Source organism: Salarias fasciatus, chromosome 11 (assembly GCF_902148845.1).
Source record: "Salarias fasciatus chromosome 11, fSalaFa1.1, whole genome shotgun sequence".
NCBI lineage: Eukaryota > Metazoa > Chordata > Actinopteri > Blenniiformes > Blenniidae > Salarias > Salarias fasciatus.
The window spans coordinates 33,472,425-33,542,983 of NC_043755.1; the positions used below are offsets into that span (position 1 = coordinate 33,472,425).

Consider the following 70,559-nt stretch of genomic DNA (forward strand, 5'->3'; position numbering starts at 1 on the left):
CACTGGAGGACACACACTCTGATGGCATGGAGGACAGTCGGGAGCTGCTGAGCGAGAATGAATGCTGTCTGACTGTGTTTTCCAGGGTTTCTAACAGCGATGAGACAGGAATCAAGTTGTCACCAGAGGCACAGACCCATCCCATTCTTTCATTCCTGCAGGAGGTATGGAAGAAAGTAGCTTTACTGTTAAATTTTAGCCCCCATCTCCACACTGAGGAATCCATATGGCTTAACCCCAAACTCTGTATTGATAGGTCTAACGCAGCAGGTAAGAAAACTGTATGCTCCTCTCACACTCTAGCACGGGCAGACAACCCGGAAGCACAGCAGTAAACAAAAAAAAACTGTCTCTGCATAAAAAACTTTAAAGAGCAACTACACATTTCTGTCAATATCTTAACACACAAGATGAATTCTTAAATCAACATATTAACATGAAAATCAAATTACAGATTTATTAAACTGCTCCTTATTAAACTGCCACTACATACCCAGCCCCTAATTGCTTTCTGGGGTAGAAACAATTACAACTTATCCCAACATCTTTCATCTGGGTATCACTCAGGTACATACAACAGTCCATCTCAAATTGCTTCTTGAAGTAAACAGAGCTTCGTTATTGGTCTATCAAGCTCGTTAGTCTTTGTTTTGACTCGAACCTTGCGGACCATTCCATGCTCATCCTCCATGGTCTTGATGATCCTTCCCATCAGCCAGGATCCCCTCGGCGCTGAGTCGTCAACGATCAAAACTACGTCTCCTGGGACGAAGTTTCGTGATGGATGGTTCCATTTTTGTCTTGTCTGAAGCTGGGGCAGATACTCTTTGGTCCAGCGCTTCCAAAAGAGATCGCTCATGTACTGGACTTGCCTCCATCTTCTTCGTGCATAGATGTCATCCTCATGGAAGAGTCCCGGTGGTAAGATGGGTTGAGTCTTCAGCAGCAACAAGTGCTGCGGTGTGAGAGCTTCCAGATCATCAACATCATTTGAAGGTGTAGTAAGAGGCCTACTGTTCAGGATAGCTTCACATTCACAGAAGAACGTTTGAAGACCTTCCTCGTCCAAGCGTTGTTCTCTCAGCGTGGCGGCCATGATTTTTCTGATGGAGCGGATGATTCTCTCCCACACCCCTCCGTGGTGTGATCCTGCTGGCGGATTGAACATCCATCTGATGTCACGCTGGAGCAAGCTTTTCTCAATCTGTGAAGTGTTCCACTCCTTCATAGCCTTTTTAAGCTCACGGTCAGCTCCCACAAAGTTGGTTCCATTATCAGATCGCATTTCCTTCACTTGACCTCTCCTTGCAATGAAGCGACGTAAAGCGTGAATAAAGGAGTCTGTGTCCAGCGACGTCGCCATTTCAATGTGAACTGCTCGGCTTGCAAGGCACGTAAATATGACACCGTACCTTTTCACAGATGATCTTCCACGCTTCACTTCGAACGGTCCGAACAGATCAACACCACTTCTTGTGAATGGTGGTTCGTCCGGGATGACCCTGTTTCTTGGTAGGTCTGCCATCATCTGTGTGCCTGATGCCCCATGTTGTCTTCTACAAGCAGTGCAGTGGGACAGTACTCTTCTGATTGCTGCAGGAGCATCTATAATCCAGTATCTCTGACGTATGTAAGACAAGACGTGATTGCGTCCATTGTGTCCCAGACGTTCGTGTGCGTCTTGAATAATCAGATCAACCACATGATGGTCTTTCGGCAGAAGCATCGGATGCTTAGCTTCTGTTGGCATACATGCTCGACTGAGCCTCCCTCCAACGCGAAGGAATCCTTCTTGAAGTTGTGGGTTCAGTCTGTAAATTCGGCTGCTTCTCTTAATGGACTCTTTTCTCCGAAGAGCAGATATTTCCTCTTGAAACTTCCTCTGCTGACAGTGATGGATAATAATCAGCTCAGCTTGTCTCAAGTCATCCACCGTCAGGTAAGCCTGTTTGAGACTCCTCTTGAAGCTTGCCATTTCTTTGTTCACTTGTTCTTGATCCTTGTATACTTCACACATTTCCTTTCTCTTCTTTGACAGGCTCAGCAGGATTCCCTTTACTCGAGTGAGCCATGCCACTGCCTTCTTGAGCTGCATCCATGAAGAAAAGTACTCTGTTAGTCGTTGCATTCCATCGGCACTTTCTTTCACTGTTGTAGCAGTAACGAGTATGCTCTTCTTGACTTCAGGATCGATTACTGTGAGTTCCTCTTGATGATCCAGCTTGTCTGGCCATTCTGCTTCTGGCTTGCTGAGGAAGGCGGGCCCTGAGATCCATACTTTGTTATGAACGAAGACATTTGCCCTTTGCCCCCTGGAAGCGAAATCAGCTGGATTCAACTGTGTGTTTATGTACCGCCACTGCTTCACTTTTGATGATTGTAAGATAGTGGCGACCCTGTTGGCCACAAATGTCTTGAATCTGATGTTCTCGTTTGCGATGTACTTGAGCACAGCGGTGCTATCTGTCCAGAACTCTGACTCTCTCAGTGGCAGCTGTAGCTCTTTCTTCAGCATGACATCTACCTTGACAGCTAAGGCAGCTGCTGTCAGCTCCAACCGTGGGATAGTTGTGGACTTCAGTGGGGCCACCCTTGCTTTTCCCAAGACGAATGAGCAGTGTATTTGGTCGCTGCTGTTCTTTTGGACTAGGTATGTGACAGTACCATAGCCTGTTTCGCTGGCATCGCTGAAATGATGTAGTTGAGCCTCCACTGTTTCTCCAAACTCTGGTGGCTTGAAACACCGATTCAGTCCGAAGTCTGTGAGATGCTGAAGCTCTTCCATCCACCTTGACCACTGTTGTGCAAGATGGTCTGGCACTGCATCGTCCCATCCAGTTCTCAGTCTGCATAGTTCTTGCAGGATGTTTCTGGCAAGTAATATGACGGGGGATAACATCCCGAGTGGGTCATAAATTGAGCTCATCATTGACAGGATTCCCCTTCGGGTAAGAGGCTTCTGCTGGATGTTAACACGGAAGTAGAACTCATCTGACTGAATACACCATTGAACCCCCAAGGCCCTTTCAATGGGGAGCGCATCATGATCAAGATCAAGGTCTCTTACTTCTGTTGCCCGGTCCTCTTGAGGAATACTCGCCAACACGTTCCGGCTGTTTGTCATCCACTTCGTTAGTTTGAACCCTCCTGACTGACAGATGGCTTTCAAGTCTTGATGTAGCTTGACTGCTTCTTGTTCCGAGGCAACTGATTTTAAACAGTCGTCAACATAGAAGTTATGTAAGACTGTATCCACTGTGGCTGTGTCAAACCTGTTGTTGTTATCTTCAGCACATCTCCTCAATGCGTAACTGGCGCAGCTTGGGGAGGAGGTGGCACCAAACAAGTGGACCTGCATCCTGTACTCTTGCAGCCTTTGAGAGACGTCGCCATCAGGCCACCACAGGAATCTGAGAAGATCAGCATCTTCTGGAGGGACTCGGACTTGGTGGAACATTGATTCCACATCTGCCATGACTGCTACCTGCTCAAGACGGAACCTTGTTAAGACACCGATCAAACTGCTCGTTAAGTCGGGCCCTTGTAAGAGTTGTCCGTTGAGTGTGGCTCCTTGGTACGAGACTCCACAGTCGAAAACCACTCTTATTTTCTGTTTCTTAGGGTGGTAGACACCATGATGCGGGATAAACCACACTTTCCCATCGCTTCGGTTTAATTCTTCATCTGGTACCTTAACGGCGTGGCCCTTGTAGATCATTTCATTCATGAAGTTAACATAGTCTTCTTTGAATGTTCGGTTTCTTTGCAACTTCTTCTTCAAGCTGAGCGCTCGTTGCTCTGCCACAGCTTTGTTGTTGGGCATTTTCACGTCTTTGTTCTTCAACGGTAGACCAATTGAGTAGTGACCATCAACCAGCTTGGCTGATTCAGAGACTCTGTCCATGAACAGCTGATCTTCCTTTGACATCTCCAAGCATTCTCCTTGAGCATTCTCAGGGAAGTCACACCTGAATTGCTGAGTCCATAATTCTTCCAGTCGAGCCACAGAGATGCGATTCGTCTTGATCAGTGGGAATCCATGTTTTGTCTGGCGTCTGATGTTGTCACGCAGGGGTCCGTTTATGGTCCATCCCAGCGCTGTGCGTACTGCATATGGCCCATTTTTGACGCTGCGGATCACTTCCTCTGGTTCTAAAGCCTTTGCTACATTGGTTCCAATCAGAAGACCGATGTCTGCATTAATCGAAGGGATACGTACACCTCGCAGGTGTGGCCACCTATCCACATCTTCTTGAGTTGGAATGTTCTCTTTACTCACAGGGATAGCCTTTTGAGCAAAAACCTCAGTAAGTTCAATAAAGTTGTTGCCTTCAAGGTTGCTCACTTCGAGTTCTGGTACGGCCTTGCAGGATACTGGCTTTTGTTCTCCCATAGTGGTGAGTAGAATGTTCACGTTTTTTCCTTGCAGGTGAAGGTCGTTGGCCAGCTTGTTAGTGCAGAAAGAAGCATTACTCCCTGGATCCAGGAACGCATAACAAGTCAGCACCTTGTTGCTTTTCTTTGCCTTTACTCTCACGGGAACAATGGCAAGGATGCTATCTGTACCCCCAGCCCCAGTCTGGGAGCTTGTGTCTCCTGCATCTACAAATCCACTGACCACAGTTTGCTCTTCTCTCTGGGACTCGTTCTCAGAACCCCCTTCTGAAGTCTCTTCCTTTGGTGAGCTTTTGGGTTTCTGTTTTATGTGTAGGAGCATAGGATGTGTTGCTGAACATATCTGACAGCTCTTCTTTTCTCCACAGTCCTTACTCATGTGTCCCGCTGTAAGGCAACTGAAGCAAAGTCCTTTGCTCTTGAGGAACTCCAACTTTTCTTTATGCAACATTTTTTGCAACTTCTTGCACTGTTCCATAACATGGTCTCCCTGACAGAAAATACAGGGTTTGATGAAGGCCTTGTGTGTTCCCCTCTCTTGTGTTTTCCCACTTCCACTGCTGACACCTTTCTCCGATTTCTGTGATCTTACTTCAGTGGCTAGTATTGTGACGTTTTTCTTTCCACTTAACTTGTCAGTCTTGGTGTCTGAATGACGTTTCGTGTGCCCTGGGATTTCACCGAAGACGGGGTGTGATGCCATTTCCGCCTGCGCGTTGATGAAAGTGACTACATCTTTGAACTTTGTCCGGCGATCCTCCCTCTTCTGGATATCTATGGCAACACTCCTGAACCTCTCTCTCAGTCTGTATGGGAGTTTTGCAATGATCGTGCGCATGTTGGCAGCATTTTCCATCTCATCCAAGTAATCGAGTTCTGACATCGCGTTACAGCAGCTTGTGAGAAAGAGGGCATATGAATCAAGTGCCTTGGCGTCATCTGTTTTTATGACAGGCCAGTTTAAAGCTTTGCCAAGGTAGGCCATGGAAATCTTGAATTTATCACCAAAACGTTCTCTCAGAAGCTTCTTTGCTTTCCAATAGCCCTGTTCTGCATCCATATGAAAGCAACTGCGCACAATGTCATTAGGCTGTCCATTCGTGTGTTGTTCTAAATAATAGAGACGATCCTTGCAATCTTCAGTCTTGCTCTCTACACCGTGCTCAAAAGCTCTTATGAAGAGGCGATACTCTGTAGGATCTCCCTTAAAAACAGGAATGTTCTGAGGTGGCAAGGTAGAGAGCTTCTGTTGCTTTATTAGACTTTCGGTGATGTCATTTTGGCGTTGCATGACTGTAACCAAATTATCTGTAGAAAGAGATTCGTCCACAGAGTACGCTGGGGCTTGTATCACGGGATCACCTGCATCCTTTTGCTGCTGACTACCGCTGCTGACTGCATCACCCTTGTGACTCACTTTCTTCAATGGAATAGATGTTAAAACATCCACCTTACTTCCTTTGGTTCTGCCTGCCGCTTCAGAACCTTCATATTTTCTTAGTACAGCCAACTGAGCATCAGCTGCATCAAGCCCGGCTTGTAACTCCAACTCTTCCTTTTCAGCCTTTATTTGCAACTCATGTTCCTCCAAAGCCTGTTTTCTTTTCAATGTAGCCGTCTTGGCCAGCAGCTCAGCTTTTTTCAGCTCAATCTTTAGGCGCTCAGAACGAGCTGATGATGTTGTTGATGCAGAGCTGACAGACTTAGATTTTTTCGATTTCTTTGATGTGACAGACACACTATCTTCAGGTTTTATCTCATCACAGATCTTCTTGGATTCCTCTTGGCGTAGGTTAACTGCCTGTAACCATGCATTTACATCTTTCAAAGAGTTTGTGTGCTCATGAATTCTTGGCTCAAACCAATCCCTTTGATCTGTGTTCATGTTCTCTTCACATCCTGCCTGGCAAAACAAATCTTTAACATGCACATTTATCTCACTGAATTCGTTTATCAGTCCTTCATATTTAGTTAACAGCTCACTTTTTATGTTTTCTGCGTTTGCATCATCATCCATTAAAGCCTGCAGCTCATTCCTCTTCTCAGTGAGCTGGCCCAACAAGGCTCTTCTTGAAGATATTTTCATTTGCAGATTATGCTCTAATCCTTTCTGTGTTGGTTTAACAACTCTTTTACTATCCTCCACATTCAGTTCTATTGTCTCCTCCTTTCCCGTCCCAGACATCATTGCAGCGATCACACCTTCCACAAATTAGACGGCTCCCATATGCGCTCATTACAGTCACGCAGCGGACTTAACGAGCCTCGTTAACTCCGTGCTTCGCCTTCCACACAACCTCTCCGATGCTCCTTTTTTTTCCATTTTTTCTTTTCCAACGTCGAGCGAGTTTTCTTACTAATGTAGAGGTTTATGTCTGTGAGAGAATGATATCACTTACGCTGGGTGTCTTCAGCAAAAAGATACTTCCACAGGCAGTGTTCAATTAATCCAGCCTCGATCCAATAAATCCACTCCGGACAAGATGAAGTAAAAAATATAAACTTTCCATTTATTTTTGGTTCCAAAATTAGTTCCACAAACAGGAAAAGTGGCTGGCTAATACACTAATTGTATCTTTTGCAGAAACGCAGCAGGTAAGAAAACTGTATGCTCCTCTCACACTCTAGCACGGGCAGACAACCCGGAAGCACAGCAGTAAACAAATGTAACAGAGTGGTGTGTGACGTCAATTTGGATGCCAGTAATCTCCTCAGCTTCCCCAGTCACACAGAGGGACACAGGTTCAGCGGTTAACAAAAGGAGTACAGAGGTTCCCAGTTGAAATAATTTATTCTTATTAGCTGAAATCGGTTAAATTATCTTTACAAAAAAAACTTAATTTACAAATGAGCGCTTCATTCCAGTCCAAGTCCCGTGCGCGGTTGGGCTGGCCCACACCAACACGCCACTGTACTGAGGACATGACGCAGGATCAACATTTAACCTGACAGCAGCTCAGGATGAAACAAAAGACAAAAAGAAAGAAACACAAAGAACAAAGACAGCCGTGGTGTGTCTGCGCTGGAAACGGGGCTCGAACAGGGCAGAACCTGATAGGAAGAGGATTTGTTACAGCCTGCACACCTGTTGATTAACAGAAAGTTTAACAATAACATACCGCTTCCGACTTCCGTTAGCGGGGCAAATGCTCAGACCAGCACCGGACCATCGGGACCTACGCGCCCGATCTACAGCTGCTGCGGCATGCGCTTGACGCACTCCCCCTGGAGTCATCGCGACACTGCAAGGCGTAACTTTCGTCAAAACCCAATACGATATATTTCATGAGGGGAATTAGCCTTTACCTGTGCGCACGAACCACCGCTACCAGCCAGCACCAACCCGGAAGTGCAAGAACCAGAGGGCCAGATTTTTGAATACCCCTCCATACCTCCAACTATAAGTTGTTTTACTTTTATTAGAAAGGTTTTTGGTAGGGGTCATGAAGCTTCCAAATACTATCTGATGGTTTTAGAAGCCACAGATGAGGGGCTGCCTGCCTCTGCCTTGAGGTCAGCCTGGGAAACTGATCTAACTGTGTCCTTTACAGATCAGGAATGGGCTATGATCCTACAGAACACCAAGAAGGTATCTAGAGAACTGAGAACAAGACTCGTTCAATTCAAACTATTACATAGAATCTACTGGTCCCCTCACAGATTATACAGAGCAAACCTTATACAGGCCCCAGATTGCTGGAGATGTCAGACTGAGGTGGGCACATTGACCCATATGATCTGGAACTGTCCAAGAATCCAGGATTTATGGACTGACATCTATGAATTTATCAATTCACTTATACAGCAGGACATTCCTTTCCTACCAAGATTATTTATTCCAGGTGATCCATCCCTCCTCAAACATCTTCCATCCAATACAGCTGAATGGGTGCAGACCGCTCTAATGCTGGGGGTGAACTTATTATTTCTCAGTGGAAGGCCCCTCCACACCATCCGTTACTCTTTGGAACAACCCACTGGGGAGAATGGCTGCACTAGAACGCCTTTCATACAAACTGCTGAATAAAGTGGAGAGCTTTCACCTGAAGTGGGGATCGTGCCTTTCCAAGATGCAGGGACCAACCTAAAGATCAGAATTGGACGAGCTAAGGAGAGTATTTGGTCACTGGGTGAGAAATAGTTTACATGTTACAGACAATTGCCAGCCAGATGTCCCCTTCCCCTCTTTTTCTATTTAATTTAATTTTATTTACATATATTTTTTTTATTTTATTATTTTATCTTATTTTATTTTATTTTCATTTGTATTGTCAGTTTTTGTTCTGCCACTGCTCTACTATTGTACTGAAGTGAAATTGTTGCAATTTGTATCTGCAATGGAGTGGTGTATTGGAAAACTTAATAAAATGTTAATCTAAAAAAAAAAAAAAAAAAAAAGCTTAAACAGTGCATAGAAAATTACCGGCCCAAGTTGTGGATTGTTTTATCTCTGTGGAGACCCAAAATAAATGTTGCACCGCTGGAGCACCTGCTTCGTCTCTCTTCCTCCTTCTACACCACCGGGAACCCTGGGCGCCGGTTACCAGCAACGAGGCACGGTAAATAAACCAGCTCTCCCAACTACGGTTCGGGGACAGACTGGGAATAACAGAGGTAACAGTCGACTTGAAAAAAAACTAAAGTTGTTAATGCCCTACGGTAAATACGCCGAACTCAAAGCCCACCTCCTCAAGACCTTCGAGCTGTCCAGACAAGAGAGGGCGCGCTGGCTACTAGCCATACAAGGCCTCGGTGACCGAAAACCATCGCAGCTCATGGAGGAGATGCTAAACCTCCTAGCGGAGGAGCAGCTTAATTTCCTCTTCATGGAGCTTTTCCTGCACTGAATGCCGCCCACCATACAGACTGCCCTGGCCAACACCACCATCACTGACCCCCGCCTGCTGGCCGCGGAAGCAGACCGTTTCTTCCTCGCGGCACATCAGCCCCTCCACGAAACGCCAGCTGCGGTGTGCAGTCTTGCCGACCCCGCGAGAAAAGCACGCTCTCTGAGGGACAGCGTGCCATCGGGGACGCATGAGAAAGAGGGACTGTGCTTTTACCACGTGCGATTCGGGGACAGAGCGAAGAACTGCCGTCCCCCTGCCGCTTCACGCCGCCGGGAAACGAAAGGGGCTGAAGCTCGTTTGTAGCCGCAAGCGTCAGGAATCCTGAAAGGCTGCTTTTCATCAAAGACACCGCCTCAGGATACAGATTCCTTTGTGACACTGGCGCACAGAGGAGCGTGGTTCCTGCTTCCAGATCTGAAAGAGTGGCTGGCAGGAAAGGCCCGCTATTAGCCTCAGCTAGCGGCAGCCCTATCTACTTCTACTTCACACGCCAAGTGGAACTGTGTTTTGCGGGACAGCGTTTCACCTGGATGTTTGTGACAGCGGACGTCACCTTTCCCCTGCTGGGAGCGGATTTTCTTTGCGCTCATGGACTGCTCGTGGATGTTAAGAACTGCCGGCTGCTGGATGCCTTGACATTTTCTTCCTTTCCGTGTTCACGTGGAGACGCCTTGTATGACGGACTGGCTGCTTCGTTGTCGGGGGATGACAAATACCTTTGCTTCTGCACAATTTCCTGGAATTGACTTCCCTCACCTTCTCTGCTCCGGTGGTGAAGCATGGCGTGGAGCATCACATCGTCACCGAGGGGCCCCCCACCTACGCCAAAGCTCGCCGCCTCAACCCAGATAAACTCGCAGCAGCCAAGACCGAGTTTGCGCACATGGAGAGGCTGGGAATTATCCGCTGTTCTGACAGTCCGTGGGCGGCGCCCCTTCACATTGTTTTCAAGCCCAACGGGGGGTGGCGGCCATGCGGTGACTACCGCCGCCTCAATGACAGAACGCAGCCCGATCGTTATCCGGTGCCACACATTCAGGATTTCTCTGCGCATCTTGCTGGTAAGCGAGTTTTCGGTAACGCTTCCTTTTACAGTACGGTAATTACCATGTATTAACGTGGTATTTGCAATGTAAGTACCATGTAATAAGGAGAAGTTACTGTAAAATTACCATGTAATTACAGGGTAACTATGTTGCTAATTACCTAGTACTTTTAGAGTAATTACCAAGCCAATGTCAGGCAAATACCAAGTAACTACCTGGTAGTAAGTATTAATTACTGGGTAATTATAATGTATATAGCAACTATGTCGGTAATTGCCAAGTACTTACTAAGTAATTGCTAAGTAATTACCATGTAATCATTGGGAAATGTAGACTTTTTACTAGGTATTACTTGGTACTGCTCGGTGTGTTCGCTATGTATTTCCCTATTAGTCAAGTGTTTTTTACTACTTACCTGGTAACTTCCCAGTAACTGCAACATTTACCTGGTAATTACGGTTGAACTGTAGACTACTGCAAAAGGAAGTGAGGCCTGTTTCCACACTATTACCTGGTAACTACTTATTCGTTACCCAGGAACTGCAAAAATACCTACCTGGAAATTACATAGTTATTAAAGTGGATTTGTACTGTAAAAGGAAGTGAGGTCTGTTTCCATGTTATTACATGGTAATTACTCATTTATTACCCAGTAAATAGAAAAATATTTACCTGGAAATTACATAGTTATTAAAGTGGATTTGTACTGTAAAAGGAAGTGAGATCTGTTTCCATGTTATTACATGGTAATTACTCATTTATTACCCAGTAAATAGAAAAATATTTACCTGGAAATTACATAGTTATTAAAGTGGATTTGTACTGTAAAAGGAAGTGAGGTCTGTTTCCATGTTATTACCTGGTAATTACTCAGTATTTAGCCTGTTACTCGGAAACTTTCACATTACCCCACACACTTGCACCAAAAATGCAGCAAACCCCATCAGTGTCTGTGATACAGTCTCTGAACAGCACACTGTATCTGTCAGGAGATCAGAGTTTCCATCAAAACCACCATCACCAGCCATCACATTACATTAAGATGAACGCATTATTATTACACTTCCTCACTCCAAACACCTCACTGTGACAGACATGCAAAAACAAGAGAGCTGCCAAAGATAAACATTTTAATCAAATGGAGTTCAACTTCTTATAAAACAATTTACAAAACAGTGCACATTTTTAGCAGTCAGGCACCTTTTTTTTTTTAAGAAACAGAACAGATTTCTTTTGCAAAAAACAAAATACAAAAAACATTGATAAACAATCACTATAAATCAACATTAATAAGCCAACTGCTCCAGTCGTGTGAATTCACATCATCATGTGTTTTCTGCAGACCCGTCTGGTCTACAGGAACCCTTGATCTCCATCATCTCGAATACCAAGGGCCGTCGTCGCCAGGTGTTGTCACGTCGTCCACGTCCAGACTTGTACCTCCCTCGGCGTGATGGAAACGAGGACAGCACAACTGTTCCTTCTTAATGCTCAGGGTTTATTCACTGTAACACCCAAACCCCAAACGTGAGAGCTGAAAACATACAAATATACATATTAATAAACAGAAACTTACACAATAAACAAATATACACATTGCACAAAACACAAATATCTTTAAACCTTCAAATATACACATGAAACCGACATTACAACCGAAATATCCACCCAAGCCTGGACATGAGACCACAGCCACCCAGCACCAGCTGCAGAGCCACCACACTACCACCACTATAATGATCAATAAAACACCAAGAAAAAGGAAATATACACACCTCACTGACTGCATCACATTGTAAGCCATTTGTTTTTGCTCTTTTTACATACTTTTTGGAGCGTTTTCTCTCTCTCCACGTTTGTGTGCACCACTTAATGTGGTCCTACCCGGAACGTCTACAGAGGGTTAGTTCCGCCACTCGGTGATATTTATATTTAATTAAATTTCGGTTCTACCTCGACTGAGAGAAAGCTTATTTATGGCAGAACGTCTGCAGACACTTGGTGATATGGTGATATTTATATTTAATTAAATTTCGGTTCCTACTCTAATGAGAGAAAGCGTGTTTACAGCGGAACGTTCCGGGTAGGACCACGTTAAGTGATGCACAGAGAAACGCGGAGAGAGAAAATAAGAACAAAAAACTCCGTGAAAAGAGCAAAAACAAACGGCTTACCTCCTTTACAATGTGAAGCAGCCAGTGAGGTGTGTATATTTTCGTTTTTCTTGGTGTTTTATTGATCATTATAGTGGTGGTAGTGTGGAGCTCTGCAGCTGGTGCTGGGTGGCTGTGGTTCGGCTTGGGTGGATATTTCGGTTGTAATGTCGGTTTCATGTGTATATTTGAAGGTTTAAAGATATTTGTGTTTTGTGCAATGTGTATATTTGTTTATTGTGTAAGTTTCTGTTTATTTATATGTATATTTGTATGTTTTCAGCTCTCACGTTTGGGGTTTGGGTGTTACAGTGAATAAACCCTGAGCATTAAGAAGGAACTGTTGTGCTGTCCTCGTTTCCATCATGCCGAGGGAGGTACAAGTCTGGACGTGGACAACGTGACAACACCTGGCGACGACGGCCCTTGGTTTTCGAGATGATGGAGATCAAGGGTTCCTGTAGACCAGACGGGTCTGCAGAAAACACATGATGATGTGAATTCACACGACTGGAGCAGTTGGCTTATTAATGTTGATTTATAGTGATTGTTTATCAATGTTTTTTGTATTTTGTTTTTTGCAAAAGAAATCTGTTCTGTTTCTTAAAAAAAAAAGGTGCCTGACTGCTAAAAATGTGCACTGTTTTGTAAATTGTTTTATAAGAAGTTGAACTCCATTTGATTAAAATGTTTATCTTTGGCAGCTCTCTTGTTTTTGCATGTCTGTCACAGTGAGGTGTTTGGAGTGAGGAAGTGTAATAATAATGCGTTCATCTTTATGTAATGTGATGGCTGGTGATGGTGGTTTTGATGGAAACTCTGATCTCCTGACAGATACAGTGTGCTGTTCAGAGACTGTATCACAGACACTGATGGGGTTTGCTGCATTTTTGGTGCAAGTGTGTGGGGTAATGTGAAAGTTTCCGAGTAACAGGCTAAATACTGAGTAATTACCAGGTAATAACATGGAAACAGACCTCACTTCCTTTTACAGTACAAATCCACTTTAATAACTATGTAATTTCCAGGTAAATATTTTTCTATTTACTGGGTAATAAATGAGTAATTACCATGTAATAACATGGAAACAGACCTCACTTCCTTTTACAGTACAAATCCACTTTAATAACTATGTAATTTCGAGGTAGGTATTTTTGCAGTGCCTGGGTAACGAATAAGTAGTTACCAGGTAATAGTGTGGAAACAGGCCTCACTTCCTTTTGCAGTAGTCTACAGTTTAACCGTAATTACCAGGTAAATGTTGTAGTTACTGGGAAGTTACCAGGTAAGTAGTAAAAAACACTTGACTAATAGGGAAATACATAGCAAACACACCCAGCAGTACCAAGTAATACCTAGTAAAAAGTCTACATTTCCCAATGATTACATGGTAATTACTTAGCAATTACTTAGTAAGTACTTGGCAATTACCGACATAGTTGCTATATACATTATAATTACCCAGTAATTAATACTTACTACCAGGTAGTTACTTGGTATTTGCCTGGCATTGGCTTGGTAATTACTCTAAAAGTACTAGGTAATTAGCAACATAGTTACCCTGTAATTACATGGTAATTTTACAGTAACTTCTCCTTATTACATGGCACTTACCTTGCAATTACCACGTTAATACATGGTAATTACCGTACTGTAAAAGGAAGCGTTACCTAGTTTTCTCCAAAGTTTATCTCGTGCGCGGTTATCATCAGGTGCCGGTCCATTCCTCAGATGTTCCCAAAACCGCGGTCATTACCCCATTCGGGCTGTTCAAAGTACCTTTGCATGCCGTCTGGGTTAAAAAATGCAGCTCAGTCGTTTCAACGTCTGATGGACTCGGTGCTTCGCGACATGCCGTCCATTTTTGTGTACCTCAATGACATTCTCATTGCCAGCGCCTCAGATACAGAGCATATTTCCCATTTGCGAGCCCTTTTTCAGAGCCTTAGTGAGCACGGGTTGATCGTTAATCCAGCGAAGTGTGTTTTCAGCCGACCTGAAATTGAGTTTCTCGGCCACCGTATCACTGCAGACGGAGCATCTCCCCTCGCATTTAAAGTTGAGGCTGCCACGGCTTTTCCGCGACCTCACTCGGCTCGCGTGCTCAGAGAGTTCATAAGCATGGTCACGTTTTACCACCGTTTCATCCCGCGTGCGGCCCACATCATGCGTCCGCTCTATGAGGCTCTTAAAGGAACTACCCTGAACCAGGCTGTCGACTGGTCCACGGAGCGTTAGTCAGCTTTCAAGGCCGCTAAGTCCGCGTTGGCTCAGGCCGCGCTCCTGGCACACCCGTCTCCCGCTGTGCCCGTCGCCGTTACCACGGGTGCGTCTGATTACACCATTGGGGCCGTCATGGAGCAGTTGGTTAATGGCACCTGGCAACAGTTAGCCTTTTTCAGCCATCGGGTCTCCGTTTGGCAGATGTGTGTTTCGGGTCCGCCAATTTTTCTACTTTGCGATGTGTCCACCGGCCAACCACGCCCACTCGTACCGGCCTCCTGGAGATGTGCGGTTTTCGAAGCCATACACAACCTCTCACATCCGGGCAGGAAAGCCTCTGTCCGCCTCGTGTCCGCAAAGTTCGTGTGGCGTGGCCTCAAACACGACGTGAGGGCCTGGGCTGACAGCTGCGTGAACTGTTAACGCGCTAAAATAAACTGTCACACAAAGGCTCCGCTGGAGATTTTTCCGGTTCCAGAACAGCGTTTCGATCACTTTCATGTCGATTTAGTGGGTCCACTCCCACCATCCCATGGTTTCTCGTACGTGCTGACCATGGTGGACAGGACCACTCGGTGGCCCGAGGCTGTGCCCCTTGTTTCCACAACGACCGCTGACGTCACTCGGGCCTTTATAAGTTCCTGGGTGTCCCGTTTCGGCACCCACACCGACCTGTCCTCCGACCGTGGCGCGCAATTCACGTCAGACCTGTGGAACGCCGTCGCGGAGAGTCTGGGCGTTAAGCTTCATCACACCACCGCCTACCACCCCCAAGCCAACGGCCTGTGTGAGAGGTTCCACCGGTCCATGAAGGCTTCCCTGCGGGCCGCCCTAACTGACGGCAACTGGGTGGACAAGCTTCCCTGGGTCTTGTTGGGACTCAGGACGGCGCCCAAGGAGGATCTCCAGTCTTCAGCAGCTGAGCTAGTCTGTGGACAGACATTGAGGGTTTCTGGGGACTTTCTCCCTCGACCGACGGCCCCTTGGTCGCCTCACGTGCAGCACGCCTCCTTCCATGCAGGTACCAGGGCCTTTGCTCCTGTTTCCACCAGCCACCACGACGTGGGTTCTGCCAGGTACGTGTTCATCTGCCACGACGCCCATCGGGGTCCCCTTCAACCCCCCTACGACTGTCCCTTTCCTGTCCTTGAGCACAGGGACAAGCAACTGGTCATCGACATGGGTGGCCGGGCTGAAGTAGTTTCTTTGGACAGGTTGAAGCCCGCTCACCTGGACTTGGACTGTCCGCCAATGTTGGCCCAGACGCCGCGTTGAGGCCGCCCCCCGACTGTGCGTCCCCAGGTTTCCCGGGTATTCCCCCCCTTGTCACCTGTCCCCGCAATGGACGCTGCTGCCGGTTCCCCACCGCCTGCCCCCCGCGCCCCCGCACCGCGTTGCCCAGAGCCGCCGGAGACGCATGATTGTTCCCCCACGCCGCACGGACTTTGTATATGAGTGAATTCTGGGGGGACTTGTGTGGTGATCATGGGGACAGAATCCACCACTCGGACTTAGGGGCAGGGTTTTGGGTTCATATATAAAGCGCTGCTGTGCGCGCTCTGTGTGGTTGTTTCCTGCTCATGGAAAATAAAGAAGTTCTGTGCGTTCACTCTGCCTCCGACTCCCTGTCTCCAGCACCACAAGTGCTCTTATTTTCCTTCTGTTTGTCATTCAGAATAAGAATAAAGCCAGATGTGGTCAAAGTGGACAAACTATATGAAGCCTGTATTATCTGTTGAATGAACAATTTCGATTATATGAATAGCTCTCATACGAGGGGGTACCCAAAAGAAACCGGAATTAGGTCATAAAATACTAATAATAGTGAGTTTCGACTTCTGGCCGTCAGATGTCTGCAGGTAAGCCTCGTGCATATCTGTGAAAAAGCTGAGCTCCGAGAGTTACACTGACGCCTATCAGGCGCTATTTATAGTAACAGAGTGCAGCGGCGGTCTGCGATTTTTTTCCAAAATGGCGACATTGACTGGGAAGCCAGAGCAGCGCGCAAACATTAAATTCTGCTTTTTGCTGGGAAAAAACAGCGACAGAAAGACTCAGCTTGTTGCAGCAAGCCTACAAGGATGATGCTCTGGGAAGACTCAGGTCCATGAGTGGTCCGGGGGTTTGAGAAGGACCAGATGTCGGCGCGACAGGTCCGCTCAGCCGTGAAAACAATGCTGAGCTGCTTCTTCATTGTCCAGGGTCTCGTCCACAGCGAGTCTGTCCCTCCAGGTCAGACTGTAAATCAGGACTACTACAGGAAGTCCTCAGACGCTCCGTGAGGATGTGAGGAGGAAGCAGAGCGGAGTGGCGGAGTGGAGCCGGTTGATCCATCACCACAGAGCGCCAGCGGACACGGCGCTGCGCCTCACGCAGTTTCTGGAGAAGAATGAGATGAATCTCCTCTCCCATCCGCCTGATTCGCCAGATGGAGCCTCCAGTGACTTTTTCTTGTTCCCCAAGTTGAAGAAGGAGCTGAAGGGACAGCGGTTTGCAGATGTGGAGGAGGTGACAGAAAAATCGCAGCCGGCAAAAAATGGCACAATTACGCACGGGTGTGACGACACATTCGTGAAGTGGGAGACACGGCTGGAGCGCTGCATTAATGCGGATGGAGATTATTTTGAAGGTGACGGTGGTGTTTTATTTTGAAATGTCAGAAATAAAAAGTTACAGTCAAATTACGGGAACTTTTGGGTACGCCCTCGTTCATTTTGATTTTTGTTCTTGGCTGTATAAAGATACATACTTTGTGTTCCTTTCCTATTTGAGACAAAGTGGAGTAATCCCTCTCTTCCCACCCTCTGTTATAGTTTTACTTTTACTAGTTTTGATTTGTTGTGTTGTTTTTTTTTTCTTACCAAATTCTGGATTAATGAGGAGCTTATATGTACCTATAGTGGAAGTTTGTACACGGTTTTGTGCCCAAAAGACAAGTGATATGATCTTTGCTCTTCCAATGAAACAATAAAATTAAAAAAAAAAAAAGAAGAAGAAGAAGAAGAAGAATAAAGCTCAATTATTTGATACTTTTTGGAAAATCCAAGTTGATAGTTCATATCGGGACTAAATGCAACTTTGTTTTTCATTTATTACAAAGGTGTTTCTTTGTTGCCAACAAAAGGTGAAAATGTGAATCTTTTCGTGTATTGGGGGTTTGTTTACATGACAATTGTGCTTGGAGCCACGTAAAATTTTTGAAAACACCTTCCAAGGTGGAACTTTTTCACAAAACTTGGGCTCTGTCGCCATGGAAACACTCCTTTATCTGGTTGTTGTTTGGAGAAGTGTTGTTTCTCATTAATGACAGAAAATTCAGATCTGGTGAGATTTCCATGCACGCTTGATGAAGACACGTGCCACACTACACCAAGATAGTAATCTTCTTAAGATTTATTCATGAAAACCAAACCCAGTGGGGTTTTGGATCCGGGAGAACCACAGACAAGCAGGAATGTTTGAAGAACATTTGTTGAGTGTTGGTCGAGTAGCAGTGACGTTCTTGAAGCCGTTCAGATATCTGTCTCCAGAACATAATCCTCCCAGTAGTCCTTAAAAAAAGACACATTGGCGTTGTTCTCACAGAACTGGCGTAACCCGGACCAGACCTCCGAGTCCACGTAGGTGCAGATGATCAGGTAACCTCTGAGACTCGGCAGAAAGGCTTCCAGCTGAGCCAGGAACACCGCGCACACCGAGGCCAGGCTGCGGCCGAAGATGTTGATGTTGATGCGCAGGGCGTCGTGTCGGTACGGGACGGCGTACGGGGGCGTGCCCAGACCTAGAGCTTTAGGTTCAGACTCCCGGTCTACGATCCAGGTGAGCCGGCGCCGGCGCAGCACCTCCAGGTTGGCCTCCAGCGGCTTCAGGGGCTCAGAGTTGCTGATGATGGTTTTGCCGGGCAGCAGGTTGGAGACCACGTGCCGGGTCAGGATCAGGGTCTCGGCCTGCTCCTGGCTCAGGGTCAGCGGGCCGCCTGAGGACGACTCGCTCCCCCGGGCCAGTTTGGAGCGAAGCTCGGCGATGAAGGGGCCGAGGTGGGCCGCCTCGCAGCACAGAGACAAGATGGCCTGCAGGGGGCGACACGGGGGCATCAGGAGGTCACAGTTTGATCAGTCACTGACTGATTCACCTAAAATGATGACAGAGGTCTGTGATGTTCATCATAGCTACACCTCCACTGTGAAGGTGCAAAGCAAACACTCTTGTTTTGCTGAAATGAAGACGATTCAGTTTGTGTTCATTCAAAGTTCACTCTCACTCTGTGCATCTGGAAAGTTAAATCTCAAGATGGGCAAAAAAATTATACATCAAGTTACTTGGAGGCCTTTAAATGTTACTTTTATTCCCAAGATGACAAGGACATTTAAGAGTATCATGAGAATAATACATAAAAAGTATAAAGTTATCAAGTTATAAAGTAAAAATAGAAATATACCATCATGAAATTATTTGAATGATCAAATTTTCAAACTATACATGTAATTCACGTTATTTTATTACCTTAGTAATGCTTATATATTTTGAATATATACATAGCAAATATCGCCACTTCTAATTCTGTACCTGAGTTTTTGTGGCCTATATCTTGATTTAGCATAAATACTTGTTTTTGTGAATAGACCTCTTTGGTTACAATTATTCGTAGGTATGCAGTGTAATGACCAAATTTCTGAAGTTTATAGCAAAGCAAACTGTTTGAAAATCAATAGAAAATTGATCAAGCTCGAGTTTTACACAGTGATCTGTAAGAGCGAGCTGCCTGTGGCAAGATGGCCGCCAAGCGAAGGCGTTTGTCTCCACTGGCCAGTAGTTGGGTGAGTCGTCTATCCTTTATATATATATCAATGGTCACAACTCTACAAACTGCTTCAGGGAGCAACATGTGAGAGTTCGAACAACACAAACTGAAGTAAATGAGAGAGTGAGAGCCAGGAGGCGGCGCCAGAGTCTGTTTGGAAACAGGAAGTCAGAGTGCTCCTTGTTTCAGCTCCTACAGAGCGACACACCTCCTTTGCGATCACTCTGTACTTGGTCAGAGTCTCTGGAGTCGGTGCTTCTCCTCGGGTCAGTCTGACAGCACGGACTTCTGGGTAATGTTGGCGGACGTGATTGGCCACGTGCCTCTGGATGGCGCCGGCAATGCCCCGCCCCCTCAGGTCAGGAACCACCCTGAGGCCCTGGACCACGGCGGTCTGGCCACCGTCCACCAGCAACACGGACTCCAGCGCCACCTACAGGACACACAGGACACCAGATCTCATTCAGCCTTCAGGAATCTGTCTCACCGGGATCGTCCATCACGACACCTGTGAGGTGAGATGACTAACCACTGACATCCTCACCAGTCCTGACTGCCGCTGAATGTCTGATGATTCATTAAAGCGCGATGTCTTCAAATAGCAACTTCAAGTTTCTTCTCGGCTCATTATCAGCAATTAGAGTGAAACTTTTTACACTAAAGGAATAAACATGATATAAATAAAAATTTGAAGTTGATGGAAAAAAGAAAAAATAAAGTTAAAAGTGAGGAATGTGGTGAGCGCGTAACCTTGACCCCCCTCCAACAGCCTCGACTGATCTGACCCTAACCCTAACCCTAACCCTTCTCTGGACGTGCCAGATGCTTCTCAGTCCTAAGATCCGGGCACCTTGAGCTGTTCCCAGGCACATTTGGACTTGAACTTTGTACGATGGTCAACGCAGGATCTGTGTATTTCATGGTTATTTGATGATGGATTACATGCAACGCACAGTTTGGTTTCTCAATCATTAACTGAGACCCTATATGGCGAACTTGGACCAGCTTGAATACTCCTCATGCAAAGGAGATGTGTTGCCTGGAACCTCCTCCGCAGAGCCTCTGCATCACCCGACTCGTCCCTCCAACAATTTCTAATAGCGTGCCAAAGCGACACCGAGCACCAGAGGAGGCGCCCAGACAACGGGGGCAGCCATTGGTCCTCGACTACGTCATGGAGAACGTCAGGAAACAGAGGATGGTGTTACTGTTCACGTTACTGGAGAAACTGTTGCGTTAAACAGTAAAGAACACACCATCCACGGGCCATGCAAAAAATATTGTTTTTGGTTCAGTCCACAAAATTTTGAACACCTCTGATAATCTGGACAACACGCCGCAGGAAGCTAGCTTGCTGTTAGCTGCTACAGTCTACTAGCTCCACCTGAAGCTGAAATGTAGTCATTGGTGATCTTCGTGACAAATTGATGTTACTACAGAGGAGCCGTCGACTCCCCCTCGCATTAAGGTGGTGAGCCGGTTCATGGCACACACAACCTCGAGGCAGAACCTCCGAGGTGAAGAGATGGCGGAGGTCCGACGCCCCGCTCGATGTGGACTGCAGGCACTGAAGCCAACTGGAGCCTTGATAAAGAGAACTTCTGTGTTGCTTCCTCCACCATCATGTGAGACACACTCTCACCACTCTGCCGCTGATCCGGCCGATGAAGACGAGGCGTCCGGGCTCCTGCATCCAGCGAGGATAGAAAGCAGACATGTAGTCCAGGCCACCGTAGTCACTGCTGCTGCAGATGGTCAACACCTGCATGAGAAACACACATCAGAACCCATCAGAGCAGGAGAGCTGTTCTCTCCACCGCTGCACCGTCTCACCAAATAATCACCTGGGTTAAAGGGTTCAGACCACACTAAGCCACCAGGAGACTGTTAAAACCTGCTGGACCTCTTGATGCAGAACCTGCCAGGTCTCAGAGGCCTGACGTGGTTCCAGATCCACTTCTCAACATGTCTGCTGTTAACAACCAACCTGCTGGAAGTCCTGCTCCTCTGCCAGGCTGTAGACCAGCTCACCGCCGTCCATCGCCGCTCCGGTGCTGCACGCGGCCCGATGGGCTTCACAGGGTTCAGAGGTCACAGCCAGGCTGCGTTCAAGGTCCACAACGCAGCGGCTGTGACAGACCGGCGTCAGACCGGCTCAGGAGTTCAGACGTCACATGACGCGTTTCTTCAGAGTTTATCAACACTGAAGTTATAAAAGTGTCGTAAAAGACCTGGAAAGGAACAAAAGTCAGCTGTGAGGCTGAAAATGATGTGAGCATCGGGGAATCAGTTCATGTGTTGTGATTGATCGTTCTTTGTACTGTTATTACCATTTTCTAAATTGCTGAGTCATCCTTTCTTTGTGGTTGTTCTGTAACTCATGATCATGTTTAATAATCACACTTGGACTAGAAGAGCACACATTTTGAAGACTGTGCAGAACTCTGTCTTTTCAGATGGCTCTTTTCCTGAAACATGAGCAGACATGGGGATATTTGGCTTGTTTCTTGCTGCATGTAATTGTCACTTTGTAGGTTTTTGTGTCTTTTTTCCATGCCTGCAGTGTCTGGATGTGGCTGTTTCTGGATCATTTTGTATAGCTTTTGTGTCTTCTGAGAAATGCCTTTGTTTTTTCTTCTTTATGAAGACAACAACCCTTCTGATTCATTGTTACGATGCTGCACTGCACACAAACTCCAGGAATGTTAAGAGAGTTAAACCCGTGTGGAGATCTGCAGGTGATCATGGACACTGTCGGCTGTCCTCTTGCATTTTCCAGTTTCTGAGTCAAAGTCCAAACTGGATATTCTACGGTAAACAGCGACCCCTTCTGGTCTAGGCCTCCTCACTGAGGTGGGAGTACTGACCCTTGCAGAAAAGTTAATTTGGGAAAACTAATAAAGTACAAATGGTGAAATAAGCAGATTCGTCACGGATCAGGATTAAGCTGGTCTAAAAATAGTCTAAGCTAGCCAAAATTACACCCAAACCGATCTGGAGCATGTCTGATACTATTCTAAAGACTTATTGTAAAGTAATTGAACAAAACCAGAAGAAGTCAGAGTGCTGCTTGTTATATTGACAGTTTATCCACAGATCACCTTCAGCAATGACAGCAGTGCCGATCTCCACGACAAACTCCTCACTGGACCCAGGAACACAGGGCTCAGAGTGTTTCCCCCTTTCACTCCTGGTCAGCTAAACATCACGGAAACACTCCTTCTACATGAGCTCCTCCGTCAGGCTGCTGAATGAGGAGCCGCTGCCAGACGGCTGGGAGACGGGGTCCAGTGTGGACGGCGTTCCTCATTCCATCGACCCCGACAGAAGAACCACCACCTCCATCGACCCCCGCACCGGAAAGTCCTCACTGTAGGACCCCACACGGCATTCTGGGAACATAAACACCTTTCCTGTTAGTGATGGCATGAAATAGCCTTGATATTCATAATGCAAAAAAATCAACTTCATCTATGTAGCAGCATTCAGACACAATCTGAGACTCTGTGGATGAGCTGCAGCGGTCTGGCAGATTATTTCCTGAGACCGTATTCTTAAAATGTGTCTCCAAATGGTAGGAATGACTTTAAAACTTCTTTTTTCTCTTCATTAGAAGTGAACGAGTATGGAGCTCTTCAGTATTATTCCCTAACGTGTGATGCCGTCATTCAGGTGAACTTTCACCGGTATTGAGGTTGTGTCTGGATCTCTGCAGCCACAGCTTCATCATTCTATTTGACTTTCATTCTGGAAGCAGGTAGTTCAGTTCTGCTGATTTCCCATAATGCCGTCTAGATGTAGAAGGTGTGGCGCGTCGCTGGCTGATGGGGCGCCGTTGTCACTCGTGTTCATGTCAGTTTCACACGGCGGACGAACCAGTTTGGTGAGTGAGCGACGAGAGTGTGAGTCAGGAAAGGACGAACATCCGAACCACGTGTTCACAGCGCTGCAGTTTAGCCTTTTTTCTTCAAACACATCTTCAAAGGCAGAAAACCTTTGGTCGCACGTAGCTGAGACTCCAGAATAGATTTGATCAGTTTATATTGTGCTCAGAATAACTGTGTGGGGATCCTGCTCATCTGAGCGGCGGTCGGTGTAGTTTTGCCTGCTCAGCGTGTTCAGAGCTCTGTCCATCTCCAGTTCCAGCACTGAGCACGGCGAGGTCCTGAGAGGCTTTCAGCAAACGTCTGACAAAGAGAGCAGGACGAGGCGTCCACCCATCACAGGGTTTACACACACAGACACACACTTTAACCCCTCCAGTTCTGCTTTCTGTTTCTCCAGAGAGCATTGATGCGTCTGTTCATCTCAAATCACTCTGTTCAGTGTGAATTATCTCTCAATTAAAAGGTTTTTATTTAACATGATTTCAGAAGACTCTGCTGCTCTTTTCTTTCCCTGTCTTTGTCTGGAAATAATGATGAGATGTTTGTTGATTTTGAACTATATTTTTGCATCAACTGTGAAACAGCGGTTCTGTGAAGTCCTGGATGGACGGACTGGGTTGGAAAATGTTGAGACATTTTGAAGCCAATAATCTCATAATGAAGCCAATAATCTCAGTGCATTTCATTTGATTCCAGTTTTCTCTGGTTTTCGCTCTGAGGGCCGGTCTAGCAGACCTAAAGGGGCCTATGACCTCTGACCCCTGGGCCTTATGATGCCCAGCTCCGGTGTTAAATGTTCTGAGAAGCAGCAACAAAGGGTTTTTCAGCTGTGTTCAGGGAGAACAACATGGAGGAGTGCGGCCTGGAGATGTTCTCTGTGGATCAGGAGATCCTGGGGGAAATCTCCACCACAAACTGAAGCCCGGAGCTTGTGGCGGCCGCTACGAGCAGCTGAAGGAGGAGCTGATGCTCGCCACCGAGGAGGCGGACGGCTTCGGACAGGAGTGACCGGCTGGCGGGCCGGGACGTTTTCACGCAGAACATCCAGCGTCGCCCCCCGCTGGAATAACCTCTCGACTAAAACGGATCTTTTTCCATCAGCCGTCTCACATCAACGCCTCAGTAACGGATGTTTGTGCTTCAGAGAGTTCTGGGAGACTCTCTGGGGCGTCGTCTATGAATCCATGAATAATGTGGAAAACGGTTCCAGCCTCCATGATTCGGTGCGGGCCGGGTCGGGTTGTGGTCGGGGTCGGGTTGAGGTCGGGTCGGGTTGTGGTCGGGGTCAGGTTCAGGGGAACCACAGACTTACAGGGCCAGGGTTGCTGTGATGTGGAACAGGACGTTAAATTGCGATCGATGGCTCCTCTGCATCAGCTTTAAAGACATTTCATAACTCGATTTGCTGATTTCACTATAACAAGAAAAAAACACCAAGAAGCCATCAAGCCAAGTGAGTTTTCTTCATTCGTACCGTGTGCAGCATCTGAGTCACACTGCAGAGGAAAAACATCTTCAAAGACTTCAGCAGTGTTCATTCTAAAAGTCAAGTATTTCACACCTTTCTCCACAGTGACTTAACTGAAGCTGCTCTGTTCGTCAGTGAACCAATAAAAGGTTTTTTAACGACCATGGACAGATGGACTGTTGGACTTTTCAGTCTTGTCCAAATGTCGCCATGCAAGGAAAGAATCTTCAGAGATTTAGTCTTTAGGAATAAAGTCCAGATAGAAGATTCAAGGTTTTAGGTAGAAGAGCTGGGCTTATCAGCCGAATCAATTCCATCTTTGTGACTGAAATGAATTCAATTAATTTAGTTCTTTGAATGGATTCAAAACTTTCTACTGATAAAACAATTTGAATATGTTTTAATTCTAATGTCTTCTACATTTAAGGAAGTAATGCATAAAAAACTTGGTAAATTATTTAAATATTTTTCATAATAGACATTCTTCATAATTTGAAATGGCACAGCCTTCATTCTTTTTTTTCAAATAACACGAACAAAAACAGTCAAAACTTGATTTACAAACAAAAACTCTGACATTATTTGCAAACATTCATTTACATGTGATGAATCTTCATGGGTTAATATTGAGCCCATATTCTATTTTACTTCAAAATGACTCCTGAATTGCTGGAATTTTCTTTTCCTGTAATATTGAAATAACCACAGTGTTAGGAGGAGTGCAGATTCCAGATGTATTTGTCCATTTCGCTTTTTTTTTTTTTTTTTTTTTGGAGGAGGGGGGGCAGGGTACAAACTTTGTACTCTAATTAAGAGTGAGTTATCACTTGACCCGGTTTTTCTTTTATCCTGTACATGTTTATATTTTTTCAAGTCCAGTTTAAAGAGAAGTCGCCTTTATGTCTCATATTAACATCATTCCTGTGGACTATAAGTCAGACTCTTTTCTTCTTTTTCAGCTTGTCTTATGATTTATATTACAGTTTCTCTCCATTGGTTTGACTCATTTCTTGAAGTAGAAATCACATTTGCAAAACCAGATGAGTTGGCTCAACAGTCCTGCAGTTCAGCACCTCACCACAGTTCCCTTTCAAAGCTCAAATCTCTCCCAAAACTGCTGATTCCTGTTTTTGTTCGGGGCAGCGGCGAGGCGGACAGGGTTACCAACTGTCCCGTCGTAGCCGGGACATCCAGTATATTTATCTAAATTGGATAGTCCTTACAGAATGTCTCTTGTCCCTGCTGCTCTCTGGCATATGGGATGTTAAGCTGCTGTTACACTCCTACCGCTAGATGGCAGTCAAACTCCGGATTTATCTTCTATTTTGGCACTCTTGTCACTCCACAGCGGACATATTTCACGACACTGTTATTCTCAGTCTGCCGTGTTAATTAAATCCAAAAGTTCTAAAAATAAATTAATAGATAAATAAATAAATAAACAAAAAACCTCCAAAGCTGGCTGCCTCAACTGCGCATGCGCTGGTCTGCGGTTCCCTTGACAACAACATCTGACGTCACTCACAATTTAAATGCGCGATCGGGAGTAGCAGATTTTTCGCAGGCTGAAACGGAGTTTCGGTAAGATTATGAGAAATTTCACATTTTTTGGACATTAAAACGATTCTCAGTAAGACATATTACTCTCTGTTTAGAATATTATTCGACTTTTAGTTCGATATTTATGTCACACCCATATTAAGCTGTTTTTAGCTTATATGCTAATTGTTAGCATACATTAGCACATTCAAATTCTGACTCCGCCAAGTTAAAAAGTTAAATGTATTATCAGACAATAAACACGTTTTCTCTGTGGTGCTGTTTTATGAAGCTTTTTTGGTCTTTGAAATCAGTGTTTTGTTATTTCTGTGGATTGTTTTGTAGGTGAAAAACGTAAAAAAAAAAAAAAAAAAAGCAAGACACAGTTGACACAAACCTTTGGTGAGTACAGCTTCTAACAACACTACCTTCTGAACCGTGTCTGAATACATGACTAAGTTTGTGTGTTGTGTTTTTCACACAGCGAACAACATCTTCTGAAAGATGGATACTCAAGACAAGTGTAAGTCTAATGTGGATGTGTCCATTATTATTGATGGTTAGATATATATAGAGGTTAATGGAAACATTTTGAACTGAAGACAAAGTGTGAACTTAACTTACAGTGGAATTTGTTGATGGAATTTATTCATTAGTCATTCACGATAACAGAATTTTAACGGCTCAACCTCTTTCTTGTTTGTTTCGCAGACCCCAAGATAACAAACGAAGACGCCTTTCGTCTGACAACAACAACAGACTTGGATCTCTCAAAGCTGGCCTCCCAGGATGATACGGCTGAGGAAGTTGACATCAAACAGCTGGAGGACATCCTGAATGGGTGGCAAAAACAGATTGAGCTGGTAGGTCTCACTCCTCCGCTCCTTCATCATCCTCCAGATGATCAGTTAGCATGATCAATGACCATCTCCTCTCCCCCCATCAGGTCCTGGTGAACAGTAAACTGCTGAGGAGAGAGGTGGCCTCCGGAGGGCCCCTGACTGAGTTAAAACACTGGCAACAGAAATCTTCACTCCTGAACTCCATCTTCAGCCAGATCAGAGGCTCCGAGTGTCAGGCGGTGGTCATGCTACTCTGCCGCAGCCGTCCCTCAAAGCTGCGGGTACTGAGCCTAACTTAAGATAGTTTAATCTTGCAGACAGACAAATGTGGTTTAGAATATACTCAAAGCTGGTTTCATCTTCTCCCTACCTGCAGGAGTGGCTGGAGCTCGATGCCAGACTCATCGTCCAAGCTCACAGGGCAAAAGCATACGAGAAGCTGCTGAGCAGCCTTTACGAAGCCTTTGAGCCGCTGTACAGCTTCAACCCGGTAGGTGGAGTCACCAGCATCACAGAAAACCTCACATAGGATCAACATCTGCCTTCATCACTGTGCTTCAAACTGCTTTTAACTAGGGACGGTTCGATCCGATCCGCCGGATCGATATCGAGTTCGATCCAGGCCAAAATGACTGGATTGAGCATCGGAGTTTTGTTATTAGAACTCGTTCGATCAGAAACCCCCCCCCCCCCCGCGCACTGTGCGTCCGTTGTCCGGGTGCTGCAGAACTTAGTGTGGGCGGGCGCCCAGACTGAAAAGGTCCGGCGGAAACCCTGAGCTGCATGTTCCTCCAATGGAGCTGTTTTTTTTGTTTTTTTAAGTCCAAAATCATCTTTATTATATCAACGGTGCTCATAAAATAATCCTCCCTGTGGTTTATACACTTGGATTGTTTAATTTCATTTCAATATTTGCACAGAGTTACACCTCTGTTTTATTTTCTAACATTTGAATGGTGCAGCTGGGTCTGCTGTTTACAGTGTTGTCGAAAGCAATGTGAGTTCTAAGTTTTAATAAAGCCACAGCAGTTACACATAACTTCAGTTGTTGTCATATATTTTCCTTCTTTCTTTAGGGGATCAGAACAGGTGTTGTACAATGAAGGTGGTATTTTTAGATGTCAGTATCAAGCAAATTACATCCATGTATTTTAACAACTTTGAGAATGACAACAAGAATAATTTCGGTATCGGATCGGTTTGGGCCAATCCTCAAGGCTGCAGTATCGATATCGGTATCGGATGTGAAAAAGTGGTATCGAGCCATCCCTACTTTTAACCCAGTCAAGCCTTTAGCTTTCCTACAATTAAGATTTTAGATTCCCTTAGTGTGAATCTAAAAGAAAGAAAAGGGTAGAAACTTCATTCCAACATAGATTTAATGTGTATTTATACACAGAGGGATGGATGCACCCAAATACAACATTCTGTCATTCCAGTCACTATTGTGGGCATGAACATATTTACTGATTCTGTAAAAACACCCAACTAATTATGTTCATTTTAAATCCACATAATTACGACCATATGAAAGATCAGGTGTGCTGACAGCTGTATTATTTTGATGTTAACACAATGAACCAACCTTTTCTTTTGGTTGAAATGGGTTAAAACCCAAGCAAAGTCATACTCATCAAAGTTTTAGATGAAAATAGAGAATTACTTTCACTGTGAGTCTGTGTGTGTGTGTGTGCGTGCGTGCGTGCGTGCGTGCGTGCGCACCACTGACATCATTCTCACCGTGTTGGTTCATGACTTTGTCGTTTCAGCCTGCTCTGATGCAGATCATTCCGAGGATCTTCATTGCCACCGATTTGATTCACCGCTTCTCACCGTACGATGACACGAGTGAAAATGTTTCTGCGCTGCTCGTCCAGGTAAGCTCACTGACGTCACTCAGACTCACACGTACAGCGGCGTGCTCACCGGGCCCGACGTCCAACACCCCTTTTCTTTCAACTCGTCTCCCCAAAACTTCTCCAGGTCACAGATCAGCTGGTCACGCAGTGCAGATCATACGTCACCGACAACAACACGTGTCCCGTTTGGAGCCAAGATCCAAAGGACCTCGTCAGGAAAATTCAGGTAACAAAATGAAGCGGTTGCTTCCTCGTACAGAAACTGTTCCACGTCATGGCAGACAGCAGCAAGAACATGTTTCTCTTCTCTTCCCGTGTAGGACTGTAACCGTCTGCATCAAGAGTACAAGTCCTGCTTCCAGCAAACAACGGCTCAGTCAGAGGAGAGAGACGGGATCAACGCCCTCAAGGTTTCAGAGGAAAAAGTCTTCTGCCAGCTTGGGGATTTCTGCAGGAAGCTGGAGATGGTACAAAAATCAGTAACGCTGGAACCTTTGAATCCCACTCCGAACGAAAGAGCGTTGACAGTAACCAGGCTCATCTTTTACAGATCACACAGACTCTGTCCGTGCTGGAGACCTTTGACTGTCTGGGAAACGCAGACATCAAGGGCATGAAGCCTCTGGCCCAACAGATCAACACCTTGTCCTCCAGCCTGAAGGGGAAGCCGTACGACGCGTTGGCTCCCGGAGAAACGCAGTTCCAAAAGGATTTTGAGGCGTTTCTGAAAGATGTCAGGAACTTTGAGGTTTGTGTTGTTGCTTGTTTTTTCCCAGTGTTGCTGAGCCTCAGTGATTTAGACAGAGGAAGGATGTGAGCGATGCGGTGAAGTCTGGGACAAGAATGTGTTTGTAGAGCTGACAGTGCCGTGTCTTTCTCTCCAGAATCGGCTGCAGGAATTCATGCGTTGGTCTTTCTCAGAAGTGGATTCATGGGACCAAGCTTCCTCTCTCATGAAGCGGTGAGCACAATGTTGTACGGCGAAATGAAATCTGACTGTCGTGGTGTAAGTGCTGGTAACTGAACAGAAACTGTTTTGCTGCAGATTTCAGAGCCTCAAAATTCCCTGTCTGGACGCACAGATCAACAACATCTTCAGCGAGGTTCTCCTGAAGATTTACGCCTCAGATTTACTGCGTGTGAAACTGGTGTGTGTCCGCTCTGCCTGCACGTCCAGAGTCTCCTGCACTGTGAGGATGCATTACAAAGGCTGTTTCTGAATTTCCTTTACTTCAGGTGTTTGACCGTCAGAATGACAACCCTCCATTAAAGAGCAACGAGCCTCCTGTGGCCGGAAGGATCCGCTGGGCTCGGGACCTCTTCACAACAATCGAGGAGCCCATATCCTTCATCAAAGTAAGACCACAGTTCTGTCAGTGGAATGCTTCATTTTGGTTTTCACGCTCACTCATTCGTCTGTCGTCTCTGCAGGAGAACTCTGACGTCCTCTCCGGCCCGGGGGGGCAAGACGTGATCCGGATGTACAACCGGACTGCTGCCGGCTTGGTGAAGTTTGAGTGTTTTCACCACCAGGCGTGGTTCGACGAAGCGTCCAAGCTGGATCTGGGTTTGTTATGAATTCTGCCTCTCAGGGCCAGTTTGCTCTGCCTCGATTTCAAGTGAAAAGTTGAAGCTTTTTATTAACACCGACTGTGACCCAGCATGCTGACTGCACTGATTTCAGAAGGTTGCCGCTTGAAGGTGAAACTTTTCTGAAATGAAGATGCACAAACAGTGTGTTTTGACTTGAAGCGTTGTTGTGTGAACGGAGCTGAAGTGTTTTAATGTCTTTTAATGATCCTCAACTGAATAGTCGTGGCTGTCTTTCTCTCCCCAGGAATCCTGAATGTCACTCTGTTGGTCTGTCACCCGACAACAAAGAAGTTCTTTGTCAACTTCGATCCAGTGCTCACTGAGATCATGGAGGAGACCAAGTCTTTGAACAGCATGGATCTGGAGGTCCCCAAAAACGCTCTGCAGTTGGTCAGGATGGAAGGAAAGCTCGTCGGCGCTCGTCTCAGACTGCAGGTATATACAGCAACGTCTGTCACTGGCAAAATGTTTTGTATGAAAGCAGAAAATAACTTTTCTTTTTTTTATGTTTGTTGTAGAAAATTTTGAAGGACTACAGCTCTGTTTGTAACAGCATACCTCCAGAATTCAAAGCGCTGATGGCTCCAACAATCCAGAAGGTGAGTCTTGTAAATGCAGTAGTTCAGTGGTTTGCACTGCGGGGGATCAAGTTCAGGCTCATCTTCCCACAAGAAAACTGCAAATATGAAGCTTTTTACTGGAGGAGTTGTTCATTTTCTCTTCTTGCTGGTTCATTTTCTGTCTTTTTCTGTCTTATTCAGATGGAATACACACTCCTCATAGGCGCCACACTGTTCATCTGGTCGTGCTCATACCTGGACAAGTACTTCCAAGATTTGGATGCCGCTTTGTCCGAGCTCACGACGCTTGCAGGAAAGGTACGAGCTTAGCAAACGGCTGGCTTCCTGCTCCACATAATGCTCCAAATCGTGAGACTCTGAATGTAAACTGGGTGTAAAAGGTTTGTTTTTAGACCGTGCCATTCAGAGAGGAGGCCGTACGGAGGGTTTGTTCAGTTTGGATGACAAATCATGGATATGTTGAGGTTCAAAATGTCATAAAAGACACTTCACACCCGGGTCACTCATTGTTTGAAATGCTGCCTTCTGGGAAACGTTACAGACGAATGAACACAAGGACAAACAGACTCAAACACAGCTTCTACCCAGCAGCAATAACCGTCCTCAACAAAACGAGGAAGTGATTGCCTCGTTTTCCTGATGACTGTGTGTATGAAGTCCTGTGCTGATGTCTGTGTGAAGGTGTTGAAATGTTTATTCTTTTGATTATGTCTGAAGTTTTATTTTTTTTTAATGAAGTAACTTCTTATCATTTTTTAGGTTTTTATGAATGACGCACTGATTGGACAGCACTTTAAATTTCATTTTACCTGTGACAATGACAAATAAATATCTTTCTATCTATCTATCTAGCTATCCATCTATCGATCTATCTATCCCTCCATCTTTCCATCCATCCATCTGTCCATCTATCTATCACAGCATTAAAGCGGACCTATTATGTTATTTTTCAATCACGGCATATCGGTCACAGAAGCCCAAAAACATAGTATATAAGTTTGTTCACCCGAAATTGATCCTATGTTCGGAGTTTGAGCATCTAAAAAGTGGCTCTGAGGAGCCCTCCTCCGAACAGCCTACTTTTTGGGATGCACTTGAACGCATCTGGCCACGCCCACTCTCTCACACAGGGTACCCTCAACTGTTGGAGGAAAAAGACAATTTTCAAATTTTAACGTCTTAATGAGGCCACAGCAACACATACTACTATAACCACCTATCCGGGGCCCCCCAAAGGCTGGATCCTCTTCCGGGGGGGAGTGGTGTTCCTCTTGTTGACGTAGACAAAAGGAAGATTTCAGAATCGCGTGTTTGAGTGTGTATTTCCTTAAAAGTGGAGGGCGCAATTGAGGGAGGTGACTGAATGTTTCACTTCTGGGGGCTCATACAGAGGCTCTGGGAGGTAACACGACTGTAAAGACAACTTTTTAAAGTGAATTTTGCATAATATGACTCCTTTAAGGTTCTTCCGGCTCACATGGGCCGCACCAATAATGTTGTGATTTCAACTTAATGAATTTGGCTATCAGTAATAATGAATGATTATCAAAGAGAACTATTAATTAAAGAATTTTGGATCTGATATTCAGCAGATAACCTCGGGGCGTCACCTACGTTTAGTAGGAAAAGAGCCAATTCATTGTAGTCAGCCTCATAAACTTGGTTGAACTGTTAATTTGGAATTTGGATTAATAATTAGATTATTAATTGCCAAATTTTAACAGTAAAACCTGAAGGGTTCTGGAGTTCTTGGACAGAACAGATCATCATTCCATTCATAAATGTGAAACATTAACGACACAAATGATTCCAGAAAATATATTTATTAACAATAAAACCAAACCAAACACACATTTCTATCTCGGTGTCTATACAGGTTTTGTGTGTGTGTGTGTGTGTGTGTGTGTGTGGAGGCTGAGGGATGGAACTCCAGGTCAGAATGGCGGCCAGCCCAGAGACTACAGTGAAAATGGCGGATCAGGGGGACGTGCTAGGCACATGTGCTCGGTAACAAAGGAGAGCTTGAGAGGGGGCGGGGCCTGTTTCCTCTCTCAAGTGCAACTTTGTAAAAGCCAATTCAGAAAGAGTCTCCATGACCTGTGTCGTCCATCACCTCAGACCAGGGGGGTTTTGCACAAAACCAGGATCAGATGAGTCCTGCTGCTCTGCTGTCAGCAGTGTGAGAAATGGGCGTGGTTTACTGCATTTCCATGCTTTTTCTGCACATTGCCTTATTTAATCATCCTGCAGCCAAATCTTATAACTGTAGTCGTTACATTTGCTGGTTCTGGTTGACTTTAGTACTATTTACTTGCACAGATTATATGAAGACAAAAATAACTTTTAACACAGACATTTAAAGGTGCATTAAGGAGTTTTCACGTTTCATGAGAAACAACGGCCCCTGCAGGCCTTGGATGTAACTGCAGCTTAGTGAAACACTCGTGCCCATGGCTTGTGTCCATGTACGTGCACGGAAGAGGGGAACTCCTTCCTCACTCTTTAAAGGGATACTTCAACATTTTGGCAAATTGGCCCATTTAGTGCAACTCCTTAGTCATTTCGAACAGCGTGACTGTCTACATCTGCCCTTAACTTTGTGGAGTAGTTGGCAAAGAACGTTTTGAATGTTAGCCTGAAGTGCTGATTTGTTGTTAATGTACTGCTCCCAATGAGTATCTGGTGTGAGATCATCAATAAAAAATATAATTCCAAAAAAAAGAAACAAATGGGATGAAACAGAAGACAACATGAGAAGAATTGAATCAATAGATGACAGAGTTGAAGTTTTCTTTGAACTTAATTCTACTTCACATAAGCCGAGTAACAGAGCATAAATGTTCACCTTGATATATGGACCAAAGAAGATAAGAGGTTGAATGCACTACATCATGGACACTCATGTAGACACAAACAGTGACAAAATTTACAACATGGAAGCGGACATCACTGATACCATACTAACGCCAGGGAGATGTGATTATTTTACTATTCAGCAATTTAATAACAGAACAGATATGGTGTCGGATGAGGCATTTTCCATCATTCACTTTAACAGTCAGAGTCTAAAACGGAAATTACCAAAAATTAATGAGCTTTTTGCTGATATCAAACAATCATTTAAAGTGATTGTTGTGACGGAAACCTGGTTAAAAGAGATTCATATTGATAAAGTTCAAATCAAAGGTTATAATCTGTTTTATGCAAATAGGGTGGAAAAAGGAGGTGGAGGAGTCGCCCTTTATGTAGATGAAAATCTGCATAGTAAAGTCATTGAAATGAAAACTGTAATTATTCCAAACTTAATGGAAGTGCTCACAATTGAGATCATCAGCGATATTGGCAAAAATATACTTATTAGTTGTGTTTTTTGTGATATGTTAACAAATCTTGACAAATTGTCATTTATTTTATGTTGATAGGGGCAGACATAATAAGTCTCACTTCTTTCTGTTCCTTTTCATTTCTTTCTTTTAAAAAAGAATGAAACAAATAAAATCAATCAATCAATCAATCAAAAAAAACGTGCACTTTTCTGGGCCACATTAAAGAAAAAGACCAGGATTTATTAGTGGACTTGAAAAGTCCTCAGCTCCATCCTTGAACTGTAATGAGGACAGAGTCTATGGAGTCTGTTTAATGCGCCAACATTGGACATGTTGGCGCTACTTACGCATTGAGCCGGTCATTATTAACTGCCAGGCTTTCTCCCTCTGCTTTCTTACAACACTGGTGTCGCCTTTCTCGTGGAATATATGTTTTACTTCTTCATATAACTGAAGAAGCATTGTCTGCTCGTCCCGCGTGAAGAAAGATGCTCGTCCGTGTTCCATTTTCAATCTGTGATTCTGTGATCGATCTCGTGGTCTTAAGAACGCTGTGAAGGCGCACTGATCCAGATGCTCCACGCCGGGCTGGACTGAGCCGCGTCGTTTCATCCTGGCTCGGCAAACGTGCAGCCGATTAACCCGAGAAAACACCGACTGGGCTTATTCAAGCTGCGCCTGCTCATTTATCCTGGATGTCTTTATTCTGGTTTTGTGCAATACCCCCCAGGTGGAAGATGTTGGATTAACCATGTGATGTTTTGGTGGGATGCTGGAGGCTGAAGCTTTACAGTTCAGTATCCAGATTAACGAGCAGACCCGGCGTTGGGTGAAGCGAAGTGATCATGAGCTTACAGACTGTTAACTTATCCCCAGTTCATCAAAACCGGAAAACAGTCTCGATTAAATCCACTCAATGAAAACAAACAGTTCTACGCTCGTCAACAACTTGCCCCCCCGCTGTGTGTGTGTCCTGGGGCAGACACACAGCAGGCCTGGCAAACGAGCAGTTTCAGTCGGGGTACCCACGATCCCCAACAGATAAACATGGTTTCACACTGAGTGTCCTGCAGTGCAGTCTCCCAGGTTGCCGGCCTGCGCACACACAACACGAACAATCCAAAATGCAACATTTCCACTTGGCTGCTTTCCCTCTGCTCACGTTTTGTTGACGACGCTTTCAGGTGCGAGGCATCAGTGAGAAGCACATCGACACCAATCTCCAGGACATGTCTGGGACTTTACTCCTCGAGCTTCCAGAAGATGCGTCCTCAGTCCAGCGCCTGACCGACCTGAACAAGGTTTCTTTCTGAGTCAAACAGAACACACACTGATCAGCTGGATCATTCTCACCTCTGCCTGATAATCCCACCCACCGCCAGGACTGATCTGACCTGCTCATATTGTTATTTCTGATCTGTCCACATGATCGACAAGTACATATTTCCTCTGCTCGGACCGGCGTTGTGTTCACCCCTGCACTTTCTGCCTCTGTGTTTAGCGCCACTGCCAGCAGTGTGTGAAGAGACTGGAGCTGCACTGCAGACACCTGGAGAGAGCCATGGAGGAGCTGAGTGACGTGCTGCGACCGTCCAGCAGTGAGGAGGAGCCTTCTGCAGGTGCTCTTCACCTTCAACACTATGTCGCACTTTTCTTCCACTTTTTGCAGTGATTAACGCTGCGAGCAACAGTCTGTGATGAAACTGAAAGCCAGGCACTTTGCTTTTTTTAAAAATCTGAAAGGAATCGAAGGTGAGGTCAGCATTTTTTTTAATCTTTTTATTCGTTACCTTTTCAGGTCGTGGAGGAGAGAAAGGAAGCCATTTTGAAGAGGTAAGTTCACTTCCAGACTGCAGCAGCTTTGTTATTGCAGCAATATGATCACGATTTAACTTAAAACTCTCATTTTAGGAGTTCAAGAGCCTTTATGAGCTTTTAACCGAGCGAGTGTCCAACGCGGTCGTGGAAGCCACCAGAATGTCTCTGGAGACCCTGAACAGAAGAGTCTGCGGCACTCAGTAAGTGTTTCAGTGCCTGTATGTTGTTACCAAACCACTGCGTGGAAGTACTGACACTTCTCTTTTACAGACCGAAATCAAGAAATGCCAAGTCGCGCCAGTCTTCAGAGGCGGAGTCTGTCCCGGTCCCACTGGTCAAATCAGAGTTCCAGCTCGTCAAACCCAACGTGGTGAGTTTCTGTTTGGGGAGTCCAAGAGAAAATCAGTTTGCCAGTGAATGGATTGAGTGTTGTTGAACAGAAAGTTCAGTTTTCTCCTGTTTTCTGTGATCAGGTACTGGCTCCCACTGCGGACGAGATCCAACAGGCCGTAAATCAACTCATCCTCCTGGTGCTGGATGTGAGCAAAGGGGTTTTGTGGTCTCCAGAGTTCAGCCACGGTCACACAAAGAGCACAGGTGAGTCACGATCAGCACTCCTCTGTGAAATTGAGCTCTGAGCCAGAACGTCGTGACTCCTGACAGCTGGAATATCAAGCAGCACAGGAGTGTTTGGTCCTTCAAGCTGATGTTAGACGGAGAAAAATGCTCACTTGTCAGGACTGGAGTGTGTTGGAGGATCTGTAAAGCTGCTCTGACGCAGCGTTTCTGTAGCCAAACCAGAAGATGTGAGCTGATGACGGAGCGAACAACTGCTGCAGGAATATCTGCAGGCCTGTGGTCATAATGTCGAGACTGATGATGTGGTTTTATCTGTCTTTGATTTCACGACACAGAAAAGGACAACTTGTTTGACCGTGTTTCCAAACAACGAGACGTGGAGAAGGCCGTCGCCTTACTGAAGCAAGGCCTCGGCTCCCAGATGGAGAAAACCCGAGACGTCCTCCAACAGTTTGAGCCCTTCAGAGAGATCTGGGACCAGGACAAGGACGTCACTGTCAAGGTTCGTTCTCTACGAACTCTCGAGGTTGTCGGTTAGCTTGAAATCATGAGATGTTGACATTTTGTTGTTCTTCATCAAGGAGTTCTTCGACAGCAGCCCATCTTTAACCCAGGTCCAGGCTGACCTCCAGCGCTACGACTCAGTGGAGGACAACATTCAGGACATCAAGGCCGTCCTCGTTTCAGGCTTCATGGAGATCTCAACAGGTGAGCTGAAGTCGTTCCTCTCGCGCCGTGCTGACAAACGCTCCTCATGCCTTGTATTCATGACAGGTTTGAAGAGTTCTGCAGACAAAACAAAAACCGCATTTTAAATTCAAATCCAGATGTTTTACACTGAGAGAGCCACAGATTAACACAGATGTTGTGTTTGTGGTTCTGAACAGATGCGCTGAAGGAAGCCCTGAGCGCCGAGACCAGCGCCTGGAAGGAGCTGCTCTGCAGAAGCCTGAGAGAGGAGTACCAGAAGAAGACCACGGACCTCCGGGCGCAGGGCGACCAGTACCTGGCGCTGCTGTCACAGCCTTTGGTTGACCTGAAAGATGCGCTTCGTGCCTCAAAGACGCTGTCTGACCTGCAAGAGGCAGAACTGGACATCCACACCACGCTGACCTCTATCAAGGTGAGAGAAACACAGTGCTGTGCTCAGCAGCTCACAGCTTCCCCACAGGTTTGCCTTTCTTTTGCAGTATTGAATGTCCACAGTTTTTCTTGTTTACTTTGTGTCTGTGTTTGTGTGAGATATGGATGGGGTTATTGCCATAATCGTAATTCTCCCAGTTATCAGTTCTTTCTGCCGAGGAAACGTTTGAGCGTCGTGTTTTGCAGGACGCCTACGAACTCCTGATGCAGAGTGAAGCGGAGGTGACCCAGGAAGAAGCGCTGGGAGTTAAAAAGCTCAGGCAGTTCTTCGACAAGCTCAAGTCTAAAGCCGTAAGTGTATCAGAGAAACCATGAAGGCTGCTTTCTCCCGTCCTCCTCTAACTCACCTGTGATCTCTGTTGTGTGGTGACTTTCCCAGAGTTCAGTGCAGGAGAAGTTTGTCAGTTTGCAGCCCCAGTTGAGTGTGGACCTCCTGCAGAGTGTGGCTGTTTTCAAACACGACGTTCCTGCGTTCATGAAGGAGTATGAGACTGTGAGTACTCCGTGGACATTTGACTTACTGTATTGAGTCGGTGAGGGTGGAAAAGCTCTGACTTCATGGTTCTGTGTTGTAGGAAGGTCCAGGGGTCGAGGGAATCGCTTCACAGGAGGCCAGCCGCAGGTTCCACGCCTTTCAGGTAACCTCGTCAACAACGTCACCAACATTCACACCAGAAGAATCGTCTGAGTGACTGAAACTCACTTCCAGCACCAGGAGCGAATGGTGACTTATTCAATGTTCTTCTTTTCTTGCAGGCTCGGTTTGAGGAGTTATGGGACAATTTCAACTTGTACTCATCAGGAGAGCGGCTTTTGGGTCTGCCAGTCACACGGTATCCTGCGCTCCATGCCACCAAGTGTGTAACAGTCCTACCGTCAGCTTAACTTCTCCCAGAGTCGGTGAGAACCCAGTTAAAGCTGCAACTTGTGATGTTTACCCCAGGAAAGAGCTGGACCTGCTTCAGAAGCTGTACGGTGTGTTCGACGCGGCGATGAGTAAGATCAGCGGCCACTGCAGCACCTTGTGGACAGAGGTGGACATCACAACCATCAAAGCAGAACTTTTGGAGTTCCAGAACAGGTGACCCCCCCCCCCCACTCCTTCTTCTGCTTTAAAAAGCCCTGAATGCATCTCAGATTGTAGAACTTGAACCCTCCAGACCCTTCAGCAAGGCTTTACTCAGTGTCCAGAGTCAGAAGGAGCAAGGTGAAGCAGCTTTTAGTCCCCCGCCGCTCACCTGTGGACTCTCACTTCTTTAAACCAGAGCTTCAGACATTATTGTCTGCTCAGGCTGTTCACCTTGTTGACGTGTTTTCCTCCCTGTCTGAAGGTGCCGGCGGCTCCCCAGTGCTCTGAGGGACGGGCAGGCCTTCCTGAACGTGAAGCAGACCATTGACGACTTCAGCGAGTTGTGTCCTCTGCTGGAAATGATGGCAGACAAAGCAATGATAAAGAGACACTGGCAGCAGATCACAGACTTGACCGGGCACCGGTTCGAGGTGGAGTCGGATGCGTTCACTCTGCAGAATGTCGTGGAAGCGCCTCTGTTGGAGCACAAGGACGACATCGAGGTTTGCCTTGGATTTCTCAGTCTTGAGAACTTCCCAGCCCGTCTCCCTTTGGTTTGTTCACCTCTCTGTGCCTCTGTAGGACATCTGCATATGTGCCGTGAAGGAGAAGGACATCGAAGAGAAGCTGTCCCAAGTGAAGGAGGTGTGGCTGGAGCAGAGGCTGAGCCTGACCACATTCAAGCAGAGAGGAGAGCTGCTGCTGAATCCAGGCGAAACGACGGAAATCCTCACACTTCTGGAAGACGGCCTGATGGTGCTGAGCTCGCTGCTCACCAACAGGTACCACACACACACACACACACACACACACACACACACACGTGTTTTCTTTGCATTGCTGAAACACACCAGTCGGTCAAAACATCATGACCAGCAGTGTTGTGAAGAGCAAATTGACTTTAGCCTCTAACACACCTCTGAAGAATCGGCTTCATTCAGTCAGCAATGCTCCTCCAGTTCGCTGAGTTTGAGCAGGTTTTACACGAAAACGATGCCGGTGGTCATATTGTTGTGGCTGATGGGAGCGTTATGAACCAGAGCTGCCGCTCCATGTCTGTAACGTCCGTGTCTTCTCGGTCCAGATACTGCAGCTTCTACAAAGCAGAGGTCCAGGACTGGAGCTCCAAGCTGCTGACGTGCTCCGACGTGATCGAGCAGTGGTGCGTGGTCCAGAACCTGTGGGTCTACCTGGAAGCCGTGTTCGTGGGAGGAGACATCGCCAAGGATCTTCCTCAGGTGGAGCCCTCCTGCTTTTTCTAATCCGTGCTTTTGTAGTGACGGCTTTTTAAGGCCTTGTAATCACAAATGTTTTGCATCGCAGGAAGAGGAGCGTTTCCAGAATATCGACAAGTCCTGGGTGGAGGTGATGGAGCGAGCGCAGAAGGTCCCGAATGTGGTGGAGTGCTGCGCAGGCGAGCCCACTCTGGCCAAACGGCTGCCCGGCCTGCAGAAAGAGCTGGAATACTGTCAGAAATCTCTGGCAGTGTAAGTCTGATTCTCTTTGTTTTTGCTGCTGGTGATGTTAAAAGTACTTTCCAACCTTTGAAGTAGTTGTTTCACGGTTTGATGTGTTCAAACTGCATTTGCAGAGAGTTGTCATCCTCTTTCTGATGTTGCATTTGGTATCATGTCTTCAGACTCCTGTCAGTATTCCACCAACCAGTCTTCTGGGATAAGAAATGTTTTCTTCCCTTCTGTTTGCTAGGTACCTGGAGAAGAAAAGACTGCTGTTTCCACGGTTCTTCTTCGTCTCTGATCCGTCTCTTTTGGAAATTCTTGGACAAGCCAGCGACTCTCACACGATTCAGGTTTGACCCGTCAACATTTCTTTTAAGTCTGGGGTCAGTAGCCTTTCAGTAGCCTTGAAAACTAAGGTCAAGTAATCATTGGGAATATCTTTCCTGAGCAACTGTTGCCTTCTTGTGTTTTCCAAGTCAAACGTTGTTGGAGCAGTATTTCACATGCTCTTTATCTTCCAGCCGCATCTCCTCGGACTGTTTGACAACGTGAATGAAGTCGAGTTTGATGCAACAGAATATGACAAGATTCTGAGTGTTCGCTCCCGAGAAGGAGAGGAGCTGCCGGTACGTCCGATTCACTCACATCACGAGCTTTGTGTTGTGCTCAAGCAGCGGTTCTTCTTCATTCTGAATAGAGTCACTCACTGCGCCACCTTGTGGTACAAAGTGGGTTTATCAAGCAGTTTGACATGACAGCTGTTCATAAATGTGAGGGCAGGAAATAATGTGCGTGTGCGTGTGCGTGTGTGTGCAGCTGATCCAGCCCGTCGTGGCCCAGGGACCGGTGGAGCAGTGGCTCGGCCAGCTGTTGGTGCAGCAGCAGGCTTCGTTACACTCCAGGATCAGAGAAGCCGACGCGGAGATCATGGAGGGAGACTTGGAACTCATCCCCTTCCTCGACAAGTTCCAGGCGCAGGTCAGAAGACGGGAGGGCGTCTGCGAGGCCCCGTTTACACCCCGCTCAAACGGGGCCTCTCTGCACCCCCGATAGATCGGAAGCTTTTAAGATTTTATCGCTTTATGTTGCGCATTTCTCCACGTCTGTTGTCAAAGCTGAACGTGAACCCTCACTCCAGCCGGTGACAGATGGACAAACGTCTCCATCCTTTCATTATCAACCAAAGGAAATCAAACGTGTGCTCTTCTCTTCAGGTGGGACTGCTGGGAATCCAGATGCTCTGGACACTGGATGCTGAGGAGGCTCTGGAACAAGCAGAATCCAATAAGAAGATCATGCGTGACACCAAGCAGCAGTTTCTCAGCATGCTGGCGACACTGATCAAGCAGACCACCCACGACCTGAGCAAATTCGACCGAGTGAAATACGAGACGCTGGTGACGATCCACCTGCACCAGAGCGACATATTCAACGACCTGGTAGGTTTTCCACTGCGGTTGTGATGGAAATGATCGACTTGTTGCTGTCGTTGACGTGAGAGGAGCTGGGTTATTTCTGATGTGATCTGACAGTTTAAGGCCTGAAACAGAGAGGAAGTCCACTGAGCTAAACTGACCTTACTGACTTGTGTCTCCTCCTTATTCGTGTGCTCAGGTTGCAAAGCGCATTAGAGGTTTCAAAGACTTTGAATGGCTGAAGCAGACCAGATTTTACTACAGCCCAAACTCGGATAAGGTCTTCGTCCCCATCACCGACGTGGTCTTCGTGTACCAGAACGAGTTCCTGGGCTGCACCGACCGCCTGGTCATCACTCCACTCACCGACAGGCAAGAGCAGATGGTTGTGATGGGGTTGTTACTGTAGGAAAAGAAACGTGTTGATCTTTGTTTGGCTGAAGGATTCCTCTGTGTTTCCTCCTGGTGTGGCTCTGGAATGGAAGTGTGGATGGATGTTAAGGTTAAGAAGTGTCCTTTTGTTTCGGTCCACCCAGATGCTACATCACGCTGGCCCAGGCTCTGGGAATGAGCATGGGAGGAGCGCCCGCCGGGCCCGCCGGCACCGGGAAGACTGAGACCGTGAAAGACATGGGCCGCTGCCTGGGCAAGTACGTGGTGGTGTTCAACTGCTCCGACCAGATGGACTTCAGAGGACTCGGAAGGATATATAAAGGTGTGTAATCCGGGCAGAGGGAGCAGTTCATCGAGCAGTGCCGGTTCTGTTCACTCATCTCCTGTTTCCGCTCCCTTCAGGCCTCGCCATGTCCGGATCGTGGGGCTGCTTCGACGAGTTCAACAGAATCGACCTGCCGGTTCTCTCCGTGGCCGCTCAGCAGATGAACGTCATTCTGGCGGCGCGCAAGAATCAGCAGAGCACCTTTGTCTTCACTGACGGAGACCGCGTGGATCTGAACCCGGAGTTCGGACTGTTCATCACCATGGTAAGAAACACGCTGGACAGATTTCACTGCTCTGAACTCTTTTCTCACGGCGTTTTCATCCTCTCTGTGTAGAATCCCGGGTACGCGGGCCGCCAGGAGCTCCCCGAAAACCTGAAGGTGCTGTTCAGGACCGTGTCCATGATGGTTCCAGACCGGCAGGTTGGTCACATTTCCTGCAGAAAACATTCCTTCCAGCTCAGAAGTGAAGCATTAACTCTGTTCTCTCCATCTGTCGCAGATCATCATGAGAGTCAAGCTGGCCAGCTGTGGCTTCAACCAGAACACCATCTTAGCCCGGAAGTTCTTCGTTCTGTACAAACTCTGCGAGGAACAACTCACCAAACAGGTGAGAGTCCCTTCAGGCGCTCCGGCCGCGTTTTGAAGGACGGTGGACGTGCTGACATCTTCCTCTGCCTCGTTTCAGGTCCACTACGACTTTGGGCTGAGGAACATTCTGTCGGTGCTCAGAACGCTCGGCGCCTGTAAAAGAGAAAGACCCGACGACACAGAGTCCAGCATCGTGATGAGAGTGCTGCGGGACATGAACCTGTCTAAACTGGTGAGAACATTGTTCAAGTGATGCTTTCAGTGCTGAGTTCTGTGTCTTCTGACTCTCTCTCTCTCTGTTTCAGGTGGATGAGGATGAGCCGCTCTTCCTCAGTCTGATCAACGACCTGTTTCCTGGCATCCGGCTGGACGGAAGCACCTACACTGACCTCCAAGCTGCCGTGTCCCATCAGGTGGAGCTGGCCGGCCTCGTCAACCACCCGCCCTGGAACCTCAAGCTGGTCCAGGTATGTTACGCGCTCCTCAGTCTGTTCGGTGTTTGGAAACCAGCCCTGGTTCTGACGCCTGACTGTATCTGTTCCATCAGCTGTACGAGGCCATGCTTGTTCGCCACGGCCTGATGACTTTGGGCCCGAGCGGAGCCGGGAAGACCAGCGCCATCAACATCCTCATGCGAGCTTTGACTGAATGTGGGAGTCCGCACCGGGAGATGAGGATGAATCCCAAAGCGATCACAGCTCCGCAGATGTTCGGCCGACTGGACGCAGCCACCAACGACTGGACGGACGGGATCTTCTCCACCCTGTGGAGGAGGACGCTCAAAGCGAAGAAAGGTCAGTGGCAGCAGTCTGCACCAGCAGCGTCACGATCACGACGTCTGTTTGCACGGAAATGGCAGAAGCAGGGAAAATGATGGGGTTAACAATGGAGAATGGTTGCAGGTTGATGATGGAAAGACCTTTTCATTGACATGTTGTTTAAACGAGCTGCTGTGACTCCAGGCGAATTCATCTGGCTCGTGCTGGACGGGCCCGTGGACGCCATATGGATCGAAAATCTCAACTCTGTGCTGGACGACAACAAGACACTGACCCTGGCGAACGGCGACCGCATCCCGATGTCGCCCAACTGCAAGCTGGTGTTCGAGGTGCACAACATGGAGAACGCCTCCCCTGCCACCGTGTCCCGGCTGGGCATGGTCTTCATGAGCTCGTCTGCTCTCGGCTGGAAGCCCATCCTCCAGGTACGTCTCCAGAGCCGTCCACACAGTGACGGTGACGCCGGGCTTTCACCACACAGGCATCAAATCCTCTCTCTGCTGCAGGGCTGGGCTCGCAAGCGCACCGCGCAGGAGGCAAAGAGCATTTTGGGTTTGTACAGCAAGATCTTCAAGGACGTCTACGTGTTCATGAAGCAGAACCTGAAACCCAAAATGGAGCTGTTGGAGTGCAACTACCTGACGCAGGCATGTATCCAAGTAAAGAGTATTCTCCAGGAGATGTTGCAGGAGGGGTTTTGAACTTGTGGATTGTTGCCTCCTCAGTCGGTGAACATCCTGGAGGGCCTCCTCCCCACCACGGAAGTTCCCGGCTTCGCTGGTGGCAAACACCTGGAGCGCCTCTTTGTCTTCTCGCTCATGTGGAGTGTGGGAGCGCTGCTGGAGCTGGAGGACCGGGACAAGCTGGAGGCCTACATCAGGAGCCACGGCAGCCACATCGACGTGCCTCTGAAGCAGCCCGGAGAAACGATGTTCGAGTACATGGTCAACCCCGAAGGTGAGTTCTGTTTCAACTGACTTCTTCACTCGTCGAGTACTGTCTGCTCTGTCATGCAGGAGGTGGAAGTAGTGAGTGTTTCTGTTGGTCCAGCTCTTGGATGGTTTTTGTCAGTTTTCTGTTGGAGGTAGCCGTTACAGAGAGCTTCAAAGCAATCAAAAAATACACACCGTGCCGTTGACGTTAGTGCTGAAACGACCGCTGATAACACCCTGTGTTTGCAGGTGACTGGTGTCATTGGAACGAGCACGTTGGGGAATACGTGTATCCAACCGACCACGTGCCGGACTACACCTCCATTCTTGTGCCCAACGTGGACAACACGAGGACGGCGTTCCTGCTGGAGGCGATCGCCAAACAGCGCAAGGTTGTGAGAGAGATAGAAAGATCTCTCTTTGTCTGCCTTCTTCACAGAAAGTTCCTGCTTGATCCGTGTGTCTGTGTGATTCATTCGTTCTCTTAGGCCGTCCTGCTGATCGGCGAACAAGGAACAGCGAAGACAGTGATGATCAAAGGCTTCACCAAGAAATTCGACCCGGAGACCGACCTCTTCAAGTCCCTCAACTTCTCCTCCGCCACAGAACCCGTCATGTTTCAGGTACAGTTCGTTTCAGCACAAGACTCCGGACTCGGGTTTCTCTGAGCGGCTCCATGTAGAATTTCCTGTTTTCATGAGAAAGGAGGATTTTGTAAAGTGCATTGAGGCTGTTGAACTGTTGAAAATGTCCCATTGCTGTGTTAAGAAGAGGAATTCTCCATCAGTTGATGACACATGTTTGTGATGATGCTTTTCCACATGCAGAGAACCCTGGAAAGCTACATCGAGAAGAGGATTGGCAGCACTTACGGACCTCCGGGAGGACGCAGGATGACCGTCTTCGTCGATGACATCAACATGCCTGTTGTGAACGAATGGGGAGACCAGGTTTGGCTTTCGATTTGTTTTCAGAGTAGGTTTGTGTTTTAAATGACTTGCGTCCGACCCGTCCGCTGGAATCCATTCAGATCACCAACGAGATCGTGCGTCAGATGATGGAAATGAGCGGCATGTACAACCTGGACAAGCCGGGAGACTTCACCACTGTGAAGGACGTCCAGATCCTGGCTGCCATGATTCACCCGGGCGGCGGGAGGAACGACATCCCGCAGCGACTCAAGAGACAGTTCACCGTCTTCAACTGCACGCTGCCGTCAAACGCCTCCATCGACAAGATCTTTGGTAAGAAAAAAACCAAATCAAGATTCGCTCTCCTGTCGCATTTAATCAACTCATCGTCTGCTCTTTTTCCTTCAGGCGTCATCGGCTGTGGATATTTCCATGGATGCAGGAATTTCACCAGTAGCGTCACAAACACGGTGAAGTCCCTGGTGTCCGCTGGGAGGATTCTGTGGCAGTGGACAAAGGTCAGAAAAGGAACTTTGGACTGATGATGAGGTTCACCAGGGAGCAGATAATCTGATTTTCTGTTTTTACATTTCAGGCCAAAATGCTTCCGACACCGTCCAAGTTCCACTACATCTTCAACTTGAGAGATCTGTCCAGGATTTGGCAGGGCATGCTGACCATCAGAGCAGAGGAGTGTGGCGATGTCCCCACTCTCCTGGCTCTGTTCAAGAGTGAATGTACCCGAGTGATCGCAGACAGGTGCCGTATCAAGCAGCCAGGCCTTTTCCTCAGTGCAGCCGCCGGACAGAAGCAGAACGTTGCCTGATTTGTTTTGCAGGTTCATTTGCTCCGAGGACAGAGAGTGGTTCGACGAGTCCCTGACCCGTGTCATCAAGGACCACGTGGACCCGAGGCTCGTCTCGGAGCTTCACCCCGAGCCCTTCTTTGTGGACTTCTTCCGAGACGCACCCGAACCCACCGACGAAGACGATGAGGACGCCTGCTTTGACGCTCCCAAAGTTTATGAGCTGGTGATTTATTCGTATTGCACGAGACATTTTTTTGGCGTGATGAACTCTCTGCTCACAATCTGAACAACCTTTGCTCTCCAAGGTCCCCAACTTTGAGTTTTTGTCGGAGAAGCTGAAGTTTTATCAGACTCAGCACAACGAAATGGTCCGAGGCTCCAGCTTGGACCTGGTTTTCTTCAAAGATGCAATGACTCATCTTGTCAAGGTGACGCAGTAATCCTCCTCTGACTCGAGCAAGTCTTTGGCGGCAGGCCATGGGACCGTGGTGACCTTTGAGTTTCTTCTTTCCTTTAGATCTCCAGAATCATTCGAACTGACGGTGGGAACGCCATGCTGGTGGGAGTGGGAGGATCAGGGAAGCAGAGCCTGACTCGCCTGGCTTCATACATCGCCGGATACGACATCTTCCGGATTACTCTGACCAAGTGAGACGCGGAATTTTTTTATTAATTAATTTTATTTCGGCCATAAAGAATACATGTCATAAGTTATGTATGCATACATATAGATATACACTTATATACATAGACATACTCAGACATATTTATGTGCACATACATACATACACTTGAACGCACATACACATGAATACACATATCATTTGGCCGAAAAGGTTTAGGGCTGAAGCCGAAGCTTATTTTGCCCACCACTACCTCACCGCTGTATGAAAATTAAATAGAACCGAACTAAGTCGAGCTATGACAACAAGCCGACAATCTAAATAGGGCACAGCAAAAGGAAACACTTTTGTTAATTAACATTTTCTTCCTGTCGTTTTTGTTGCAAAAATTTATTTATTTTTTTTTTTTCCCTTCTCCTTCCCTTCCATCTGCTCCCTTCCTTCCTCGTGGTTCTACTCTCTCTTCCCCCTTCCCTTCCCTTCCCTCTCCCTTCCCCATCCTCTCCCCTTCCGTCCAAATTTTCCTCCCTCCTTCTTGTGCTTCTCCCCATTTATGAGGTCGCTAAGAGTGGTACTTACAGTAAATGGTGACGCGAGATAAAGTACAGAGGCCAAACCATCAGACATAATGGATAAAAGAATGAGTTAAATCGTTAAAAAAAAAAAAAAAAAAAAAAAAAAAAAAAAAAAATTAGCTTGGTTGTGAGTTTTGTATGATATGTCTTGTTGGGTTTGTCTACTACTTCACTGTGTGTATTTATTAATCACCCAGGTTTTGTATGATTTTTTGAATATATTCAGAGACTTTGCTGTTTTTAGTTCCTTGTCCAGACTGTTCCACAGATTCACCCCTTTGACTGAAGTACAGTGTCCTTTGGTGTTTGTTCTTGCTTTTATTTTATTAAATATTGCAGTGCCCCTTAAATTATATCTGGTCTCTCTTTGTTTGAACAGGTCCTGCATGCATTCTGGGAGAATATCGTGATATGCTTTAAACATTATGAGTGCTGTGTTTAAGTTTGTTAAGTCATCCAATTTGAGTAGTCGGTTTTTAATGAAAAGAGAATTTGTTGGTGCATGATAGTCACTATGATTAATAATTCTTATTGCTTTTTTTTGTAGTATTGAAATCGGATGGATTATTGTTTTATACGTATGCCCCCACACTTCCACACAATATGTTAGATATGGCAATAAAAGTGAGCAGTATAGTGTGTGGAGGGATTTTTTGTTGACAAAATATTTTACTTTGTGTAAGATAGCTATTATTTTTGATATTTTTCTTTTTAAATTGTCAATATGGGCCTTCCAATTTAGCTTGTTATCTATTATCACGCCGAGAAACTTGGTTTGGTTTACTAGTTCGATGGCTCTGTCGTTAATGGATAGTTTTATTGGAGTTGTAATCATTTTGTTAACGCTGCCTTCAGCTCACGAATTGAAACTGTAGATTCTGATCGAACGTTTACTCTGTTAAACTTACTTGAACTGAATCACAGTGTTGAATTTGAGTACAGATAAATGTGCTCATTGCTGAATGATGTTACTTTTCCTTTCCGAGTGTCTCTTACTAATCCACTTGTTGAATTCTCCTCAGAACATATAACATGAGCAATTTCATGGACGACCTGAAGGATCTGTACAAGACAGCCGGCGCCGAGGGAAAAGGAATCACCTTCGTCTTCACGGACGGCGACATCAAGGACGAGGCTTTCCTGGAGTACCTCAACAACATTCTGTCTTCAGGAGAGGTGAGGACTTCCGGATGCTTTCCAGGCCGTGTTCATCTCCCCCTGAGTCGACTGCATTCAGGAAGTCCTCAGGGCAGAAAGCTCCTAATCATTCCTTTGTAAATGAATGTGTGCAGATTTCCAATCTGTTCGCCAAAGACGAGATTCAAGAGATCACCCAGAATCTGATCCCAGTGATGAAGAAGGAGTCTCCCCGAACTCCGCCAACGTTCGACAACCTGTACGACTTCTTCATATCCCGAGCACGGAAGAATCTGCACGTGGTTCTCTGTTTCTCTCCGGTAGGCCTCAGTGTGTCTCAGTTCTGTCTCCCCTCCCGTCCCTGTGGTCTTGGTCTTCTGTCCGGACTCACACAGCAAGGTGTCTGCTCTGCCTCACAGGTGGGACCCAAGTTTCGGTCCCGGGCGCTGAAGTTTCCCGGCTTGATTTCCGGCTGCACCATGGACTGGTTCACTCCGTGGCCCGCCGAGGCTCTGGCGGCCGTGGCCAATCACTTCCTGTCCGATTTTCCGATGGACTGCCCAGCCGAGGTGAAGTCTGCTGTGGTGACCACCATGGGAACCTACCACGACAAAGTGGCCGACGTCTGCGAGCAATACTTTGAAAGGTGCAGGACACACTCTGATTATTCCAAGATTTCCTTCCATGGTTTATTCTACAGAAGTGTAGATTTGAAGTGTTTTCCACTGTTTTGTCTTTCAGGTTCCGACGGAGGACTCACGTCACCCCCAAGTCCTTCCTGTCATTCATAAATTGTTATAAGACGGTGTATGCCGAAAAGCACGAGTCCATCAACACCCTGGCAGAGCGCATGAATGTCGGTAAGTGCACAGGACAGGATGTGAAGTCTGTGTTGAGAATTGAGCTTAAAACGACGTGATTGGTTTCCAGGGTTGTTCAAACTGGTGGAGGCCAACGAGTCGGTGGCAAAGCTGTCAGAAGAGCTGGTGGTGAAGGAGAAGGAGCTGGCTGTAGCGTCTGCTAAAGCCGACGAGGTGAATCCCACGATGCGGCAGCATCCGCTGAACTGAGCAAGTCTGAATGGCCCCCGGAGCGATGGAGTGTTTGTTCTCACCGGCGTTTCTGCACTCACACAGGTGGTGGCAGAGGTGACGGTCAGCGCCGAGGCGGCCACCGTAGTCAAGAACGAGGTGGAGAAGGTGAAGGATAAAGCCCAGAAGATCGTGGAAGGGATCGAGAGGGAGAGAGCTATCGCAGAGGAGAAACTGGAAGCTGCCAGACCAGCGCTGGAAGAGGCGGAAGCTGCACTCAACGTGAGATCTCTCAGCCTTTTTCAGCATATCAATTCATTTCCGTTGTCTCTGTGCGTGTCTGATCCAACGTCCTCTGCTTGCAGACCATCAAGCCATCTGATATTGCCACGGTGAGAAGGCTGGCCAAGCCTCCAAAGCTGATCATGACCATTATGGACTGCGTCCTGATTCTGTTCAAGAAGAAGACGGACTGCACCGTTTCTCAAGACGCCAAAATGTCGCCCTCATGGCCCCAGGCCTTGAAGGTAACAAGTCTGCAGACCCTCCTCGTGCAAAGTGAACCCTGCATGTGTCGGCGTGTCTCGGAGTATTAACAATATTCCCTCTGATCCACCGCAGCTCATGAGCGCCCCGGGTTTCCTGCTGTCCCTGCAAAACTTCCAGAAGGACACGATCACTGACGAGGTCGTGGCCCTGCTGGAGCCCTACTTCGCCCTGCCGGAATACACCATGGAAAACGCCAGGAAAGTGTGCTCCAATGTGGCTGGCCTGTTAGCCTGGACCCGTGCGATGGCGACCTACTACCACATCAATAAGGAAGTGGTGCCACTCAAGGTGAAACACGTCAACACACTCATTTTATGTTCCAGATCTGCGGTTTAGCTCTGTACCTTTAAGGTGCAACACAAGATTTTTCCTACACGGAGATATCTTAGCTGCCCTTCATTAAGCCACACTGCCTGTTAAACAGGGCTGTGCAGTACACTCTTTATGTACTCTTTGTGTGTGTGTGTGTGTGTGTGTGTGTGTGTGTGTAGGCTAACTTGGCCATTCAGGAAAGCAAGCTGGAAGAGGCTAATGAGAAGCTGGACCAGGCTAACGCTCAGCTGGCTGAGAAGGAAGCAGAGTTCAACAAAGTCAAAGCCAAGCATGACGCCGCCGTGAAGGAGAAGCAGGTTTGAAACCCGTGACGTATAAGTTGTGCGTCAGTGTGAGTGCAGAGAACAGAACGATCTGAACGAGTCTTGTTTTTCAGGACCTGGAGGACGACGCTAAACGCTGCAAGAATAAAATGCAGGCTGCAACGGAGCTCATTGATGGCCTGAGTGGGGAGAGAGAACGCTGGACGGAGCAGAGCAAACAGTTCAAATCGCAGATAAACAGGCGGGTTCATTTGTTTTTAATACTGTCATGATTTCCAGTGAGCCTTCAGGTGCTGACGTGACTCTCGTCTGCAGGCTCGTCGGCGACGTCCTCCAGCTGGCCGGCTTCCTGTCGTACTGCGGGCCGTTCAACCAGCGTTTCCGTGACATCCTGCTGAAGACGGTGTGGGAGGCGGAGCTGAGGAAGGCCGACATCCCTTTCTCAAAAGACCTGGACATCCTCTCTGCCCTCGTGGACCCTGCAACTGTGAGTGAAATGTGAATCTTTGATTTGGAGCGTTTCTGGGAGTGTTGTGTGACTGACAGGAACAGAAGAAGTGTGGAAGTGACCACGTGTCGTCTCCCGACTCTTACACTGTTGACAGATCAGTGAGTGGAACCTTCAGGGACTCCCAGGAGATGACTTGTCTGTGCAGAACGGCATAGTCGTCACTAAATCCACCAGATACCCGCTCCTCATCGACCCCCAGACTCAGGGGAAGGCTTGGATCAAGAAGAAAGAAGAGGCCAACTCGCTGCAGGTACACGGTCAGACCCACCTCAGGTACTTCCTTCTTGCCTTTGCTCTTTCTGAACGTCTGCTGTCGTCCTCCGTCCAGGTGACGTCGCTCAACCACAAGTTCTTCCGCACTCACCTGGAGGAATGTCTCTCTCTGGGACGCCCGCTGCTCATCGAGGACATCAGCGAGGAGCTGGACCCGGCTCTGGACAACGTCCTGGAGAAGAACTTCATCAAGTCTGGGACCAGCTTCAAGGTACGTCAACGCGCTTGTGTCTTCCAGACCCCGTCCGGTCCCGTCTTTGCTGTTTGGTGGTTCAGCTCGTGTCCTGTTGGCGTCAGGTGTCATGTAACGTTAGGATTAGAGATGCACCGATACCGACGGCAGTATCGGCCGTTTACACACGTCACAGATTAACTGTTTGAAAACTTGTTCAGGTCAAAGTGGGAGACAAAGAGGTGGACATAATGGACGGCTTCAAGCTCTACATCACCACCAAACTGCCCAATCCAGCGTACACCCCCGAGATCAGCGCCAAGATGTCCATCATCGACTTCACTGTGAACCAGAAGGGCCTGGAGAACCAGCTGCTGGGCCGCGTCATCCTCACAGAGAAATACGTACGAGCCTCCACTCTCACGTGCACGTGAACATGCGCGTCCGGAATTCCTGTTGCCACTGGGTGTGTTAGCTGTGCATGGACCGAGCTCTTTTCTTTCTCTCAACAGGAACTGGAGGAAAGGAGACTGAAGCTCATCGAGGACGTAGCTGCCGATAAGAGGACCATGCAGGAGCTGGAAGACAACCTGCTGTACAAACTCAGCACCACTAAAGGTACCAGAGACTTTCTCAAAGCTCAGTAGCCTCAAACTGGCCGCTGGAGCCTGAATGCAACTGTGCTGATTGCGCTCCGTGTGCTTTCAGGCTCCCTGGTCGACGACGAGTCCATGATCGGCATCCTGAACACCACCAAAAACACCGCCGCCGAGGTCAGCGACAAGCTCAGCGAGGCGGCCGACTCCGAGGAGATGATCAACAAGGCTCAGGCGGAGTATCGTCCTGTGGCCACTCGGGGCAGCATCCTGTACTTCCTCATCACAGAAATGAGCATGGTCAACGTCATGTACCAGACCTCCCTCAGCCAGTTCCTCAGAGTCTTCGATCTGTCGCTGGAGAGGTAAAACTACCGCAGAAACTCAGAGGCTGAAGCTTCTGTGAACGTCCGCCGTGTTGCTGTCTGTTCCTCTCTCGTCTCATCATGGCTCCGCTCTCTCAGGTCTGACAAGTCCCGGAAAACCAAGCAACGGATCAAGAACATCATCAACTACCTGACGTACGAGGTGTTCAGATACACCGTCAGGGGCCTGTATGAAGAACACAAGTTCATCTTCACAGTCCTGCTGGCCCTCAAGATCGACCTGCAGCGAGAAGCGATAAACCACGACGAGTTCCAGGTCTTCGTGAAAGGTGAGTCTCGACCGGTTTCTGTCACCGCTGGTGGTTTTGTTTCTGTGTCAGTCCACCATGAGCAATAATATTGTCAGTGGACTCATCCCTCCAAACCATGAAGGTTCTTCATGGCTGTAGAAAGAACAGAAAGCATGAACCTCTTAACGTCTTCTGACTCACTAACAGGTGGAGCCGCTCTGGACTTGAAGACCTGCCCTCCAAACCCCCACAGCTGGATCCTGGACATGGTCTGGCTAAACCTGGTGGAGCTCGACAAACTGCCACAGTTCTCCGGCATCTTGAACAAGGTCAGTTTCAGTTCAATTCCAGTGGGATTCTACGTGCAGAATCTGGTGTTTGGCGTTTGGGTTCGGTCTAAAACTTTCACAACACAAAACAAAAAGACCATTCTCAAGAGAAATGCTTGTTTTTTTTCAAAAACTCTCCAGAGATCGGCCCAACTTCAATGTCAAAGTCAACACAGTTAGCATTCATGACATGACTAATAGCGACTGACAGTGATGCTGCGAACATTTATTCTTTGTTGTTTTGGATTCTCGTATATTTTAGGTGTCTAAGAATGGAAAACGGTGGAAAGCCTGGTTCGACCTGGACGCACCGGAGGAAGGAGTCATTCCCGGCGGATACAGCGCTCTCGGCATCTTCCACAAACTGTTGCTGATCAGGTCGGATCCCGCTGCTGAACTCAGCCTGTCGCCCAGGTGTCATATCACCACAGCGTTAACCCGGTCCTCCTCCACAGGTCGTGCTGCCCCGACCGGACTTTGTGTCAGGCCGTCAAGTACGTGGGAGAGTCTGTGGGCGGGAAGTTCGCCGAGCCCGTCATCCTGAACCTCCGCAGCACCTGGCAGGAAAGCGACCCCCGCACGCCTCTGATCTGCTTCCTGTCGATGGGCTCCGACCCCACCGACCAGATCGAAGTGCTGGCTACCAGACTGGGAGTCGGTGAGTTTGGCTGGCAGGCGGCTGCAGGTTTGGTCTCTTTGTTTCTCATCTCTAACGACGTCAATATGCTGATTCGCCTTGTAGAATGCAACGCCATATCCATGGGCCAAGGACAAGAGGTGCATGCCAGGAAGCTGCTTCAAACCTCGATGACTCAGGTGCTCACGTCACTCACATTCAGTGCTTTTATGCAGGGCTCCTTACAGCTATTTAGTTGGAAAATGTCTTTGTAGTGTATGGCTTCTGTTTTTCCATGAATCCTCATCGATAATAGATTTCAGCATCTTAAAAGGAAATGTCACAATAATGGTGGTGAAAATAGAAGTCCTACTTTCAGGATGAATGAAACGGCGAGAATTGGAAACATTCAGATGAGATGCTGCCGTGGTTTCTTCTAATCTGTCTCTGTCTGCTTCCAGGGAGGCTGGGTGCTTCTGCAGAACTGCCATCTGGGTTTGGACTTCATGGAGGAGTTGCTGGAAACCGTCACGGGCGCCGAGAGCGTGCAGGACAGCTTCAGAGTGTGGATCACCACCGAGCCGCACAGCAAGTTCTCCATCACTCTGCTGCAGGTGACGCCGCGCTCAGCTCCACGTATCGCCATCTTTTATGGTGGTAAAACTAAACCCTCTGGTCTTTTGTCCCCTTCAGTCCTCCATCAAGTTCACCAACGACCCTCCTCAGGGGATCCGCGCCGGCCTGAAGAGGACGTTCACAGGGATTTCCCAGGAGCAGCTGGAAGTCAGCGACCTGCCCTTGTGGAAGCCTCTGCTGTACAGTGTGGCCTTCCTCCACACTGCTGTGCAGGTACAAACACCGGCAGACTCTTCCCAGGTGTAGAGAGAGTCTGGCTGTCATCACATGTGCTTCCAGGGAGTCTGGAATTCAACCCTCTGATCTTTTTGACAATTTTCTCTCCCAGAAAGTCAAAGTTTCCACAAACATACTGACAGGTGATTTTTTTTTTTCCTCGCTCTCTCTTTAAGGAACGACGCAAGTTTGGAGCGCTGGGTTGGAACATCCCGTACGAGTTCAATTCGGCTGATTTCAGCGCGAGCGTTGAGTTTGTGAAGAGGCACCTGGAGGACTGCGGCCCTGGGAAGGTGAGGCTCCAGCGGCTGGTAGAGGGATTCTGCTGACGGGCTCGCTGGGAACGGTACGGATTGGGGTGATGCTGCCACGTCACGCTCTCGGTGCTTGTGTTCCTGCAGGATGTGTCGTGGGTGACGCTGCGCTACATGCTGGCCGAGGTGCAGTACGGAGGAAGGGTCACCGATGACTACGACAAGCGTCTCTTGCAGTGCTTCGCCCAGGTGAGGCTCCCGCCTCCGGCCGTGTCCATGTTGCACTTGGCTCGTCGTTTGTTCAGAGACTTGACGTTTTACTCTTTCCATCGCAGGTGTGGTTCAACAGCAAGGTGTTGGATCCAGCTTTCTGCTTCAGCTCCGGCTACAAGATCCCCGTGTGTGAGAAGGTGGAGGACTACCTGGAGTACATCCAGAGTCTGCCCCCCGTGGATTCACCACAAGCTCTCGGCCTGCACCCAAATGCAGATATCACGTGAGGAGAGGCCGTGGTTCACAGCGGCTTGGTTGATGATATGCTCCATAGTTGGTTTCCATTTTGCAGAAAGCAGTGAATTTCCACCTACTAGATGACAGAGTGCAGCGCTGTGTCTTCATGTGAGTTTCCTGTTTGTTTCTGCCAGATATCAGACAAACACCTCCGCCTTAGTGTTCGACACCATCACCAACATTCAGCCCAAAGAAAGCGGAGGAGGATCGGGGGAGACTCGGGAGTCGGCGGTGTACAGCATGGCAGAGGACATGCTGAGGAAACTGCCCCGGGACTACGTGCCTCACAAGGTCGGTGGACTCGATTGCTGTGTGTTTGCCCACAAATCCTCGACTCAGCTGAAATGTACACCGTGCATCTGTGTCGTTGGACTTTCAGGTCACAGCCAGGCTGAAGAAGATGGGAGCTCTGTGCCCGATGAACATCTTCCTGCGTCAGGAGGTGGATCGACTGCAGAGGATTCTCACGGTGGTGCGCGTCACTCTGACCGACCTGAAGTTAGCCATCGACGGCACCATCATCATGAGTGAGGTGAGATTGCTGAGACGCTGCGCCGCCACACCAGCAGTGGATGAACACCTCCTGATGAAGATTTCATTTGAGAGGACGTTTCTTTCAAATGAGATGTTCCTGAAAATGTGCCATGTTTAATCGGTCAATGCCATGAAACTGACGTCCTTATTCATACGGTCTGTTCCAGAACCTCCAAGACGCCCTGGACAACATTTTTGACGCCCGTGTCCCAAATCTGTGGAAGAAGATCTCCTGGGAGTCGTCCACACTGGGCTTCTGGTTCACGGAGCTGCTGGAGAGGAACCAGCAGCTCCACAGCTGGGTGTTCAAGGGGCGACCCCAAAGCTTCTGGATGACCGGATTCTTCAACCCACAAGGTGAGTCGACCGCATGTGACCTTCTCAAACATCAAACACTGGAGGACACACACTCTGATGGCATGGAGGACAGTCGGGAGCTGCTGAGCGAGAATGAATGCTGTCTGACTGTGTTTTCCAGGGTTTCTAACGGCGATGAGACAGGAAGCCACCCGAGCGAACAAAGGCTGGACTCTGGACACGGTCACTCTCAACAGCGAGGTCCTGACCAAGTCCAAAGACGAGATCAAGTTTTCACCCAGAGTGAGTCCAAACAGCTGTTCACCGACTGTCCACTCAGCCCGGTTTGACTCCGGCCCCCCGAGTGTCTGACTGTTGTCCCTGTCCACAGGTGGGAGTCTATGTCCACGGCTTGTACCTGGACGGCGCCGGCTGGGACAAGAGCAAGAGCTGCCTGGTGGAGTCCTCTCCCAAAGTCCTCTTCACTCCGATGCCCGTCATCCACATCTTTGCGGTGAACTCCACGGCCCCGGCGGCCCCCGGCCTCTACGTCTGCCCCGTCTACAAGAAGCCGCAGCGCACCGACCTCAACTACATCACGGCGGTGACGCTGCCGAGCGGCCAGTCCCCGGACCAGTGGGTCCTGCGAGGCGTCGCCCTGCTCTGCGACATCAAGTAGAGGAAACGCCCAGCGCTCTGAAAACCCCGACGCAAAAAAAAAGGAGGGAAAAAAGGAGAAAACATCCTAAAACAGACGAGAAAACTTATAAACACAGAGACAGTTACAAAAAGAAAGCAGCACGTAAAAAGAAAGGAGGGAAAAAAGGAGAAAACATCCTTAAACAGACGAGAAAACTTAAAAAACACAGAGACAGTTTAAAAAAAGAAGCAGCACGTAAAAAGAAAGGAGGGAAAAAAGAGAAAACATCCTAAAACAGACGAGAAAACTTAAAAAACACAGAGACAGTTAAAAAAAGAAAGCACGTAAAAAGAAAGGAGGGAAAAAAAGAGAAAACATGCTAAAACAGACGAGAAAACATAAAAAACACAGAGACAGTAAAAAAAGAAAGCACGTAAAAAGAAAGGAGGGAAAAAAAGGAGAAAACATCCAAAACGAACGGAAAAACTTAAAAAACACAGAGCAGTTAAAAAAAGAAAGCACGTAAAAAGAAAGGAGGAAAAAAGGAGAAAACATCCTAAAACAGACGAGAAAACTTAAAAAACACAGAGACAGTTAAAAAAAGAAAGCATGTAAAAAGAAAGGAGGGAAAAAAAGAGAAAACATCCTAAAACGGATGAGAAAACTTAAAAAACACAGAGACAGTTAAAAAAAGAAAGCAGCACGTAAAAAGAAAGGAGGGAAAAAAGGAGAAAACATCCTAAAACAGGCGAGAAAACATAAAAAACACAGAGACAGTTAAGAAAAGAAAGCAGCAAAAGGAGAAACACCAGAAAGAGGTTGAGAAAATGTAAAAATTGTAGAGTATTTTAAAGAAAAAGAGATCAGAAGAAGACAAAAAGAGAGCAGAAGAAATGAGAAAGAACAGAAGAAATTAGAAAGAAGAAAGACGTCAAAAGGAAGAGAAAATGAGACGAGACAAAAAAGAGCAGACAAAACGGGAAACAAAAAAGAGAAGAAGAAAGACCCCAAAAAAAGAGAAGAAAGAAGACCCTCTCCCCCCTTTCTCCCTCCCTTTTTCCTTCTCCCTAACACCCTCCCACTCTTTCCCTCTCCCTGCCCTTCCCTTCCCGTCTTTCGCCACTCTCTCCCTCTTTCCCTCCCCCTTTCTCTCTCCCCACTCTTTCCCTCCCCCCTCACCCTCTCTCACCCTCTCCCCCTCTCTGCCACTTTTTCTCTCCCTCTCTCTCTCACTCTCTCTCCCTCTCCCTCTCCCCCTCTTTCCCTCCCCCCTTTCCTTCTCTCTCTCCCCTCTCTCTCTCTCCCCCCTCCCACTCTCTCTCCCTCTCCTCTCACCCTCTCCCCTTCTCCCCCACTCTTTCACCTCCATCTCTCCCTCTCCTCCTCTCTCTCACTCTGTCTCACCCTGTCCTCTCTCATCCTCTCCCCCTCTCTCCCCGTCTTTACCTTCCCCCTCTCTCTCCCTCTCCTCTTTCACCCTCTCCCCTTCTCCCCACTCTTTCACTCCCATCTCTCCCTCTCCTCCTCTCTCTCACTCTCTCCCCCCTCTCTCCCACTCTTTTCCTCCGCCTCTCCCCCCTCCCACTATTTCCTTCCCTTCTCACCCTCTCCCACTCTCTCTCCCTCTCTCTTTCTCTCCCCCTCTCTCCCATTCTTTCCCTTCCCTTCTCTCCCCCTCTCCCGTTCTCTCTCGATCTTATCCCTCCACCTCTCACCCTCTCTCACCCTCTCCCCCTCTGTGCCACTTTTTCTCTCCCTCTCTCTCTCACTCTCTCTCACCCTCTTACCCTCTCTCCCACTCTTCCCCCCTCCAAATGTCTTTCCCTCCCCCTCTGTCCCTTTCTCACTCTCACCCTCTCTCGTCCTCTCTCCCTCCCACTCTTTCCCTTCCCTCTCTCCCTCTCTCACCCTCTCCCCCTCTCTCCCACTCACCCTATCCCAATCTCTCTCTCTCCCACTCTTTCCCTCCCCCTCTCTCTCACATCTCCCACTCTTTCCCCCTCTCTCTCCCCCTCCCACTCTTTCCCTTCCCTTCTCTATCTCTGTCACCCTCTCCCCCTTTTTCTCTCCCTCTCTCTCTCTCTCCCTCTCACTATCTCCCCTTCTCTCCCACTCTTTCCCTGACCCTCTCTCCCTCTGCCCCTCTATCACTCTCTCGCCCTCTCCCCTCCCACTAATTCTCTCTCTCCCCATCTCTCACCCTCTCTCACCCTATCCCCATCTCCCCCTCCCACTCTTTACCTGCCCCCTCTCTCCCACTCACCCTCTCCCCCCTCCCACTCTTTCCTCTCCCTCTCTCACCCTTTCTCACCCTCTCCTCTCCCACTATCTTTCCCTCACATTCTCTCCCTCTCACTCTTTCTCCCCTAACACTCTTACCCTCACCCTCTCTCCCTTTCTCCCTCTCCCCCTCTCTCCCCCCTCTCCCCCTCCCAACTGTCTTTACCTCACCCTCTCTCACCCTTTATCCCCTCTCCCTCTTTCTCCCTCTCCCCTCTCTCACACTCACCCTCTCTCCCTCTCCTCCCCTCTCACCCTTTCTCACCCTCTCCTCTCTAACCCTCTACGCCACTCTATCCCTCCCCCTCTCTCACCCTTTCCCCTCTCCCCCACTCTTTCCCTGTCCCTCTATCACCCTCTCCCCCTCTCTCTCTCACCTCTCTCCCTCCCACTCTTTCCCTTCCCTTCTCTCACCCTCTCCTCTCTCACCCTCTCCCCCACTCTCCCCCTCTCTCACCCTGTCTCCCCCTCTCCTCTCTCATCCTCTCCCCCTCTCTCCCCGTCTTTACCTCCCCCCTCTCTCTCCCTCTCCTCTCACCCTCTCCCCTTCTCCCCCACTCTTTGACTCCCATCTCTCCCTCTCCTCCTCTCTCTCTCTCTCCCCCTCTCTCCCACTCTTTCCTCCGCCTCTCCCCCCTCCCACTATTTCCCCCTCTCCCCCTCTCTCACCCTTTATCCCCCCTCTCCCTTTCTCCCTCTCCCCCCTCTCACCCTCTCTCTCCCTCTCCTCTCACCCTCTCTCCCACTCTTTCCCTCTCGCTCTTACTCCCTCTCCCCTTCTCTCACTCTAACCCTCTCGCCTTCTCCCCCTCTCCCCTCCCACTCTTTATCTCCCCCTCTCACCCTCTCTCACACTGTCTCCCCCTCTCCTCTCTCATGCTCTCCCCCTCTCTCCCCGTCTTTACCTCCCCCTCTCTCTCCCTCTCCTCTCTCACCCTCTCTCCCACTCTTTCCCTTCCCGTCTCTCACCCTCTCCCGGTCTCTCTCTCTCTCTTTCCCTCCACCTCTCACACTCTCCCCCTCTCTCTTTCTCCCTCTCCCACTCACCCTCTCTCCCTCTCCTCCCCTCTCCCCCTCTCCCCCACTCTTTTCCTCCCCCTCTCTCACCCTTTCCCCTCTCTCCCACTCTTTCTCTCTCTCACTCTCTCCCCCTCTCTTTTCCTCCCCTCATTCACCTCCAACTGTCTTTCCCTCACCCTCTCTCACCCTTTATCTCCCCCTTTTTTTCTCCCTCTCCCACTCTCTCCCCCTGTCATTCTCTCCCACTCTTTCCCTCCCCCTCTCCCCCTTTGCACCTCTATCAGCATCTCTAACCCTCTCCTCTCACCTTCTCCCACTTTTTCCCACCCTCTCACTCCATCTCACTCTCCCCCTCTCCCCTCCCACTCTTTCCCCCCTCCCCCTCTCTCACCCTCCCACTCTTTCCCTTCCCTTCTCTCCCTCTCTCACCCTCTCCCACTCTTTCTCTCCCCCTTTCTCTCACTCTCACCCTCTCCCCCTCCCACTCTTTACCTCCCTCTCTCCCACTCTTTCCCTGACCCTCTCTCCCTCTGCCCCTCTATCACCCTCCCCCTCTCCCCCCCCTCACTCTAAACCTCTCCTCGTCCTACTTTCCCTCCCCCTCTCACCCTCTCTCACCGTTTCTCACCCTCTCCTCTCTCCCACTCTTTCCCTCACCCTCTCTCCCCCTCTCTCTCTCCCTCTCCTCCCCTCTCACCCTTTCTCACCCTCTCCTCTCTAACCCTCTACGCCACATCTATCCCTCCCCCTCTCTCACCCTTTCCCCTCTCCCCCACTCTTTCCCTGTCCCTCTATCACCCTCTCCCCCTCTCCTCTCTCACCCTCTCCCCCCCTCTCCCCCTCTCTCACCCTGTCTCCCCCTCTCCTCTCTCATCCTCTCCCCCTCTCTCCCCGTCTTTACCTCCCCCCTCTCTCTCCCTCTCCTCTTTCACCCTCTCCCCTTCTCCCCCACTCTTTCACTCCCATCTCTCCCTCTCCTCGTCTCTCTCACTCTCTCTCCCCGTCTCTCCCACTCTTTTCCTCCGCCTCTCCCCCCTGCCACTCTTTCCCCCTCTCCCCCTCTCTCATCCTTTATCCCCCCTCTCCCTTTCTCCCTCTCCCCCTCCCACCCTCTCACTCTCTCCCACTCTTTACCTCCCCCTCTCTCCCACTCACCCATTATCCCCTGTCTCTCTCTCTCCCTCTCCCAGTCTCACACTCACCCTCTCCTCCCCTCTCACCCTCTCTCACCCTCTCCCCCGCTCTTTCCCTCCCCCTCTCTCCCCCTTTCCCTCTCGCTCTTACTCCCTCTCCCCTTCTCTCACTCTAACCCTCTCGCCTTCTCCCCCTCTCCCCCTCCCACTCTTTACCTCCCCCTCTTACCCTCTCTCACCCTCTTCTCTCTCTCCCTCTGCCCCTAAATCAACCTCTCCCCCTCTCTCCTACTCTTTCCTCCTCTCCTCCTCCCACCCTCTCACTCTCTCCCACTCTTTACCTCCCCCTCTCTCCCACTCACCCATTATCCCCTGTCCTCTCTCTCCCTCTCCCAGTCTCACACTCACCCTCTCCTCCCCTCTCACCCTTTCACACCCTCTCCTCTCTCACCCTCTCCCCCGCTCTTTCCCTCCCCCTCTCTCCCCCTTTCCCTCTCGCTCTTACTCCCTCTCCCTCTCTCACTCTAACCCTCTCGCCTTCTCCCCCTCTCCCCCTCCCACTCTTTACCTCCCCCTTTTCCCCTCTCTCACCCTCTTCTCTCTCCCTCTCCTCCCCTCTCACCCTCTCTCACCCTTTCTCCCCCTCTCATCTCACCCTCTCCCCTTCTCCCCCACTCTTTCACTCCCATCTCTCTCTCTCCTCTCTCTCACTCTTTCTCTCCCCCTCTCTCCCACTCTTTCCTTACCCTTCTCTCCCTCTCTCACCCACTCTCCCCCTGCCCCTCTCTCTCCCTCTCTCACCCTCTCCAACTCTTTCTCCCCCTCTCTCCCCCTCTTTCCCTGACCCTGTCTCACCCTTTCTCCCCCTCCCCCTCTATCCCACTCTTTCTCTCTCTCACTCTCTCCCCCTCTCTTTTCCTCCCCTCTTTCACCTCCAACTGTCTTTCCCTCACCCTCTCTCACCCTTTATCTCCCCCTTTTTTTCTCCCTCTCCCACTCTCTCCCCCTGTCATTCTCTCCCACTCTTTCCCTCCCCCTCTCCCCCTTTGCACCTCTATCAGTGTCTCTAACCCTTTCCTCTCACCTTCTCCCACTTTTTCCCACCCTCTCACTCCATCTCACTCTCCCCCTCTCCCCTCCCACTCTTTCCCTTCCCTTCTCTCCCTCTCTCACCCTCTCCCACTCTTTCTCTCCCCCTTTCTCTCACTCTCACCCTCTCCCCCTCCCACTCTTTACCTCCCTCTCTTTCCCTGACCCTCTCTCCTCTGCACCTCTATCACCCTCCCCCTCTCCCCCGTCTCACTCTAAACCTCTCCTCGTCCTACTTTCCCTCCCCCTCTCACCCTCTCTCACCGTTTCTCACCCTCTCCTCTCTCCCATTCTTTCCATCCTCCTCTCTCACCCACTTTTTCCCTCTCCTCTCTCATCCTCTCCCCTTCTCTCCCACTATCTTTCCCTCACCCTCTCTCCCTTTCTCCCTCTCCCCCTCTCTCTCCCACTCTTTCCCTCACCCTCTCTCTCACTTTTTCCCTTCCCTCACGCTCTTTCTCCCTCCCCCTCTCTCCCCCTTTCCCCTCTCTCCCACTCTTTCCCTCTCGCTCTTACTCCCTCTCCCCTTCTCTCACTCTAACCCTCTCGCCTTCTCCCCCTCTCCCCCTCCCACTCTTTACCTCCCCCTCTCTCTCCCTCTGCTCTCTCCCCCTCTCCCCCACTCTTTTCCTCCCCCTCTCTCTCACTCTCTCCCACACATCCCCCCTCTCCCCATCTCTCACCCTCTCTCACCCTATCCCCATCTCCCCCTCCCACTCTTTACCTGCCCCCTCTCTCCCACTCACCCTCTCCCCCCTCCCACTCTTTCCTCTCCCTCTCTCACCCTTTCTCACCCTCTCCTCTCCCACTATCTTTCCCTCACATTCTCACCCTCTCTCACCCTTTATCCCCCCTCTCCCTTTCTCCCTCTCCCCCTCTCTCACCCTTTCCCCTCTCTCCCACTCTTTCCTTCTCCCCCACTCTTTCACTCCCATCTCTCCCTCTCCTCCTCTCTCTCACTCTCTCTCCCCCTCTCTCCCACTCTTTTCCTCCGCCTCTCCCCCCTCCCACTATTTCCCTTCCCTTCTCACCCTCTCCCACTCTCTCTCCCTCTCTCTTTCTCTCCCCCTCTCCCCTCCCACACTTTCCCCCTCACCCTCTCTCACCCTCTCGCCTTCTCTTTACCTCCCCCTCTCTCCCACTCTTTCCCTTCCCTTCTCTCACCCTCTCCCGTTCTCTCTCTATCTTATCCCTCCCCCTCTCACACTCTCCCCCCTCTCCCTTTCTCCAACTCTCACCATCTTCCACTCTTTCCCTCCCACTCTCTCTCCCTCTCCTCTCACCCTCTCCCCCACTCTTTCCCTCTCCCTCACACTCTTTCTCCCTCCCCCCTCTCTCACCCTCTCTCACTCTAACCCTCTCGCCTTCCCCCCCACTCCCCCTCCCACTCTTTACCTCCCCCTCTTACCATCTCTCACCCTCTTCTCTCTCCCTCTCTCACCCTCTCCCACTCTTTCTCCTCCCCCTTTCTCTCACTCTCACCCTCTCCCCCTCCCACTCTTTACCTCCCTCTCTCCCACTCTTTCCCTGACCCTCTCTCCCTCTGCCCCTCTATCACCCTCTCCCCTCCCCCTCTCCCCCTCTCTCACTCTAAACCTCTACTTTCCCTCCCCCTCTCACCCTCTCTGCCTTTCTCACCCTCTCCTCTCTCCCATTCTTTCCCTCCCCCTCTCTCACCCTTTATCCCCCCTCTCCCTTTCTGTCTCTCCCCCTCTCCCCCCCCCTCTCTCTCCCCCCTCCCACTCTCTCCCTCTCTCTCACCCTCTCCCCCACTCTTTTCGTCCCCCTCTATCGCCCTGTCCCACTCTTTCCCTCTCCCTCACACTCTTTCTCCGTCCCCCCACTCCCCCTCCCACTCTCTCACCCTCTTCTCTCTCCCTCTCCTCCCCTCTCACTCTCTCTCATCCTCTCCCCTCTCTCCCCGTCTTTACCTCCCCCCTCTCTCTCCCTCTCCTCTCACCCTCTCCCCTTCTCCCCCACTCTTTCACTCCCATCTCTCCCTCTCCTCCTCTCTCTCACTCTCTCTCCCCCTCTCTCCCACTCTTTCCTCCGCCTCTCCCCCCTCCCACTATTTCCCTTCCCTTCTCAGCCTCTCCCACTCTCTCCCCCTCTCTCTTTCTCTCCCCCTCTCCCCTCCCACACTTTCCCCTCTCCCCCCTCTCTCATCCTTTATCCCCCCTCTCCCTTTCTCCCTCTCCCCCTCCCACCCTCTCACTCTCTCCCACTCTTTCCCTCCCCCTCTCTCCCACTCACCCTTTATCCCCTGTCTCTCTCTCTCCCCCTCTCTCTCTCTCCCCCCTCCCACTCTCTCCCTCTCCACTCACCCTCTCTCCCACTCTTTCCCTCTCGCTCTCTCACCCTCTTCTCTTTCCCTCTCACCCTCTCTCACCTTCTCCCCCTCTGTGCCACTTTTTCTCTCCCTCTCTCTCTCACTCTCTCTCACCCTCTTACCCTCTCTCCCACTCTTCCCCTCTCCAAATGTCTTTCCCTCCCCCTCTGTCCCTTTCTCACTCTCACCCTCTCCCAATCTCTCTCTCTCCCACTCTTTCCCTCCCCCTCTCTCTCCCCCTCCCACTCTTTCCCTGACCCTCTCTCCCTCTGCCCCTCTATCCCTCTCTCCCCATCTCTCACCCTCTCTCACCCTATCCCCCACTCTTTCCCTCCCCCTCTCTCTCCCTCTCCTCTCTCAACCTCTCCCCACTCTTTCCCTTCCCTTCTCTCCCTCTCTCACCGTTTCTCACCCTCTCCCCTCTCTCCCACTCTTTCTCCCTCTCTCACTCTCACCCTCTTTCAACTCTCCCTCCCACTCTTTCCCTTCCCTTCTCTCATCCTCTCCTCTCTCACCCTCTCCCCCACTCTTTCGCTCGCCCTCTCTCCCCCTCTCTCCCCCTCTCTCTCCCTCTCCTCTCACCCTCTCCCACTCTCCCCCTCCCCCTCCCACTCTCTCACCCTCCTCTCTCACCCTCCCTCCCACTCTTTCCCTCTCCCTCACGCTCTTTCTCCCTCCCCCCTCTCTCACCCTCTCTCACTCTAACCCTCTCGCCTTCTCCCCCACACTTTCACTCCCATCTCTCCCTCTCCTCCTCTCTCTCACTTTTTCTCCCACTCTTTTCCTCCGCCTCTCCCCCCTCCCACTATTATCCTTCCCTTCTCACCCTCTCCCACTCTCTCTCCCTCTCTCTTTCTCTCCCCCTCTCCCCTCCCACACTTCCCCCCTCACCCTCTCTCACTCTCACCCTCTCGCCTTCTCTTTACCTCCCCCTCTCTCCCGCTCTTTCCCTCCCCCTCTCACACTCTCCCCCTCTCTCCCTTTCTCCCCCTCTCACCATCTTCCACTCTTTCCCTTCCCTTCTCTCCCTCTCTCACCCTCTCTAACCCTCCCCCTCTCTCCCACTCTTTCCCTCTCGCTCTTACTCCCTCTCACCCTCTCTCACACTGTCTCCCCCCCCTCCTCTCTCTCTCACCCTCTCTTCCACTCTTTCCCTTCCCGTCTCTCACCCTCTCCCGTTCTCTCTCTCTTTCCCTCCCCCTCTCACACTCTCCCCCTCTCTCTTTCTCCCTCTCCCACTCACCCTCCCTCCCTCTCCTCCCCTCTCCCCCTCTCCCCCACTCTTTCCCTCCCCCTCTATCACCCTCTCCCCCTCTCTCACCCTTTCCACTCTTTCCCTCTCCCCCTCTCTCACTCTAACCCTCTCGCCTTCTCCCCCTCTCCCCCTCCCACTCTTTACCTCCCCCTTTTACCCTCTCTCACCCTCTTCTCTCCCTCTCCTCTCTCTCACTCTTTCTCTCCCCCTGCCCCCCTCTCTCCCTCTCTCACCCTTTCTCACCCTCCCCCTCTATCCCACTCTTTCTCTCTCTCACTCTCTCCCACTCTTTCCCTCCCCCTCTCCCCCTTTGCACCTCTATCAGCGTCTCTCACCCTCTCCTCTCACCTTCTCCCACTTTTTCTCTCCCTCTCACTCCATCTCACTCTCCCCCTCTCCCCTCCCACTCTTTCCCTTCCCCTCTCTCCCTCTCCCTCTCTTTCTCTCCCCCTTTCTCTCACTCTCTACCTCCCTCTCTCCCACTCTTTCTCTGACCCTCTCTCCCTCTCCCCCTCCCCCCCTCCCCCTCTCACCCTCTCTCACCCTTTCTCACCCTCTCCTCTCCCATTCTTTCCATCCTCCTCTCTCACCCTCTCCCCTTCTCTCCCACTATCTTTCCCCCACCCTCTGTCCCTTTCTCCCTCTCCCCCTCTCTCTCCTACTCTTTCCCTCACCCTCTCTCCCCCTCTCTTTCTTCCTCTCACCCTCTCACTCTCTCCACTCTTTCCCTCCCCCTCTCTCACCCTCTATCCCCCTCTCTCTCTTTCTCCCTCTTCCACTCTCTCACCCTCACCCTCTCTCCCCTCTCACCCTCTCCTCTGTCCCCCTCTTCCCCTCTCTCCCACTCTCTCTCCTCCTCTCTCTCTCCCACTCTTTCCCTCACCCTCTACCCCCTCTCTCTCTTTCTCTCTCTCCCACTATCTTTCCCTCACCGTCTCTCACCCTCTCTCACCCTCTCTCACCCTTTCTCATCCTCTCCCCCTCTCTCCCCCTCCCATTGTCTTTCCCTCCCCCTCCCTCTCCCTCTCACCCTAAATTTAAATAAAACATTTGAATGAATTCATCCGTTCATGTCTTTTCACTCATTTTGCAGGAAGCTCCTTTTTGCTAACAGGCACCATGAGCTGAAACACAACGTCTGAAAGCTTTACTGGAACACACACTGCTGGCAGGAAGCCAGGTTTGGCTTTGGGTGAAATGAAACCCTGAAGTAGAAACATGCGGTGGTGATTTCCTCCTCTGGAATCATTCATTCACACCAAACCAGCAGCGGAGGATAAACACAGCAGTCACTCTTCATGCCTCTGAGGTGAAACGTTCTGACTTCAGAATCATGTTTCGACCTCAAGCTGCTTTAACCCCTGACTGAAGGTCAAACCGCTCTGACTTCTGACCAGGCTACGAAGACTCATAACCTCTGACTGCTGGACGTCCCAGACCCCAGGGACCATGAAGACATGTTCTCCTGCCGGTTGTTTCTGACTTTATGTTTCCCAAAATGATCCCTGACGTCTTCCTATAACTGACCATGAATTCCAGGCATTGCCTCGCATCAGAAGTAATTGCTCACATGTTGATATCATATTGATTGTGGTCATTATATTGATAGTTGTGGAAAACACGGGACAGTCGCTTCAGAAAAAGCTCCAACTGTTCAAGGAACGGCTCACAACCTCCAGCAGGTGTTGGTGAGAAGCTGAACTCTTTTGTGTTCTTTAAAACACTGAGAGAAGAAGAAGCTTTAATGGAGGAAGTGACGACGCAGTGAGACGAGCGAATCCAGCGGGAAGTCTGCTGAAACGATCCGACTGAGTGATCCACACTGAGTCAGAACGGCGACTCAAGGTTCGACAAACTCCAAATATCTCTGGAGACCTGAAACAAACTGTGACAGATTTCAAGGTCAAGGTCAAGTTTATTTTTAAAGCACATTTAAAATACAGTTTCCACTGCCCAAAGTGCTGTACAATACAATGACATGCAATTATAACAGATACACAGAAAGAAAATACGGATCACAATAAATGCTCAGCTTGTGTTAAAGGCCACCGCAAAAAGGTGGGTCTTCAACAACGCTTTAAAAGCTTCATCATCTGAAGCACAGCGAATGCTCAAAGGGAGACTGTTCCACAGTTTAGGCCCAGCCACAGCAAACACCCTATCACCCCTGGTCTTTAGTCTTGACCTCGGACAGGCTAATAACAGCTGGTCACATGACCTCAGAGCTCTTACAGGAGCATAGACAGACAATAAATCACTCAAATATACAGGGGCCAGCCTATTTAAAGCTTTAAAAAACCAGTAATAACATTTTGAATTGAATCCTAAAAGACACTGGGAGCCAATGAAGGACTGCAGCACCGGAGTAATATGCTGGTGCCTGTCAGAAAGCGCGCAGCTGCGTTTTGTACCAGCTGCAGCCGGCGGATGGAGGAGGCATCCAGACCAAAACATAATGAATTACAATAATCAAGTCTGGTTGTAATAAAGACATGGATGGCTCTCTCCAGCTGATCTGAGGTAAGACTTCACTTTGCTCAGGAGTCTGAGTTGATAAAAGCTGGTTTTCACCACTGAACTGATTCGCTTGTCAAACTTCAATGAGTTGTCACTTGTGACTCCAAGATTTTTTACTGATTGACATCTGTTTGAGGACGGCATCCCAAGAGCAGTGGAGATGGAGTCAGATGTCTGGCTGTCACCAAAAACAAAATCTGTTTTGCTTTCATTGAGATTAAGAAAGTTTGATTTCAACCAGTCTTCGACTTCAGCGAGGCTCAGCTGAAGAGACTGACAGCTGTGTTCAGGCCTAATAGGCATATAAATTTGTATGTCGTCAGCAAAACAATGAAAAGGTATTTGATACTTCCTAAAAATTGATCCAAGGGGCAGCATATATAAAGAAAACAAAAGTGGGCCCAAGACGGAGCCCTGTGGCACCCCGGAAGTGAGAGTTTTGTCTGACGAGAAATGACAATGACCACAGAAAACTGTCTTCCTAGCAAGTAGGATTTGAACCAATGTAGAGCTGTACCTTTGACACCAACATAATGTTCCAACCGAGCCAATAAAATATCATGATCGACTGCATCAAAGGCCGCTGTCAGATCTAAGAGGACTAAAATAGCAGACTGACCAGAGTCTGTTGTTAAAAGCAGGTCATTCAAAATCCTTACAAGTGCTGTCTCTGTGCTGTGGTTTGATTTAAAGCCAGATTGGAATTTCTCTGTTATGTCTTGAGAAAGCAAAAATATTTTTAATCGAGACACAACCACCTTCTCAAGAACGTTCGATAAAAATCTTAATTTTGACACTGGACGATAATTAGAGAGAATTGAAAGATCCAGGTTGTGTTTTTTCAAAAGCGGTTCCACCACAGCCTGCTTAAACTGTGTGGGAACACATCCAGAACTCAATGAAAAATTGATCAATTTCAGAATAAAAGGCCCAACAGACTCAAAAGCATCTTTTGTACAACCTATGTACAAATTCACAACAAATGCACAACAGTGCTGTGGACGCACCACACGCAACCAAGAACCATCCCAAACCCCAATCTACACAACACCAAAACAGAGCCGACAACCAACACAAAAACTGACAGAAACATACATATATATAACAATCCCCCCCCCCCCCCCCCCCGCCCGACGAAGCATAGTAGTGAACAGACTAGTAACTAGTAGTAAACTCGGGGCTTGCATCAAGAGAGAGCTACTACAGATCACCATTATTCTAACCACCACAAGAAGACAAGGTAACTGGGATATCTGTCTGTTGCCTTATACAGGCTGTGTGCCACAGAATTTGTTGCTGTTCGGGGTCTGAATTTCCTGCTCAGTCGTGGGGATGTGATGTAAATTGACGCTGTATGCGCGTTCCCCGACAGCTCTGGAACAGGATCATGGCCGCCGTGGACACGGACTAAAACACTGCAGGCTGGGTTTCCGCCAGA

General features: G+C 48.7%; 1 protein-coding gene across 1 annotated transcript; it reads left to right on the forward strand.

Annotated features, from left to right (window-relative positions):
- Positions 1 to 26,866: 26,866 nt before the first annotated feature.
- On the forward strand, positions 26,867 to 57,537 carry LOC115397267 (dynein heavy chain 8, axonemal-like). Its single transcript, XM_030103497.1, has 87 exons — positions 26,867 to 26,885; positions 27,074 to 27,225; positions 27,309 to 27,485; positions 27,581 to 27,694; positions 28,974 to 29,081; positions 29,188 to 29,289; positions 29,384 to 29,530; positions 29,614 to 29,811; positions 29,948 to 30,024; positions 30,109 to 30,211; positions 30,300 to 30,419; positions 30,495 to 30,630; positions 30,901 to 31,091; positions 31,418 to 31,534; positions 35,748 to 35,864; positions 36,065 to 36,182; positions 36,362 to 36,396; positions 36,475 to 36,581; positions 36,652 to 36,751; positions 36,855 to 36,978; positions 37,296 to 37,462; positions 37,542 to 37,668; positions 37,848 to 38,083; positions 38,290 to 38,394; positions 38,483 to 38,596; positions 38,679 to 38,741; positions 38,860 to 38,960; positions 39,047 to 39,184; positions 39,435 to 39,675; positions 39,755 to 39,954; positions 40,257 to 40,410; positions 40,496 to 40,659; positions 40,880 to 40,982; positions 41,154 to 41,258; positions 41,449 to 41,610; positions 41,847 to 42,071; positions 42,247 to 42,419; positions 42,584 to 42,762; positions 42,843 to 43,030; positions 43,103 to 43,189; positions 43,269 to 43,376; positions 43,455 to 43,589; positions 43,663 to 43,824; positions 43,905 to 44,151; positions 44,320 to 44,561; positions 44,643 to 44,783; positions 44,862 to 45,093; positions 45,318 to 45,460; positions 45,557 to 45,691; positions 45,896 to 46,018; positions 46,099 to 46,312; positions 46,388 to 46,497; positions 46,575 to 46,738; positions 46,818 to 47,010; positions 47,093 to 47,215; positions 47,305 to 47,435; positions 49,008 to 49,161; positions 49,278 to 49,442; positions 49,542 to 49,768; positions 49,864 to 49,982; positions 50,053 to 50,156; positions 50,259 to 50,435; positions 50,519 to 50,680; positions 50,775 to 50,990; positions 51,194 to 51,331; positions 51,412 to 51,539; positions 51,614 to 51,785; positions 51,904 to 52,059; positions 52,138 to 52,293; positions 52,476 to 52,658; positions 52,767 to 52,872; positions 52,963 to 53,215; positions 53,315 to 53,505; positions 53,674 to 53,795; positions 54,058 to 54,173; positions 54,251 to 54,453; positions 54,538 to 54,611; positions 54,873 to 55,025; positions 55,105 to 55,260; positions 55,440 to 55,556; positions 55,665 to 55,766; positions 55,853 to 56,013; positions 56,162 to 56,318; positions 56,407 to 56,559; positions 56,729 to 56,918; positions 57,040 to 57,161; positions 57,250 to 57,537. Exons 1-87 carry the CDS (start codon positions 26,867 to 26,869, stop codon positions 57,535 to 57,537), a joined length of 12,918 nt encoding a protein of 4,305 aa, XP_029959357.1.
- The last annotated feature ends 13,022 nt before the right edge of the window (positions 57,538 to 70,559 follow it).

Bases quoted from the DNA above. Each gene is read 5' to 3' on its own strand.
- LOC115397267 (XM_030103497.1), top strand. The intron at 38,742-38,859 runs GTAACCTCGTCA...CTTTTCTTGCAG, and splicing joins GCAGGTTCCACGCCTTTCAG to GCTCGGTTTGAGGAGTTATG. The intron at 51,540-51,613 runs GCGGGTTCATTT...TCTCGTCTGCAG, and splicing joins TTCAAATCGCAGATAAACAG to GCTCGTCGGCGACGTCCTCC.